Genomic DNA, 71,469 nt, shown 5'->3' on the forward strand with positions numbered 1-71,469 from the left:
CCCAGGGAAGATGGTGGTGGCCTGGAATAAGACAGTTCAAGTAGAGAGGAAGATAAAAAGATGATGAGTTTAAAGCTATCTAGAAGGTAAAATTGCCAGAAGTTAGCATTTGATTGGATGTGGGAAGAAGTTAAGAATGACTCCTAGGTTCCTGGTCTGCTAAGGACAGAGTGTGGAATGAGAGTGAAGGAGGGCTTTGAACCAGCAAAAGATGCCAAGAAAGAACATTCAGGTAGGTAGAAAGAAATCCAGCAGGACATGGGGTTGTGAGAGCTGAGGAGAGGCTTACACCCAGAGCTTGAACTTGCTCCACAAGCCATCAGTACGCAATAATCTGACATCAGGTTATACAACAGTGGAAGAAAGGTCCCGGGTAAGTCTGGGCATGAAGAATCTAGCCTACATTAGGATCCCTCTCCCAGAAGACAAGATGCTTTGTTTACCGTCAGCATCTCAGCTCCACAAACCATGTTGGATCATATGTTCCAAGAACCAACAGCAGTTTTCAGAGAAGTGGTCTTAAGCAATATTTAGGAAGAAAAGTTTTTCCTAAAAGACAATGTCTTCGGAGATGCAATTCTAGGCACAACAAGGACAAACTTTTGTGATGTCATATAGGGTAGTCTGGCCTGTTAGAGGCTCCTGAATCCCTTCATTCCAGATTGGGGCCTTTGCTTTATCCAGCCCAACCAGAAGGTTCACTGAGGTTGTTCTGATAGTCATTAGGGTTGTTCATAAATGTTTAGTTACCTTGTTTTGGGCACATGGTGGGATTACACCACCTCTTGCTTCACTCTCTTGCTTTATATGATGATTTAGCTAATGAAATGGGAACAGACGTGATGTGTGGATTAAGAGCCGGTGCATGGTTCGCTATAATCTCTGGTCCCAGCCTCAGCAGTCAAGGAAGCAAGTGTCAAGATGGAGCCTCCCTTAGTGACCTTATAAGCAGAGCCCCTGTAATAACCTGCAGTGTCCATGTAGCATGGGCAAATAAACTTTGTTGTCTCAAGACTCTGAGACATCTGTTACTTAATCATAACCTAGCCCATCCTGACTGATACAGAGACATTCTTCCCAGAACAAAGTAACCTTAATGGTTGATATGAGTTCCAAAGATTTTAGGACAAATTCTTCACTAGGATTCAAGCTCAAAGGAATAGGACCCTCTCTTTTGTCTCCAGAGTCTATGCAAGAGGAGACTAACAACAATCATAGTAATAGCTACTATCTAGTAAATCTCACCATGTGGCAGGCAATATGCTAATTATCTGTATACATTATTCCATTTTACCTTAAAATAACCCAGTAAGTGAACATTAGCAAATCCACTTTTAAAATGAGAGAATTTTGGGGCTCAGAGAGGTTAAATAACTTTCTCAGGGTCACACAGCTGGTAGATGGCAGACCATGATTGGAACCCAGGTTGTTGGGCTTCAAAGTCCTGTCACAACTCTCAGACATTCTGCTGGAAGGACTCAGGGTTAGTCCACTGATGTCCCAACTAGCAGCAGCTCAGTTTTTAAGCCAACCACCTCTTAGTATCACTACCCTCAGCTCCTTCATGGAGTGGGGTTTAACATAAAGATAAGCTTTTCAGACCTGGGATCTGGTGGCCCAGTCCTAACTCCCAGGCTGTCACCTATGCTGGCTGAGTAACGCTATCAGTTCCATGTCTCAGCTCTAGAATCAGGTGGATCTGAATTCAAATCAGGGTTCTTCCACATACCAAATTCACCTAACCTCTCCCTGTGCCTCAGTTTTCCCATATGGAAAATCAGGGTAATAATAGTTCCTAGCTCATGGGGCTGCTGGGAGGATGGGCACCTTATTTGCCTATTTGCTCTCAGATCCAATCCCCATCCTTCTCTGCTCTACTCTATGTCTGGGGAGGGGCTGGGTGGGTGGGTGAGGTAGCCCCCTGCAAATTCATTCCTTAGATTCCCCTGTAGTTTGCTTCAGCCAGTAGGAGGGCTGGCAGACGAGGCCAGAAAGAAGTAAAAGCCAGGGAGGGTATCCCCCTTTTTCTCAGGGGGCATCTCCAGTGGTGGCAGCTCTGTGATTTCGGCTCCCCCTAGGCAGCCCCTCTCTCCTTGGCCCCAGCTGTTGCCTAGTGGCTCTGTTAGCACCTGGCTTTGTCACTCCAGCCCTAGGGAGGGTAGTGTTCTTCCATTGTTGCTAATCTCTAGGCTGCCTCACTATCCCCTTTTGTCCTTTCAGTTCTTCTAAGACCTTTCTAAGTAGAATTCTGTATTACAGTCCACTAGCGGCTGTCTGGCACAGGCTATTTTTCACACAGCACCATGCTTGATACAAAGGATTGCTTGAGATAATGCCTATGAAGTACTAGAACAGTGCCTGGCACATAGTAAGTGCCCAATAAGTGGAAGCTTACAAAATGTACTTACCTCTTGCCTAAGTTCTCTGAGGCCAGTTTGCAGCAGGTAGGCCCCTGCCTACATCATAGCTCCTGAATCAATGCCCATTTCTTCTCCTTCTGGGCTGTCCATGTCCACAGACCTGGCTTTGTTTTGATGCATTCTTTTCTAAACTTTATAAGGTAAAGGGCGTGTGGATTCCGCCACGACATTTATGACCCGTCACCATTTTATTTCTAATTTTTCAAACTTCTTACTACGGCTTAAAAAGCCCTGCTCTATCTGGCCCCTTCTGTCTTCCCAACCCCTCCCTCTGCCACATCCCCTTCACTCCCTCAGCCCGCACTGGCCTTTGTTCACTTCTCTCTGCCAAGCTCTGTCCTCCTTCAGGGCTTTGGCAGGTATAGTTCCCTCTTTTTGGAAAGATCTTTCCTGGTCTCCTTGCATATCCCTCTCACACCCCAGCCTCAAGGTAGCTGCTCCTCCCTTAGAGAGGCCCTTCCCATCACCTTATCTAATGTTGGTCACCTCTGTTACTCTCTGTGACAGATGCTGTTGGATCTTCATTGCAGTTTCCAAAACTTGTCATGATTTTATTTGTTTGCTTGTTTATTACTCTCCCTACTGTCTCCCTCCCAACATTCCGTAGGCCGTTAGACTATTAATTCCATGACGGCAGCCTCAAGTGTGTATCCTCGGTGCCTGAAAAAGATGCTTGGCACAAAGCGGGCTCTCAGTCAATGTGTTATGAATGAATTGATGTTGAATTAATCTGTCTCCAAACTGCTCGTGTCAAGGGTCCCTAGAAGTCCAATGGTGATCAGTGTTGGGACTCCCCTCCTCTCCGTTTCCCTGGCACATGTGCTGTGAGCCAGAGGCCCTGGCTCTGTTCAGGCTGGCCCTCTTCACCACTGTTCCCTGCCTACACCCTGCACGGTGCGTGGCGCTCTGTTTTCCCAACGTGCTCAGACACCGCGACCTTCACCGAGGCTCCCAAGACTCTCTCTTCTCTCCATAGTGCTTCCACCTTCACCCTCCTTCTGAAGATCTGCCACCTCTAGGGCCCACATCGGAGCCATCTCCAATCAGATCCGTAAGCAGAGCCCTCCATCCTGAGCCCCTTCTCAGCACCTGGGCCTTCCTGGCCTCTACCCCCTCAGACAACCTCTCCCTGTCACACAAACCAGCTTGATTCCACAGAGAAAGTGAAGGCCCGTTCAGGTTTTGTCTCCTCTGGTGACCAATGACAGTCAATAGTTTCCCATTTTTTTGTCTTTCAGTAACAAAAAGGCTGCTGATGGCAATGACTTAGCCTCTTTCAACAGAACCTCAGGACTTAAACCACAGAGCCTGGCTACACTCCGGGGAGAAGGAAAAATAACTTTCCTTTTTAAGAATGAGCTAACAGTTGTAAACAGAAGAAATTGACTTGGAAGCTAATTTCTTAATTACCCAGCCCTAGCAGTTACTGATTCAGTGCCCTGCTTCCCAACTCTAGAGCTGGTGCCCTGCCCTGAGGCCCTGCTTGTGGCTGAAAGCCTGGAACTCTACCTAGTTCCCACTGGCCTTGCTTCCTGGGGTGGGTGGATCAGCTTTGTCATGCAGCCCACACAGTAGAAGATGCCAAGCCAGCTCTCCCAGAAGCATGACTGCCTCCTGCTTGGCTTATTTGAAGATTTTGGCTTAATCTCCTATGAAGCAGTTTTCAGTCAAATTGAAGTACCTGTTCTGTCACACATGTGGTAAAAGTGAGTCAGAGGGGATTCCATTCTCTTCTGGCCTAAGGTACATTCTAAATGGCAAGCTCCAAGGTCACGTCCATTGCCATCCCCCAGTGTGATATACTGACAGGGACTATTTCTCAATGCTCTTTTTCTCCCATATGTTTGAGTTATTCTAGCAGCCGGAATAACTGTGCTTAAAAATTAAATATGAGTCAGGAATGCAATTTGTCTGCGAGTAACAGAAAAAGGATTTCAGTGGCTTAAAATCCAGAGGTGTGTGATTGGTAATGTGGGGTTTGGACATTAAATTACAGAGCAAATGGGGAAAAAAAAGTGAAAAAGAAGCAGTGCCAGCTGTATCTGTTCCCTTTTACTAGGAAAGAAACACTTCTCCAGAAATCCTCAAGTTTGATTTTCTCTTAGGTGTCATTGCCCAGAACTGGGTCATAAGACCATCTTGGGAGCAGGGACAGTTAGAATATTAGAGAACAAGATTATCATAATTAACTCAGATACTTTGATTCACTCTTTTCTCGGGGTTGGGCAAGAGATCACTCTGAATAAAATCAGGCTTCTAATAGCCAGGAACCCGCAAGGAATGAATGGATATTGGACAGACAGGTCTCATTGCCTGCCCCAAATCAACTGAGTTGTAGAAGCCACAGGCTACTGAACTTGATGTTGATTTTTGAATCCTTCGGGACACAATTATCAAACAGTTGTGTAGGTCTCCTAGGCTATCTTATCCTATGCTGCCTGGCAGGCAGTAGGTGTTCTATACATATTTATTAAATAAATGAATGAAGAAAACAAATCTAGAGGAAAGTAGATGATGAGAACAGCATAGATTCAGTAAGAGTAAGTCAGGCCAGACTTTATACCCTTTAAAAGTTTTTGATGGAGTAATTGTTGCATTTGAGATCAGGGCATGTCATAGATATTTTATCATTGGATTTCGGCAAGTCAGTTGACACTGTTCCTCATAATATTCTTGCAGAGAAAAAAAAGCACATGTCACAATTTGACGGATGTAGCTGAAGCAAAACTTAGAAGTTTATAGCACTAATATATTTGTATTAGAAAAGAAGACAGGTCTCAACTCAAATCACTGATCTCAGGGTGGTATTTCAAGGTGTTGAGTCCCAGCCTTTATAAGGGGTGTTTTCACCATCATTCAGTTCAAAATACCTTCTAATTTTCATTCTTATTTATTTATTCTTTAAACGGTGGTGTGTTTTCTTGTCTGTTTGTTTTTGTTTTTTAGAAGCGTGTTAGTTTCCAAATATTTGGGGATTTTCCAGATACCTCTAAGTTAATGATTTCTAATTTCCATTGTCGTCAGAGTAAGTTTTATGTGATTTGAATCCTTATAAATCTATTGAGACTTGTTTTATGGCAAGTTTTACCAAGACACGTTCCGTATTCACTTGAAAAAATGATATTCTATCTATGGGTGTAGTGTTCTATAAATGTCAATTAGGCCAAGTTGGTCGATAGTATTGTACAAGCTTTGTATATCTTCACTGATTTTCTGCCTACTTGCTCAGTTATGGAAAGAGAGGTGCTGAAATTGCTGTTTATAATCATGGATTTTTCTATTTCTCCTTGAAAGTCTGTCAGTTTTTGATTCATATATTTGGAAGCCTTGTACTAGATGCATAAATATTTAGAATTGTTTTTTCCCCTTGATGGATTGACTCCTTTATCATTATGAAATGATCCTCTTTATTTCTGGTAATATTCTTTGTATTGAAATCTACTTTGTATGATATTAATATAACCACCCATATTTCTTCTGATTATCATTAGCATGGTACATTGTTTTTCAATTGTTTAACTTATTTTTCTTTATATTTAAAGTGATTTTTTTTTTCTTTTTATAGATGGCATACAGTTGGTTCTTGCTTTTTTCTCCAGTCTGACAATCTTTGCCTTTTAACTGGGGTGATTACTTATATGCATGAATTTAAATCTACCATCTTGCTATGCGTTTTTTCTTTATCAATCCATTTTTCTTTCCTTTCTCCTCATTTACTGCCTTCTTTTGGATTCGAATGACTTTTTTTTTTTTTAATGATTCTGCTTTATTTTCTTCGTTGATGTATTAGCTACAACTCTTTGTTTTACTTTTATGGCAGTTGTTTTAAGAGTTGGAGTATACATCTTTAACTTATCACAGTTTACCTTCAAGTATATTACACCACGTTACGCTTAGTATAAGAATATTACAACAACAGATACTTCCCCCTTTCTGGATGTTGTGCTGTTGTCATACATTTTATTTCTACGTATATTATAACCCCTCCAAAATATTGTTTTTATTTTTGCATTAAGCTATTATCTTTTAAAAGAGTTTTAAAAGGGAAAAAAATTATTTACCTACAGATTTATGATTTCTTGAGCTCTTAATTCCTTTATGTAGATTCAAATTTCCATCTGGTTGTATTTTCTTTCTACCTGAAGGAGTTTCTTTTAACATTTTTTGTAGTGTCTGCTAGCGGTGAATTCTTTCAGCTTTTGTGTGTCAGATATGTCTTTATTTTGTCTTGTGTTTGAAATACATGTTAGGGGAAAGAATCCTAAATTGACAGTTTTCTTTTTGAGTACTTTAAAGATGCTGCTTCACTATCTTCTCATTTGCATATTTCTGATGAGAAGTCTCCTGATATTCTTATCTTTGTTCCTCTGCACTGAAATGTGTCTTTTTTCCTCTGTTTTTAAGATTTTTCATTTTATCACTGGTTGTAAGCAATTTAATTGAGATTTTCTTTGGTATAGTTTTCTTCTTGTTTCTACTTAAGAGTTTGTTGAGCTTCTTGGATTTGTTGAGTTTATAGTTTTAATCAAATATGGGAAGTTTTCAGCCATTATTTTTTCAAATATGTATTTCTTATATTTCTCCTTTTCTTCAGGGATGCCAATTGCATATATATTAAGCTCACTGATACTCTGTTCATTTTTATTTTCAGTCTTTACTTTTTTCTCTTTGTGTTTCATTTTGGATAGTTTCTATTGCAATATTTTCTGGTTCTTTAATCTTTTTTTTTTTTCCCAGTAACGTCTAACTTGCTGTTCGTCCTGTACAAGTGATGTGTGCATGTGTGTGTGTTAAAAATCTCAGACAATGGTTTTATAATATCTAGATGTTTGATTTGGGTCTTTTTAAAGTTTTTCACATCTCTACTTAACTCAATCTTTCCTCTACTTTCTTGGACTTACAGAATATAGTTGTAAGTATTTTTTAGTGTCCTTATTTACCAATTCTATCATCTCTGTCATTTCTGGGACTCCTTCAATTAATTAATTTTTCTCCTCATTGTGGTTCATTCTTTCCTGCTTCCTTTTGCATCCCTGATGATTTTTGATTGGAAGAGTAACATTGTGAATTTTATGTTGTTGGGTGCTAGATATTTTTGATATCCTTTAAGTATTCTTGTACTTTGTTTTGGGATATTTTGTTCTTGTCAAGTTTGATCCTTTGGGGGCTGCCTTTTAAGATTTGTTAGGTAGGACCGGAGAAGTTTTACTCTAGGGTTAATTTTACCCCACTACTGAGGCAAGACTTTTTGAGTTGCGAGTTATGGGATTTTCCGGTCTGGGGGCCAGGATCAGGCCTTATTCCTGGTCCCATATGTTCACTGGTTATGTTTTCACTCTGCCTTGTGGGAACAGGCACACCTCTCTGGTACTCTACTCCCAATTCCAGCTGTTTTGGCCTTCCTGGTCTCCCAGTTCTAGCTCCTCAACTCAGAAAGTCTGCCTAGCTCTTCCTGGATTAGCCCTGTCTGCACTATAGCCTGGCAACTCTTTCTAGGCAGTAGGCTGAGGCAATCATAGTGCTTAACCTCATTCATTTCCTTTCCCTTATGGACCACTGTCCTGCACTGCTTCCTGTTTTATATATTTTGCTTTATTTTTTTATTGTTGTTGTCGTCTTAGCAGGAGAGTAAATTCAGTCCTTCAGTCCTTGTTGCTCCACCTTGGCTGACTAGATTGTATCTGGATTACTATAAATTATTGTGGTTCTGTTGATAAAAGACTGCCAAGAGTGTCACTTGCTTCCAAAACAGTTCTCATTTAGTAATCTGTGCACTGCAATCCACATCTCCTCCAAGTACTGTAAACTCTTGTGCAATGGGTGTTGCAGAAGAGTTGCCTACAAATGAAGTTTATATAAGAACCTAATTTTCCCCTCTGGCTTACATTTTAATTCCTGTGGTGCTCTACTTCATTTCTCATTTCTTTCTCTTTAACAGTGACTTCAAATCCTGTGACTTTCCTCTATTTTCTCCCCTCCTTTTCTTTTTTCCTTTTTTTTTTTTTTTTAATGTCAGGGGTCAGTAATTTGTACACAAATTTCATTATATTTTGGGATGAGAATTCATCTTATTCTAGTCATCATAGGCCTTAAATACTTAGGTGTGTGCTTGGAGCTAAGGTGTGTGAGGGGGGGTTGAATTAAGACAGGGTCCTTGACTTCAAGAAGCTCAAAATCATTTTTAAATGAATAACAATTCCTGCTGTTTTGAATTGTTTTGGGATGGATTTATAAACAGAAGTAGCAAGTGCAAGAGAAAGAACTCTTGTTTTACTTCTTGTTCCTTAGCTTCAACAAGTAGATACTGTGTTTACTGTTATGTATTTACTATAACAAAGTATCATAGTTTTACCTAAGAAACAGGCACTGGGACTTCCCTGGCAGTCCAGTGGTTAAGACTTCGCCTTCCAATGCAGGGGGTGTGGGTTGGATCCCTGGTGGGGGAGCTAAGATCCCATGTGCCTTGTGGCCCAAAACCCAAAATGTACAACAGAAGCGATACTGTAACAAATTTAGTAAAGATTTAAATGACAGTGTGTTTATGGAGGGCTGGAGACATTAGGGAAAGAGCTTGGAGTCCTAGTTCAACACAGAACTTGTCAAATTTAGCTGAGAGAGGTGTGAGCACAGTTAGGAGTATGAGGGCCCAGGGCTTCACAAGGGACAATGGGAGAGGCTGAAGCAGGGGCTCTTGATGGAGAACAGTGGGAAAAGCAGAGGCCTCTCTGTGGAAGCCTTAGATGCCACGCTCAGGCATTTGGACTGTGGGAGCTGTGGATGGTTTCTGATGGATGGACATGGGCAGAGATTGTTTGGAAGAGAGGGTTGGGGTTCATGTGTGCAGAGGAGATGACTGGTGGCAGAGGTGTGAGAGCAGGGATTAGGCCTTAACGATCTTTGTACCGTCTGCTAGTTCATAGTTAATTTTTGTTGCTTAAGTGCACGTAAAAGGTTATCTTTTCCCTTCTAAACTGCTAATCTCTTGATAACCACTGGCCTTGTCAATGGCACGACAAATACTGTGAAAGAAACTCTTTGTGCCCCTTGTTAATTTGTTTCAAGGACCAAAGGCAGAGAAATTTGGACTCGGGCTCGTCCAAGCCTTATTTATTTTTCTTTTAATTCCTTATATTCTTCCTTTAGGGAAAAGGCACTCAGCCACTGTTTGGAAAACTACACAACAGGGTCATTCCCAATGCCTACCTCCCTCATGCCCAATAAATTCTGCAGAGTCTTACAAATCTCATAAAAAGACGGCCCACGTGCAGGCGCCCAGGAGAGCCGGGCGGAGATACAAACTTCCAGAGGAACAGCGTTCACACAACGCAGACACATGCACCCACACTCACGTGACTCAGCGCCCAGGCAGAATCACCGCGCGTTTAGGCAGCACACGCCGTACCTGGCCACACAGACACACTTGCGGACACACCGCCTACTCTCGGACCTGTCCCCAGTGCACGAGGCCACGAGCTGCCCGGAGCCCCGGCCCCGGCCCCGGCCCTCCCGGAACTGGCTGGTTCTCGGCTGCGCTCATCACCCCGGGCGCCGGTTGCGTCATCAGGGCGCGACGTTGCAGCAGCGCCGGCGGAGGCTTGAAGTGCGGGCAGCTGCAGAGGTGAAGCCGGCGGAGCCGAGGGTGCGAGCGGCCAGGGCGGGAGCGGGCTGCGGGAGGCTGCTCGCGCCGGGAGCGCCGGGACAGGTGCGTGGTCGCCCTCTCACCGGGCCCGGCGCTACTCCAGCAAGCTGCCGGGCGGTCCGCTCCCCCCAGCCCTCTCCCTCGAGCTCCCGGGTTCCCCCTGAGAGATGGGCCCGGCTCGTGCCGGCGTGGGGGGTCGGGCTTTTTCTCTCCCCGGGAGACCGGGCTGCGGCAGGCTTCCCCTGGGCGAGAGGGAAGTCCCTGTGGGCTCAGTCGCCCGCGCACCCGAAGGGCACGTGGAGTCATTGGCTTTGGCGTTGAGGCAGCAAGCGTGCTCTGGGAGCAGCTGGTGCTGGGGACAGTCCGTTGACAGATGACCACTGATTGAACTGAGCACTCACTGTGCGTCAGACACTGTGCCAGGCGTCTTAGGGGTATTATCCAGTCCTCCCAGCAACCCAGGAGGTAAGATTTATCATATCATGCCCATTTTCCAGATGGGGAAACCAAGGCATGGAAGTTAACCAACTCGTCCAAAGTCACACAGATGGTAAGCAGGGGGGATTCGAACTCGGATCTGTTTGGCTTCAGAGCTGGCCCTCCTGCCTCTGTCGCTTTTAAAACCCACAGTTGGCTCCCCTCAGCCCACAGCCTGGCGCCTCCAGGATTCTCTTTTTTTTGGGGGGGGGGTGTACTTTTCAACCTTGGACAAAGATGGGGAGGGAGGGGTGAAGCGTGGACTTCCTATTGGCACAAGCCTGTTTCCCCCTCTCGTCCTGCCCTCATCACAGGGGCCAGAAGAGTCTTCATTTTCCCAGGCAGCAGCCGGCTCCACCGGTTGTAGCTACATTCTGCACCTGAAACTGATAGCTGAGTTTTATTTTATAATACAGAAGAGCTTTCATGCCAGGTGCATTGCTTTACTATTCCCTCCCCTTGCCTATTATGGTAGATTGTTACTCATAAAATTGTTAAGAATGTGTATAGTCATGCTGAGTATAACAGTTACCACTGTAAACCCACATGGGGATTGTAAAGAAATCAGAATCTGCCCTCCAAGGAACACTGTTAACCTGGACATGACCTTTCAAGGTTTTAAAGGACGAATTTAAGGCCAGGTGAGAAATAGTCAAAAGCTAAAATAATTTGAGAATTATGTTAGAAAATTCTTATATTTTAAGTTAATATCTATTTTCTTTAGCAGTTCACTGTTAGTGAACATTTTTTCTTAGGGTAGGGAAAGGCTTATTGCAAAGATATGAAAACTTATAAATCAGATATTTTAGAACAGTGTACTTTTGTCTTAGAGCTTTATACATGTATTAAAAGTGCAAACATCATTTCATTTAAGGCAGCACAAGAAAATTAAGAGCTTAATTCAGTTTAAGTGGGAAACTTGAGAGGTGCCCTCATTACCTTTACCCATTTTACATTGCATAGTGTGTATGACTAAAAATTCCCAGCACATAATTTTTCAAAATTATCTACTTGTGTGCATACATGTAACTTATATTTAATTTAATAAATGCGTATCTTCATACTTCCAGGAACTATTCAATTACACAGATGAAATAATTATTTGTCACATACCTGAAATCAGCTGTTATTTACCCTCGTGAATTCATAGCTGTTTTGCTCATGAAGTCTAAAGATACGAATGTTGTTGTTGTTGTTGTTTTTTAAATCAGGATGGCCTGGGTTCATATATACACATCAAAGTCCTTTTTTACGCATTGACTAAACATGGGGAAGTCCTCCATAGTTCATTTGACATCCTCTCATGGGGCAAAATAATATAGAAATCAGAATTTTGAGTTCTAGTATTTGCTCTCTGGATCCCTCATTAACTTATATGGTATACATTTTTTATAGCGCATGATTTGGGAGTTACGCTTTGTGACATGGATGAATCTGCACTGACCCTTGGCACAATAGATGTTTCTTATTTGCCAAATTCATCTGAATACAGTATTGGTCGATGTAAGCATGCAAGCGAGGAATGGGTAAGTTTAAGATACAGGTTAAAAGCGTTCAGCCTAAAGATGTTCATTTCAGTGTGTATGAAGGTGGAAACATTGGAAGCAACATAAGTTCAAATAGAGGTTAATAGCTACAGAAACTACCTTCAGCTGTTAGAAGATTTGTTTATGAAATCTATTTAAAAATTCTTATGGTATTATATTATTGGGAAGAGAAAATTGGGTAGGAAATTTAAGTACAGTGATTATGTTAAAAAGCAAAACAGTTTTGCATAGGAAGAAAAACCTATTAGTTGTTTTGGGCGGTGTAATTGTAAAGAGATTTTTTTTTTCTTTTCGTATCTGTTTACCATAATTATATTTCACAAGTGTGAATTTTGTAATGGAAATAAACTTTATTTCAAAAATTGAAAATAGGAGATTTTAGTATGAATCTCAATCCAAAGGGCATGCTTTTTTTTTTTTTTTTTTGTATTGTTTTCCCTATGTCAATATAACATGGCATGTTTTAAATGTTTCTTGAACACTATCTGCTTTAGATAAAAAATGATGTTGGAGTTTTGGGTGGTTTTTTTGGTTTATTTTTGAGAATGTGATATCAGTGGGATTTGAGCAACTGATGAACTCAAAGTTAAGAGAAAATTATTTAAAACAGAAGAGCAGAGTTTGACCCTAATTGGATAGTATGGCTATAATTTCAATTCTAGACTTTAAACTCTCTTGTTAGGATAAAGGAATATTATATAAATTTACCTTGTTTTTCATTTAAAGTAAAATATTTTAAGCTATATTGTAACAACTTGTTTACTCTCTAGGTAAGGCCTTTGTAGTTCTTTTGTGGGAGTGTGTGATTTAAGAGGGAGTGAGGTGAATTGTTAGCATAGGGCTACAGGAGTCTGACTTTATTCCTTCTGCTACTGTCAGAAGGCTATCTGACCTTTTATGACTTAGTTTTTAAACCTTTTTAAACCTTTGAATGCTGCGTTGAGTGTCGCCAGCTATTGCTATTCTTAGGTGCTCAATTTTTGCTTATGTTCCAAATGTTGGTCATAGAGGGAGCACCTTGGATGAAAAATCACTCTGAGAAACACATGCCACCAAAAAGAAAATATGTCAGAAGTTTCTCTTCTATCTGAAATAGCTTAGAGATCAAGTGGACAAGTATAACTTTCTTGTCATTCACACACTATTTTTCCTTAATATTTATTAGGGAGAGTGTGTTTTCAGACCGACTGTCTTCAGATCTGCAACCTTGAAGTGGAAAGAAAGCCTAATGAGCCGGAAAAGGCCCTTTGTAGGAAGATGTTGTTATTCCTGTACTCCCCAGAGCTGGGTAAGAATGCTACCTTTATTACCTTTGTTGACCTTTAATAAACAGAGTGAAATATGTGACATAGATTTCCAACTTTGTGTGAATTTTATTATTGTGTAGTCTTAATGGACGTAATGCATTTTTAGAACTTAGACCCATCTTTATAAACCAAATATTCCAAGTAAAGATGTTGTCTCAGTTTTTCTTTCCATTCATTTATTCAGTGAATATTGGTCTAATAGTTGATGCCAGGCTATATTTTGTTCTGTGTTTTCATTTTAATATGACTTTAGAGGGAGAGTAGATCTTACTTGAAGATAACCCTTCCAAAGAGTTGGTGGGAACCTTCATGTAACTTCAAGATGTTGAAATTTAGCACTGAAAGTTAAAATCCTAGCAAGATGAACGAGAGAGAGAGAGAGAGAGAGAGAGAGAGAGAGCGCGCGCGCGAGAGAGTGCGCACACACGAGCGTGAGCAGGACAGAATAAGAAATTAAAGCTGTTGCTTTGCCCTTTTGCTCAGTGTCTGTTCCTGCGGTGGAGGGGGGGGAGGGGGTTTCGGTTGACTCTGTGATAGTGAAGGATGGTCACTAGAATGTTACGATGAAGATTTAAGAAAGAGTGTGCATGGGCTCGTTGTTCGTATTTGATGAAAAAACACAAGCCATGCAAAATCTTCCACATTAGAGTAGTGTTTGAGAAGAGTCGATTGGATGAGAAGTATGCTTCTGAGGGCATTTTGCCAGAGGGATGAGTTAGCACAGGAATGTAGACTCTAATGTGGCTGTGTTCTAAGGCAGTAGATTTACCTTTTAAAACGTATACCTGCATGGTAAGCTCTGTCTGGGATGGGCCAGTTATCAGGACATTTAAGTGCCATTTATTAACCCTGCAGTTTATAGAAGTTGCTTATAACCTGTGTGAATAGCTAACGGTGCTGTGAGAATTTTCCACTCAGGGTTGGCTTGGCAGAAAGTCTTGTATAAGGAATTTACTAATCTGAGAGAGATTTGTGTGATACCCAAGCAGTTTATGTTAAATATTCAGGTCTGCTCAAGAATATCTTGATAGAAATATTGTTCCTCTTAAATCACAAGTGCCTTGTTGCAAGAATATGGTGGAGGTGAAGGATCATGAACATTTCTAGTCTAGGAGTAAGGCCAGTTCAGATTAATAGGCCAGTAGAAATAAAGATTTAAATAGATCATGTGGCTTTTCTTTTTAGATCTGGCATCTCATCTAATTCTAATTTTGAATGCTTAAAAGATCAAAACAATACCTTAACTCTAATGTGTTCTTCAGTCAGAAGCAGTGTAAGGAATTATTTGGTGGTGGTGATGGTCTGGGGTGGGGATAGGTGAGTAGTATGACAGATAATTGATTTTTGCCTAAATATAGTACCTGATAGAGCTAAACTTGATCTTATATTCTTCCATGGCATGTTTTTCTAAAATAATTTTTGTTTGACAGTATTTCTGTAGTAATTTTTTGACATTTGCTACTTTTTCTATGAAATCCTATTTTCCTTTTCTCTAAGGAGATATCACTTAAGTATTTTGATGTCTTTTGTTGAGGGTACATTGTGCTTTCTCAGCATTTATTTGTGGAAAGTTTACCTTTTTGCCCACATTGTTAAAGTTATGGCCTTTCTCTTTTTAGCAGAGCTATTTCTGGATTATCTTTCAAGATTACCTGTAAAGAGGGTGACCTTTAGCCATATGTTTTCTCATTAAGTGGACAGTCATTTTAGGGGAATAGAAAGACCACACTCTTTGAAGCAAGATCTGGGATTGAATCCTAAACTTCTGCAAGCCTCAGTTTTCCTATCTATAAAATGGGGATAATAATTCTTATGTGTCAGGATTATTGGGAGATTTAGTAATCTCACAATAACTACATGGTACTTAGCATAGTATTTTTGTATTTTGAAAACACTGAAATCTCCAGTATTCCTGTCAGTGACTTAAGCCATCTCTGGCTTTAACTCTTTTTGGCTGGGGGTGGGGAGTAGGGCAGGAAAGTGAGAGGCAGTATTTCCTTTGCAAGGTGCTGAGGATTAGTTTTGAGTTTGTGACCTTCTTTGAAGGCTAAAAAGTAGTTTTCAGTAAAACATTTTTCTTCATCTCAGATTTTTGAAGCAATGTCTTACTTTATGCTTGAATTATAAAGTCCTCAAGGACTAGTGATGTGAGTCCTTCACCAGCAATCCAGTCGTATATTTATGTCTATGTTTATTTTGTTTTATGTAGGATAAATTTTTCAACCCCAGTATCCCGTCTTTGGGTTTGCGGAATGTTATTTATATCAATGAAACTCACACAAGGTAAAAAGACATTTCTTATACTTCTAATGCATGTCAAGAGAAAAATTCCACAATAACCAGTTAACACACTTTAAGATGAATCTCTTTATTTTATTTATTTTTTTTAGAGTCAATAAGATATTAACTTCTGACACAAAAGGCTTTATCTAAAAATTGGAACCTGAGAAGACCTATTGCTATTTCCTGCTGTAATTATATAATATTTTCATGAGTGTGTAGATATCACTTCTGGCTTTCTTTAACTTATTCAGATATTGATGTTGCAGCTGAAATGTGCCAAAATGTGACAGAGATTTGTGTGAGGAGAGGTGTAGGTTTGAATGTCTTATGATCTATTATTATTTTATACCTCAAAGAAAGTGTAACTTTTTGAAATCTGCCTAATCTACAGAGTTTTGGAAGATATTTTTCTCTGTTGAGCAAATGTTCTTTGATTTATTATTAGCTTAAGACTTTTCTTAGAATTCTTACTTCCAAATTCCAGGCATATTGGGATGGGCTATTAGGCATCAGAGTGGGAAAAAAGAGGCTTTGTTCTAAGTGCATTTAGGCTACGGGATAAGGAAGGAGGGGGAATGTCTGCGAGACAAGAGAGAAACGGCAGCTAAATATGCTACCAGTCCTTATAATTCTAAGAGTAAATGCCTGGAGTAGGTAAGTAGTAGGCTCAGGTGATGAGAAATACATGAAATTCCATTAAAAAACTGATCCAAGAAGTTAAATACTTAAATTTTAAGTCTTTCTGATTTTACTACTAATATTTTGATGATAATATTATAAGTGAGCATGATAATACTTGGGTATATATTAAGTTTTTTTTAAAAAATAGAACTAAAGTCAAGGGATGTGTTTTTTCCAATTTCCATGCTACCCTTTCTTCTCTCTCTCTCTTGCTCTCAAGTTTAAAGGAAAGAGGAGAAATTTTGTTTTCCTTTGGTTGACATGGTTAAGATCCTAAGCAAAAGGATCCCATTGAGTCTTTTCTTTACGTAAGTAGATATTTTACATACAAAACCGAGGAGTTCATTTGTGGTCCTCAGTTGGAGGCAGTTAAGAAAAAAAAGCATATGAGATACACATACACACACACACACTTTTTAGCGTATGTTGTATTGACCAGGCAGTGTGGAACTATTCAGTGTAATAAGCTACCTGTGCAAGTGAGTTGGCTATTTAGCTCTTCTGTGTGTTGCATGAAGCATAACCTAAACGTTTTTACACACACACACACACACACACACACACACACACACACACACACACACTGCTTTCAGTCCATTGTGAAGGGATTTCATCAAGAGTTTGGACTTTGTACATTCCAGTAATAATTTTGAAAATGTTCACTGATAGAAGAGTTTAGAATTAAACACTTAACTTATTGGGCTAAGTTTTCAGAGAAATGAGACAAAGGAAAGGAGGAAGAAAAAGAATGTCAGGAAGGAGAGATGAAGGAACATGTGATTCATAAACAGTTCTCCCTCAAATTACTTTTCCTCAGTTGAAGGCTTTTTGGATCTTTCCAGAATTAATTTATAATTGAAATCTTCTACCGTCTATATGCATATCATTATGGAGGAAATGATAATGAGGCATTATATAATCATTACAAATGGTTTCAAATCATCACATAATGAAAGTTTGTAGCATTCTTATTCTAGATCCCTGTCCTTAACCCCCATCCAGATAACACATAGTCACTGTCACGGATGGGAGTATGTCCTTTTCCTTAGGTATGCTGAATGTGTTTTTAAAAAAAGCCAAAAAAAAAAAAAAGCCACCCAAACAGTAGGAACTTCTGGCTTCATAAGCCCAGAGTACAAATATTCAGACCACTGTCTAGTTTCCTTGACTTCTCTCAACTGATCAGCTTTGTCAATTCAATTTGACAGTCAGTGATCACCTTACAAGAATTACTGTAATGACAACAAAAGAATTAGCCCTTCATGGTAGGAAAAGACTCCCAAATTATTTTTTATGGCCCGTAGCTATAGATATAAGCTATATAGCTTATATATAAAGCATTCAACATATTTGGTTTTTCAAATCTTATTAAAGTAAGATGCTTTTATTTTTGTTTTTATATTTGGATTATTAGTTTGCGGAGTAACACTATTCAAGCATTAATACATAAATTCCAAGTTTAAGTTTTAGCTGAGAGTACATGAAGGAAATTAGAAATAAAACTGTCTGCATAGCATCCTGAACTACTTACTAAGGAGAATTTGCTACAGGAGAACCCTAAATCTCTGGAATAGATGAAATGAGGATTTGTTTTTACAGGAGGGGAACCTGTATAGTTTAAGCAGCTTGCTTTAGGTATTCCTAGAGTACTTCTCTGCTAAATCATTTTCACGTTGCAGGCATCGAGGATGGCTGGCAAGACGTCTTTCTTACGTGCTTTTCGTTCAAGAGCGAGATGTCCATAAAGGCATGTTTGCCACCAACGTGACTGAAAACGTACTGAACAGCAGTAGGTAAGGGTGGGACGCTGCTGTAAAGGGGAAATGTAGGGATGGGCGGTGGGCGTGGGGAAGTAATTTCCTTTATCAACCTTTAGTTTCTCTGGGACTCTGTCTCAAGAGGTGTTTGTGTTTCCAAACGTTCAATGTTCAAGCTCCAGAAGGAAGCAAGGAAAGGCAAGAGAACAGATGGTTTTGGTGCCATGTGGGAATAGCAGTCTTGTTTTATGCATTAATAATTGAATGGGCTTCCAATAAATGAAAGGCGAGTTGGAGTTCAGATATGCACATATTTCCAGAGTTCTCTGTTAAGTGTTCTGTAATATGAATGTTTGGGACAATGCATTTCCTATTTTAGAGCCAGAAGAGAAGCGAGTTTGATATTTCTGTCAAGTAATTGTTAAGTACCCGGGCACAAATTCTTGTATTAGAAAGTCATTATTAGAAATTTTAAGAGAGTGAGATAACTGTCCTTGCCCTCAGAGGATCTTGCTTAAAAATGGGAGAGACTGACTTGAACTCAAAAGGATTGGGGAAATCGTTGCGAAGCTCAGCCATTAGACTATGGGAGTTTGGGTGAAGGTTGGTTTCTATTCCACCTCATTGTTGTGGCCCATGTTAGACACCTACCTGGATTTGGGAAGGTGGAGACCAGAGTGGATTGAAAGATGCTTAGAAATGCAAACCCAGTGGTATGGTTGTTAAGGGCTGAACAGTAGTGGCACATAGTAGGTACTTTTATATTTATTGAAAAAATGAGTGAATAGTTGATAATGGAGATATAATAATTACATGAATTACTTGTGAAAACATTCCTGGCTGTATTGAAATAAATGCTATTCATGGAATAGACTTAGGGATGGTGCATAAGTGTCGTGTGGAATTGATCTTTTTGTAGTAACGAATGATGGGGCTCTGTGGAGTTTTGCTCTACACTAGTCTAAAATCAGCAACAGTGGGAGAAAAAAACAATTATTTGAAACTCCCTTGGATGATTATATATTCTGTTTTCTAGGTAAAGCCCCTCAAGTAAGTTTCATTCCATCCAGATATTTTGAGTAATAACTAGGATGTTAGAAGTGATGTAAGGAGGTTTAAACCTCATTCATTCTTCCCTAAGTCATGCGGAAGATTTACAAGACTGGGTTAAATCTTCCCTTTTAGCTTACTGCTTACTGGTCTGTGCTGTTTAAATCTAGAGCTGTGCCTTTTTAAAATTACTAGTTTGATTTGGAAAATACTTGTAAATATTTATGTCCACCTTTGATCCCTCCTAGAGAGTTTTACAAATAGTTCCACTAATAAGCCACAATGTGAATAATAAGTTTGGTCTCCGAAAGAAAAATCACACATTACTTTGGCAGTGGGCTTGGGATACCTCTGAATTATATGCCTAAAGGGATAATCTTCCTTTTCTTCCTTTCTGCCAGAGTGTAACTTTGTGTCCCTCACAGCATAACAGGAACATTCAAATTCACATAGTTGCTACCCAGTGAATTTGAATTAAATTTTCAAATCTGCCTTCCAGTTTCCTCAGGAATTCACTGATTTAGGAATATAATATCCTTAATGTTTAATAGACAGCCAAGGAAAGCACTTCTAACTTGAGCTTATTTCTTGTGTTATCACATAAAAGAGAAAATATATTTTGTTTTGTGATTTATATTTGTAGTTTAGAAAATAATACAGAATGTAGCATAGAGCCAGTTACATTGTCTGTCTTTCCATTTTGAAATCAGAGTACAGGAGGCAATTGCAGAAGTGGCTGCTGAATTAAACCCTGATGGTTCTGCTCAGCAGCAATCAAAAGCTGTCAATAAAGTGAAAAAGAAAGCCAGAAGGATCCTTCAAGAAATGGTTGCCACTGTCTCACCGGCACTGATCAGGTATAAGAGGCAAAGCAGAAAACTTTCAGCAAGAGTCATCCTGTTTTGAGCAGACAGGACTGAACCGTTGGACTTTCCTAGCACAATGCTCTTGGTCCAAAAGAGGTTTTAGCGTATTCTGATGTTAAAAACCAACTCCTCTTTTTATTCTTATTTAACTGTCATGAGAAGTAGCACTTGGGAGGCTTCAAGGTGCCTTCATCTCTGTCAGCTGTTAGCAGCCATTGTATTACCGCTGACATCTTCTAGACTAGTTGTGAGCTGGGTTTCACACGCCCATGTCTTTTTGTTTCCTTTCAGTTTTATTGAGATATAACTGACATACAGCCCTGTATAAATTGAAGGTGTGCAGCGTAATGAATTGACTTCCATACGTCATGAAATGATGACCACAATGAGTTTACTGATCATCCATCATCTCATATAGATACAAAGTCAAAGATAGAGAATGAAATTTTTTTTCCTTGTGGTGAGAACTCTTAGGATTTACTCTTAACAATTTTCATATATAACATACAGCAGTGTTCATTATATTTATCGTGTTGTACGTTACATCCCTAGTACTTATTTATCTTATAACTGGAAGTCTGTATCTTTTGACTACCTTCATCCAATTCCTCCTCCCCCCACCACCCCTGGTAACCACAAATCTGATCTCTTTTTCTGAGTTTGTTTGTTTTGGAAGTATAATTGATCTACAACACTATGTTAGTTCCCGTTATATGACATAGTGATTCAATATTTCTGTACATTTCAAAATGATCACTACTATAAGTTTAGTTATGATCTAACATACAAAGATATTACATAGTTATTAACTGTATTCCCCACACTACATTTCATACTTGTGACTCATTTATTTTACAACTGAAGTTTGTACCTCTTAATCTCCCTCACCTATTTCTTACATCCCCACCTGCCTCTCCTCTAGCAACCACCTGTTTTTTTTCTGTATCTATAACTGTTTTATTATGTTGTTTTGATTTTTAGATTCCACACATAAATGAAATCATACAGTATTTGTCTTTCTCTGTCTGACTTTTTTCACTTAGCATAATGTCCTCTAGGTCCACCCATGTTGTCACAAATGGCAAAATTTCATTCCTTTTTTATAGCTGAGTAATATTCCTTTGTGTGTTTTTGGGTGTATGTGTGTACATACCACATCTTCTTTATCCATTCATCTATTGATGGGCACTTAGGTTGCTTCCATATCTTAGCTATTATAAATAATGCTGCAGTGAACATAGGGGTGCATATATAGCTTCTAATTAGTGTTTTCATTTTCTTCAGATAAATACCCAGGAGTGGAATTGTTGCATTATATGGTAGTTGTATTTTTAATTTTTTGAGGAATCTCCATATTGTTTTCCATAGTGGCTACCCCAATGTACATTCCCACCAACAATGTACAAGGGTTCCCTTTCCTCTACATTCTCCCCAACACTTGTTATTTGTTGTCTTTTTGATAATAGCCATTCTGACAGGGGTGAGGTCATATCTCATTGTGGTTGTTTTTTGAATTTTATTTTGTTTATTTTTTATACAGCAGGTTCTTATAGTTATCCATTTTATACATATTAGTATATACATGTCAATCCCAATCTCCCAATTCATGCCCCCCCCAGCTCCCCCCCCCCCCCACTTTCCCCTCTTGGTGTCCATACGTTTTTTCTCTACATCTGTGTCTCAATTTCTGCCCTGCAGACCAGTTCATCTGTACTGTTTTTCTAGGTTCCACATATATGCGTTAATATATGATATTTGTTTTTCTCTTTCTGACTTACTTCACTCTGTATGACAGTCTCTAGATCCATCCATGTCTCTACAAATGACCCAATTTCGTTCCTTTTTATGACTGAGTAATATTCCATTGTATATATGTACCACATCTTCTTTATCCATTCGTCTGTCGATGGGCATTTAGGTTACTTCCATTTCCTGGCTATTGTAAATAGTGCTGCAGTTAACATTGGGTTGCATGTGTCTTTTTGAATTATGGTTTTCTCTGGGTATATGCCCAGTAGTGGGATTGCTGTGTTACATGGCATACTGTTCTCCATAGTGTTATATGGCATATTGTTCTCCATAGTGGCTGTATCAATTTACATTCTCACCAACAGTGCAAGAGGGTTCCCTTTTCTCCACACCCTCTCCAGCATTTGTTGTTTGTAGATTTTCTAATGATGCCCATTCTAACTGGTGTGAGGTGATACCTCATTGTAGTTTTGATTTGCATTTCTCTAATAATTAGTGATGTTGACCAGCTTTTCATGTGCTTCTTGGCCATCTGTATGCTCTCTTTGGAGAAATGTCTATTTTGGTCTTCTGCCCATTTTTGGATTGGGTTGTTTTTTTTTTTAATATTGAGCTGCATGAGCTGTTTATATATTTTGAAGATTAATCCTTTGTCCGTTGATTCGTTTGCAAATATTTTCTCCCGTTTTGAGGGTTGTCTTTTCATCTTGTTTGTAGTTTCCTTTGCTGTGCAAAAACTTTTAAGTTTCATTAGGTCCCATTTGTTTATTTTTGTTTTTATTTCCATTTCTGTAGGAGGTGGGTCAAAAAGGATCTGGCTGTGATTTATGTCGAAGAGTGTTCTTCCTATGTTTTCCTCTAAGAGTTTTATAGTGTCCAGTCTTACATTTAGGTCTCTAATCTATTTTGAGTTTATTTTTGTGTATGGTGTTAGGGAGTATTCTAATTTCATTCTTTTACACATAGCTGTCCAGTTTTCCCAGCACCACTTATTGAAGAGACTGTCTTTTCTCCATTGTATATCCTATATCCTCCTTTGTCATAGATTAGTTGACCATAGGTGCGTGGGTTTATCTCTGGGCTTTCTGTCCTGTTCCATTGGTCTATATTTCTGTTTTTGTGCCAGTACCATACTATCTTGATTACTGTAGCTTTGTAGTATAGTCTGAAGTCCGGGAGCCTGATTCCTCCAGCTCTGTTTTTTTTCCCTCAAGACTGCTTTGGCTATTCGGGGTCCTTTGTGTCTCCATACAGATCTTAAGATTTTTTGTTCTGGTTCTGTAAAAAATGCCATTGGTAATTTGGTAGGGATTGCACTGAATCTGTAGATTGCTTTGGATACTATAGTCATTTTCACAATATTGATTCTTCCAATCCAAGAACATGGTATATCTCTCCATCTGTTTGTATCATCTTTAATTTCTTTCAGCAGTGTCTTATAGTTTTCTGTATACAGGTCTTTTGTCTCCCTAGGTAGGTTTATTCCTAGGTATTTTATTCTTTTTGTTGCAGTGGTAAATGGGAGTGTTTCCTTAATTTCTCTTCCAGGTTTTTCATCATTAGTGTATAGGAATGCAAGAGATTTCTGTGCATTAATTTTGTATCCTGCAACTTTACCAAATTCATTGATTAGCTCTAGTAGTTTTCTGGTGGCATCTTTAGGATTCTCTATGTATAGTATGTCGTCTGCAAACAGTGACAGTTTTACTTCTTCTTTTCCTATTTGGATTCCTTTTATTTCTTCTTCTTCTTTGATTGCCGTGGCTAGGACTTCCAAAACTATGTTGAATAATAGTGGTGAGAGTGGACATCCTTGTCTTATTCCTGATCTTAGAGGAAATGCTTTCAGCTTTTCACCATTGAGAATGATGTTTGCTGTGGACTTGTCGTATACGGCTTTTATTATGTGGAGGTAGGTTCCCTCTATGCCCACTTTCTGAGAGTTTTTATCATAAATGGGTGTTGAATTTTGTCAAAAGTTTTTTCTGCATCTATTGAGATGATCATATGGTTTTTCTTCTTCAATTTGTTAATATGGTGTATCACATTGATTGATTTGCATATATTGAAGAATCCTTGCATCCCTGGGATAAATCCCACTTAATCATGGTGTATGATCCTTTTAATGTGTTGTTGGATTCTGTTTGCTAGTATTTTGTTGAGGATTTTTGCATCTATATTCATCAGTGATATTGGTCGGTAATTTTCTTTTTTTGTAGTGTCTTTGTCTGGTTTTGGTATCAGGGTGATGGTGGCCTCATAGAATGAGTTTGGGAGTGTTCCTTCCTCTGCAATTTTTTGGAAGAGTTTGAGAAGGATGGGTGTTGGCTCTTCCCTAAATGTTTGATAGAATTCACCCGTGAAGCCATCTGGTCCTGGACTTTTGTTTGTTGGAAGATTTTTAATCACAGTTTCAGTTTCATTACTTGTGATTGGTCTGTTCACATTTTCTATTTCTTCCTGGTTCAGTCTTGGAAGGTTATACCTTTCTAAGAATTTGTCCATTTCTTCCAGGTTGTCCATTTTATTGGCATAGAGTTGCTTGTAGTAGTCTCTTAGGATACTTTGTATTTCTGCGGTGTCTGTTGTAACTTCTCCTTTTTCATTTCTAATTTTATTGATTTGAGTCCTCTCCCTCTGTTTCTTGATGAGTCTGGCTGATGGTTTATCAATTTCATTTATCTTCTCAAAGAACCAGCTTTTAGTTTTATTGATCTTTGCTATTGTTTTCTTTGTTTCTATTTCATTTATTTCTGCTCTGATCTTTATGATTTCTTTCCTTCTGCTAACTTTGGGTTTCATTTGTTCTTCTTTCTCTAGTTCCTTTAGGTGTAAGGTTAGATTGTTTATTTGAGATGTTTGTTGTTTCTTGAGGTAGGATTGTACTGCTATAAACTTGCCTCTTAGAACTGCTTTTGCTGCATCCCATAAGTTTCGGATCATCATGTTTTCATTGTCATTTGTCTCTAGGTATTTTTTTATTTCCTTAGTGATCTCTTGGTTATTTAGTAACATATTGTTTAGCCTCCATGTGTTGGTGTTTTTTACGTTTTTTTCCCTGTAATTGATTTCTAATCTCATAACGTTGTGGTCAGAAAAGATGCTTGATATGATTTCAGTTTTCTTAAGTTTACTGAGGCTTGATTTGTGACCCAAGATGTGATCTAAACTGGAAGATGTTCCATGTGCACTTGAGAAGAAAGTGTAATCTGCTGTTTTTGAATGGAATGTCCTATAAATATCAATTAAATCTACTTGGTCTATTGTGGCATTTAAAGCTTGTGTTTCCTTCTTAATTTTCTGTTTGGATGATCTGTCCATTGGTGTAAGTGAGGTATTAAAGTCCCTCACTGTTATTGTGTTACTGTCGATTTCCTCTTTTACAGCTATTAGCAGTTGCCTTATGTATTGAGGTGCTCCTATGTTGGGTGCATATATATTTATAATTGTTATATCTTCTTCTTGGATTGATCCCTTGATCATTATGTAGTGTCCTTCCTTTGTCTCTTGTAACATTCTTTATTTTAAAGTCTATTTTATCTGATATGAGTATTGCTACTCCAGCTTTCTTTTGATTTCCATTTGCATGGAATATCTTTTTCCATCCCCTCACTTTCAGTCTGTATGTGTCCCTAGGTCTGAAGTGGGTCTCTTGTAGACAGCATATATATGGGTCTTGTTTTTCTATCCATTCAGTGAGCCTGTGTCTTTTGGTTGAAGCATTTAATCCATTTATGTTTAAGGTAATCATCTATATGTATGTTCCTATTATCATTTTCTTAATTGTTTTGAGTTTGTTTTTGTAGGTCCTTTTCTTCTCTTGTGTTTCCCACTCAGAGAAGTTCCTTTAGCATTTGTTGTAGAGATGGTTTGGTGGTGCTGAATTCTCTTAGCTTTTGCTTGTCTGTAAAGCTTTTGATTTCTCCATCGAATCTGAATGAGATCCTTGCTGGGTAGATCTTGGTTGTAGGTTCTTCCCTGTCATCACTTTAAATATGTCATGCCACTCCCTTCCGGCTTGTAGAGTTTCTGCTGAGAAATTAGCTGTTAACCTTTTGGGAGTTGCCTTGTACGTTATTTGTCATTTTTCCCTTGCTGCTTTCAATAATTTTTCTTTGTCTTTAATTTTTGCCAATTTGATTACTACGTGTCTCAGCGTGTTTCTCCTTGGGTTTATCCTGTATGGGACTCTCTGTGCTTCCTGGACTTGGGTGGCTATTTCCTTTCCCTTGTTAGGGAAGTTTTTGACTATAATCTCTTCAAATATTTTCTCTGGTCCTTTCTCTCTCTCTTCTCTTTCTGGGACCCCTATAATGCAAATGTTGTTGCATTTAATGTTGTCTCAGAGGTCTCTTAGGCTCTCTTCATTTCTTTTCATTCTTTTTTCTTTATTCTGTTCTGCAGCAGTGAATTCCACCATTCTGTCTTCCAGGTCACTTATCTGTTCTTCTGCCTCAGTTATTCTGCTATTGATTTCTTCTAGTGTATTTTTCATTTCAGTTATTGTATTGTTCAGCTCTGTTTGTTTGTACTTTAATTCTTCAAGGTCTTTGTTAAACATTTCTTGCATCTTCTCGATCTTTGCCTGTATTCTTTTTCCGAGGTCCTGGATCATCTTCACTATCATTATTCTGAATTCTTTTTCTGGAAGGTTGTCTATCTCCACTTCACTTAATTGTTTTTCTGGGGTTTTATCTTGTTGCTTCATCTGGTACATAGCCCTCTTCCTTTTCATCTTGTCTATCTTTCTGTGAATGTGGTTTTTGTTCCACTGGTTGCAGGACTGTAGTTCTTCTTGCTTCTGCTGTCTACCCTCTGGTGGATGAGGCTATCTAAGAGACTTGTGCAAGTTTCCTGATGGCAGGGACTGGTGGTGGGTAGAGTTGGCTGTTGCTCTGGTGGGCAGAGCTCAGTAAAACTTTAATCCGCTTGTCTGCTGATGGGCAGGGCTGGGTTTCCTCCCTTTTGGTTGTTTGGCCTGAGGCGACCCAACACTGGAGCCTACCCAGGCTCTTTGGTGGGGCTAATGGCAGACTCTGGGAAGGCTCACGTCAAGGAATACTTCCCAGAACTAATGCTGCCAGTGTCCTTGTCCTCATGGTGAGATACAGCCACCCCCCCGCCTCTGCTGGAGACCCTCCAGCACTAGCGGATAGGTCTGGTTCAGTCTCCTATGGGGTCACTGCTCCTTTCCCTGGATCCCGATGCACACACTACTTTGTGTGTGCCCTCCAAGAGTGGAGTCTCTGTTTCCCCCAGTCCTGTCGAAGTCCTGCAGTCAAATCCCGCTAGCCTCCACGTCTGATTCTCTAGGAATTCCTCCTCCCGTTCCTGGACCCCCAGGTTGGGAAACCTGACGTGGGGCTCAGAACCTTCACTCCAGTTGGTGGACTTCTGTGGTGTAAGTGTTCTCCAGTTTGTGAGTCACCCACCCAGCAGTTATGGGATTTGATTTTATTGTGATTGTGCCCCTCCTACCATCTCATTGTGGCTTCTCCTTTGTCTTTGGATGTGGGGTATCTTTTTTGGTGAGTTCCAGTGTCCTCCTGTCAATGATTATTCAGCAGTTAGTTGTGATTCTGGTGCTCTCACAAGAGGGAGTGAGAGCATGTCCTTCTACTCTGTCATCTTGAACCAGTCCCATCATTGTGGTTTTGATTTGTGTTCCCCCAATGATTTGTGATGTGGAGCATCTTTTCATGTGCCTGTTGACCATCTGTATGTCTTCTTTGGAAAAAATGTCTATTCAGATCCTCTGCCCATTTTTTAATTGGATTGTTTGTTTTTTCATGTTGAGTTGTTTGAGTTTTTTGTATATTTAGGGTGTAAGCCCCTTATCAGATATATCCTTTTCAAACATCTTCTCCCATTCAGTAGGTGGCCTTTTTGTTTTGTTGATAGTTTTTTCACTCTGAAAAAGCTTTTTAATTTGATTTAGTCCCATTTGTTTATTTTTGCTTTTGTTTCCCTTACCTGAGGGGACATATCCAAAAAAATATTACTAAGACTGATGTCAAAGTGTATATTGCCCATGTTTTCTTCTAGAAGTTTTATGGTTTCAGGTCTTAGATTTAAATCTTTAATCCATTTTGAATTTATTTACATGCATGGTGTGAGAGAGTAGTCCAGTTTGAGTTTTTTGCATGTAGCTGTCCAGTTTTCCCAGCGCCATTTATTACAGAGACTCTTTTCCCCATTGTATATACTTGCCTCCATGGTCATAGATTAATTGCCCATATAAGTGTGGGTTCCTTTCTGGGTTCTCTGTTCCATTCCACTGATCTATGTGTCTATTTTTGTGCCAGTACGGGCTATCTTGATTACTGTAGCTTTGTAAGATAGTTTGAAATCAGGGAGCGTGATACCTCCACCTTTGTTCTTCTTAAGATTGTTTTGGCTATTTGGGGTCTTGTGTTTCCATACAAATTTTAGAATTATTTATTCTAGTTCTGTGAAAAATGCCATTGGTATTTTATAGGGATTACGTTGAATCTGTAGATTACCTTGGGTATATGGTCATTTTAACAATATTAATTCTTCCAGTCCATGAACACAGTATATCCTTCCATCTGCTTGTGTCATCTTCAGTTTCTTTCATGAGTGTCTTACATTTTTCCAAGTACAGGTATTTTACTTGCTTAGATTCATTCCTAGGTATTTTATTCATTTTGATGCATTTATAAATGAGATTCTTTTCTTAATTTCCCTTCCGATAGTTCATTGTTAGTGTATAGAAATGCATCTGATTTCTGTATATTAATTTTGTATCTTGCAACTTTACCAAATTCATTGATGAGTTCTAGTAGTTTTTGATGGCCTCTTTAGGATTTTCTAAGTATAGTATCATATCATGTACATACAGTGACAGTTTCACTTTTTCCTTTCCACTTTGGATTTCTTTTATTTCTTTTTCTTGTCTGTTTGCTGTGGTTAGGACTTTCAATTCTGTGTTTAATAAAAGTGGCAAGAAAGGGTATCCTTGACATGTTCCTGATCTTAGAGGAAATGCTTTTAGCTTTTCACCATTGAGTCTAATGTTAGCTGTGGGTTTGTCATTTATCGCCTTTCTTGTTTAGGTATGTTCCCTCTATATTCACTTTGTTGAGAGTTTTTATCATAAATGGATGTTGGATTTTGTCATGACCTTTTCCTGCATCTTTTGAGAGGATCATATGATTTTTATTCTTCAGTTTGTTAATGTGGTGTATCACATTGATTGATCTGCAGATATTGAACCATCTTTGCATCCGGGGATAAATTCCACTTGATCATGGTGCGTGATACTTTTAATATACTGTATTGTTGAATTTGGTTTGCTAATATTTTGTTGAGGATTTTTGCATCTATGTTCAACAGTGATACTGGCCTGTGATTTTCTTTTTTTGTGATGTCTTTGGTTTTGCTATCAGGGTGATGCTGGCCTCATAGGATGAGCAGAATGCAGAAGTGTTCCCTCCTCTGCAATTTTTTGGAATGGTTTGAGAAGATATGTGTTAACTCTTCTCCAAATATTTGGTAGCATTCACCTGTGAAGCCATCTGGTTCTGGACTTTTGCTTGCTAGGAGTTTCTTTTTTTTATTACTGACTCAGTTTCATTACTGGTAATTGGTGTGTTCATATTTTCTATTTCTTCCTGGTTCAGTCTTGGGAGATTGTACATTTCTAGGAATGTGTCCATTTCTTGTAGGTTATCCATTTTATTTGCATATAATTGTTTGTAGTAATCTTGTATGAACCTTTGTATTTCTGTAGTATTGGTTGTAACTTCTCCTTTTTCATTTCTGATTTTATTTATTTGGGCCCTCTCTCGTTTTTTCTTTATGAATCTGCACATGCCCATGTCTTGGAGTGATTTGTGTGCAGGAGAGGGATCACTCTACTCACCTAAATATTTGCTTGATCATTAGCTCCTGAAGTATAAAGTGTGCAATTAGAGGGAAGTGTAAGATCTTAGTACATAATAAGTGGATGCTTCTATAAGTAGTATATGTGTAAAGTCAGTTATTTAAGTTCACAATTCAGATGTACATATACACACACATACATGCACACGTGCTCATAACATGAAGTCAATTACAATCACTCTCACGTTGTAGGTTCAAAACTTTAGGTAGACAAATGTCAAATATATATGTTTATATATATAAATATATGTATATACATTAAAAGATTTTTTTAACTTCCTTTCAGACTGACCGGATGGGTGCTGCTAAAACTGTTCAACAGCTTCTTTTGGAATATTCAAATTCACAAGGGTCAACTTGAGATGGTTAAAGCTGCAACTGAGGCAAGAATTATGTGAATCTGTCATTCTATATTCTCCACATTTGCAGAGTGACTTTTGAGTTCTTTTTGAAATGTTTTCTTGTACACTGTTGTGCATTCCTACACATTTGCAAGATTTTCCCCCGTGTGAGATAACTACAGTAGTTATGTATTTGTGGGGGATAAGTGGGGTAAAGGAGCACCTTCCAGCAATATGCAGGATTCATTCTGTAAGTTATCTTGCAATAACTCTGAAAATCAGGGAGAACAATCCTTATTTTATAAATGAGGAAATAAAGGCACATATAGATTAAGAAATTGTCCCAAGTCACAGCCAGTAAGTCTCTTACCCAGGATTTCAAACCAAACCAAGCTTGTGTCCAAAAACTATGTTCTTTTTATATGATTAGGGCTTCCTCTCAGAAGATACATAGTCAACTTGAACTCTTGATTGTTCTCCTCCTTCCCTGATTCTTTTATGTTGTTGTAGTTGTTTTTAGCTAGATGATATTAAATTGAAAGAAGTTCTTATTATGGAAAAATGTTTTTAAAGAATGAGTCACTAAGTAGCTCATGTTTGAATGACTTTAACCAAATGTGAAGTTGCAAACTGTAATTGAACTTTCCATCTGAATTTTAAATTTGGTGTTTTTCCTTTTGCTAGATGAATTTGCCGCTTATATTTCTACCAGTTCATAGATCACATATTGACTATCTGCTGCTCACTTTCATTCTCTTCTGCCATAACATCAAAGCGCCATACATTGCTTCAGGCAATAATCTCAACATCCCCATCTTCAGGTAAGATCAGCTTATTTTGAAAGTTAAGGTATGAAGATTATATTTTGAATTTTTCTTTTTTTATTATACCTTTTGATACATTTATTGTAATGACATTAGCTTTTTAAGTTTTGTTATAAAAGTAATGCATGCTTTTTGCAGAAAATTTGGGAAGTACAAAAAAGCATTAAGACCATCATCATTTGAACTTATTTGCAAAGCAGAAATAGAGACACAGAGGTAGAGAACAAACAGGGGAAGGAGTGGGTGGGATGGATTGGGAGATTGGGATTGACATATATACACTACTATGTATAAAATAGGTAACTAATGAGAACTGACTGTATAGCACAGGGAACTCTACCCAGTGCTCTGCGGTGACCTACATGGGAAGGAAATACAAAGGGGATATATTTATACATGTGGCTGATTTACCCTGCTGTACAGCAGAAACTAACACAACATTGTAAAGCAACCATACTCCAATTAAAAAAAAATACAACAAAAAAAGACTATCATCATTATTTCTGTGTTTTATATGGGATATTTGGTGAACTGTGAATAGCTAAACTTATCAGCAGTGTTTATCAAACATATAAAAGGCAATTAGAAAGAGAAGATAGCAAATTACTGTATCTGACTTGGCAGTGAGCAGGTGGGGGCAGGGTGGTGGTAGGCAGGTGGTAATGGTATAAAGGTAAGAAAGAACCATACCTGTTACTTTGACCTCATAATTTAGTAGAGCTAGAAACATAATAATTACAGTATAACATAAAAGGTATGTTTTAGAGGTTTTCAGGGGAATGCAGTGCATTCCATTCAGAGGGAATAGTATGTGAAAAGGCAGAGTGATTTAAAAGCATGATATGGTCATGAAACAGCAGGCAATTCTTAGACTCTAGGGTTAGAATGTAGGGTGCGTTAGGAGGGATCAGAGGCTGGAGGTGGTGACTGCGTAGGTAGTGAGAGTTAGGTCAAAACAATTTCTAAGCCAAGAGTTTAGAGTGTATCCCATACTTGAGAAGTGATACGTTCAGATTCGCATTTTGAAAAGTCATTCTGGATTAGAGGGAGTTAGATCAATTCTGACTCTATTGCAGTAGTTCAGACAAAAGATAATGAAGGCTTAAATAAAAGTATAATAGTGCTCTTGGAGAAGAGGTCACAGGTTTGAAAAGTATTTAGTTTCATACTTCAAAGTACAAAGCATCTCTAAGGTCAGCTCTGTGAGTAGTAGAGAGCACAAGAGGATGAATGTGGAGGGACCGGAAGGGAAGCAGGTTGTGCAGGTGGCGCTTCACAAGGGGGCAGTCACTGCTTTGCGTGCCATGAAATCTGATCCTCAGCCTCACGGTCCAAAGAGCTCCTTCCTAATCCCTTGGCTCAGAGTTCTGTAGCTAATGTGACGCATGTGAATGACTGAGAGAAGCCATTCATTCATGCAGTAAGCCAGTACTTACCCAAATGTGCTCTAGACAAGGGAGAACAAGATACATAGTCCTTACTTTCAAATAGCTCATAAAATAATGGGGAATGTAGGCAAACACCTAGCTCTCATCCAGTGTGATATGACCCTACAGGGCAGACACGCTTTTCCAAGTATCAGAATGTCTGTGTTTTCTCTCATGGGTACCTCTTCCCAGTGTCGAGGAACCTGGAAAGTTGAATTAAGAAGTCATCAGAAAGGTGCTTAGGTGTGAAGAGGACTGTTCCAGCTGGGCTCTTAGAGAAGCCTTGCCCCATAATAGTTTGCCTCTTCTGTAATCAGAACAGCTCATGTACTCATTCCCTCCAGGTTGGATTGGTTCTCAAGGTGGATCTCTGGGGAAGTACTTAATAAACATTGATAATTCCTCATAATCCAACTTCCCTTTTCACGACCTCTATGCCAGTCGTTGCTCAGCTTATCGTTCCTTCAGACATGACAGACTCTAGGTAACCTGGCCTGTTTATTTGCAGTGTTCTTTTGTTACATGCCAGTCTGTACATTCACAAACCACTTTTCAAAGGGACTTATTTTTGTGGATGGTTCATCTCATTTATTAAGAATTTATTCTGCAGAGTTTTACTTTCAAAGAGTGACATTAAGTTCTGGATATATCTTACTGTGGCCTCCTTATGCTGACTGTAGAAGATTCCAAAACTACATATTAATATTTATATTAATATCACTGTTTGAACAGAATAGGAGGAGGCTCTGAGTTGGAAAGGTTGACTTAAGTTTTGGAAAGTTTCAACCTCATATCAAAATAATTCATCAGTGCTGTAGACAGAGATGTGGGGTTGTGCGAATTGTTTTATTGTATGGATGTGTAAATGAAGCAAATTTTGGTTTCATGTTTTGGGAGGATGGTTATGCTTGGTTCCAGTTTGATAAAGTTACCCTTGTCTTACTGGGATACTCTCTAAGAAATACTTATTTGAGAAGGTTTCCCCAAAGGAGCTTTTGTAACATCACATTCATCTTGTAGTAAATGTGCCATAGGAAAATTTGGGGATGTCTAAAGGTCAGTGTCTTGAGACCCTGGACAGGGTTTTAAAATTTAGCAGTATTTTATAATCCTCTTAAAGTCTGTACCAGCACCTTTGCGGGGTAATATATCATGTAAACTCCTTTTGGCTTAGAACAGATGTAACAGAGCTTCATTATACACAGTGATATTCTGAAGGCTAATGAATAATGTAAATGACTGAAACACGTCAATATATGGAAAATGGAAAAATGTCCACATTTTCACAATCAGCAACTCAAACAACACATGAGGTTTATATCCAAATGACACGTTTCGAATAACTTGCTATTTGAGTACTCTTTTTAAATTTTTCTTTTTAAAAAATTAATGTGTTCTTAAATTTATAGTACCCTGATCCATAAGCTTGGGGGCTTTTTCATACGACGGAGGCTAGATGAGACGCCGGATGGACGGAAAGATATTCTCTATAGAGCTTTGCTCCACGGGGTACGTGTGATCTCTAATTATTCTTAAAGTCGTTATGGTAGCTATCACAGTAGAAGAAAATGAGACTTGATTGAGATTTTTTTAAAAACGTCTGAGTAATTATTTCAGTGATTATTGCTTGGATATGGGTTTGATGATTACTTTTTGTTATCACCAAAATATAACATTGGAGAAGCTCTTTTGATATTATCTGCGTGAGCAAAATATTTTGTCAAAAGTTATAGTTTTTTGTTTTTTTTTTAGGTTTAACTTTGCTGAGCTTATTCTAAGTTGGGTGATCTTGAGTTCATGAGTTCATATTTTACTTTCTCCTTATATTCCAGCATATAGTTGAACTACTTCGACAGCAGCAGTTCTTGGAGATTTTTCTGGAAGGCACACGCTCTAGGAGTGGAAAAATCTCCTGTGCTCGGGCTGGACTTTTGTCAGTTGTAGTAGATACTCTGTCTACCAATACCATCCCAGACATCTTGATAATACCTGTTGGGATCTCCTACGACCGTATTATTGAGGGTCATTACAATGGTGAACAACTGGTAAGAGGACCACCTGCACAAAAGTCATCTTTGCTTTTCCAGTCTTTTGCTTTTAGATAAGTGCTTTTAGAATTAAGAAAAGTTTTGTTACTCTCTAATTTTATAACACTGTAGGAAACGTGGTAGGATGGGCTTTCATCCCCTATGGCAGCCTGATTGGTAGTGCTGATGTGGTAATTTCCTGCATTTGGAGGAAGTGGCATGATTAGATTAATCATGCCTCGGTCATGGGGTCGGGAAGTGGAAGAATACTTGGTACTGAGTTGCCGCCTCTGCCCTGGGGAGGGTATACGTGGCTCGGTCTCCCCAGGGCTTGTTGCTTATGTGTAGAGTTTAAGTTAAACCTAAAGAACTGGTGGGATCATGTTGGCAAAGCAACTACAAACTAATTTTGAGCCTGCAGTAATTTTTTTAGTGAACTTTTTTACTGAAGTAAATAGTTACAGAAGAATGCACCCATCATACGCATGTAGCTTGAATTAGTACAAAATGAATACACCTACATAACCAGGACCCAGGTCAAGGACCCTAGAAACCTCCCTTATCCCTCTCTCATTGTTTTCCCCTCAAGGGTAACCACCCATCTTGACTTCTTACCGAATAGATTAGTTTGCCCATTTTTGAACATTATATAAATGGAATAATGTAGTGTGTGGACTTCTTATCTCTGGTTTCCTTTGCTCAGGCAACACCTGTTTGTTGTTACAGGTAGTTACAATTTGTTCATTGTCATAGCTGTACAGTATTGCAGTGTATGAATATACAATTTGTCTATTCTCCTGTTGGAAAAAAAGTTTGGTTTCCTGGTTTCAACTGTGATCATTCTTGTACATTTCTCTTGATGACCATATGTATGCATTTTGTCGGGTATATGCCTGGGAGTGGAGTCATTGGGTCATAAAGTATATGTATGTTCAGCTTCGTAGATGCTGCCAAACAGTTCTCCAAAATGGTTTTACCAACTTACTGTTCCTCCCAGCAGTGTGCAAGTTCCAGAGGAATTTAGTTTTGTTCTTATTTAGTGTGGAAGTCTTGGTCATGGTACTTGTTTCAAGCTTACTGCCCAAAGCATATCAGAAGCTCAAGGACTCCTAATAATTGGAGGCTTTAGAAATAAAGTGATAGACCTGGATTATTATTATTATCTCTTGTGAGACCCCTCCTTGTGTTGCCTGTGTCAATTCTGAACATATGCTCCACTCGCCCTGACTGCGTCTCATGACATCATATCTGAGTCCTGTGTCCCTTATACAGCTGACATTGTGCCTTATGCATGTTAAATATTCAGGAAACACTTACTGAATGAATAATTGGCTCAAAGGCCACTCTGGGGCTGAATTTGGCATTTGGTTGCCTAATGTTACATATTTGGACCATCGTGATCATCAGACCACAATAAGGTGGCCTCTCTGACATCTTATTTTTATCTGAGAACTGCAAAACAGTTTTTCAGGCTGTTACGTCATTTTTGCCCTTCAGTAGTTTGCAGTTCTATTTTTGTGAATGATGTAAACAATGCACTAAATGAAGTTGTGTTAAATGTTTCCTTTTTCATTGGCCAAATTACCTCCCCAGTGACATGATTACATCTTTTAGCATCTTTGAGTGCTAAACATTTTCTGACAGGTCTCAGTCAATGAATACTTATTTTCCTTCATTCGTTATTATCTTTTTCCAGACAAACCATCGGTTTCCATAAGAAAATTAATAAACTTTATTCTTTGGATAATGATGTTTGTATATTTGTTAGCTTTATTTCTTACCATGCTCTTCTTTCAAAATTGCAAATTAGGGAAAACCTAAGAAGAATGAGAGCCTCTGGAGCGTAGCAAGAGGCGTCATCAGAATGTTACGAAAAAACTATGGATGTGTCAGAGTGGATTTTGCACAACCATTTTCCTTAAAGGTGAGTGTCTGTTGAAATGAAGCTGTGTCAGCCTTGGTGTAGCTCAGTGTCACAAGATCTGGGCTCTAGTCCGGCCTCTGATGCCTCCTCTCCATGTGAGTTGGGGCCTCACTTTCTTCTCTTATAGAACGGGGACTCTGACAAGGATAGTGTTTCCTAAATTATTCCACTGAAATGTGCCTGTTGACAAAGGAGCCTAAATGTCTATGTTTGGGAGATACCAATCTCAAAATGTATTGCTATTTTTATGAGAATTTTGCGTGTTGCTTTATCTATATCAGTATTTTATATTATGTTTTAAAATTGCCCTTAAGAGAAATTTTTCAAAACGTATCTCACAGCTGGGTAACATTGATAGTCTAGGATGATGCTGTATTCTACTGAGTGGAGTCTAATACCTACATATTCAGAGGAATAGTGCCATCGTCACGGAGAAGCCTGGGGCTGGTGGGTCCCTGAGGTCCTGCAGTTTTAAATTCTTCAGATTTTCAAATTGGTAAAGGAGAAGGGAAGGATGGGGAGTTGGGAACCTAAAGATAAGGTGCAGAGATGTCCTGCTTCTCCTCCTGTTCCACTCTTTGGTTTTACTTTGAAAGAGTCCAACTGCTATGCTAGATGCATGCTTCCTGGCCTTAAGTGCTTTTGACTTTTAGGGACCTCATCATTTCTTATCACTTTTTGTTGTTGTTGTTGTTGTTAATATTGCACAGCTTCTCTTGTTCATGATTTGCTTTTGAATTGAGGTTCTTTTGAGTATAACGTGACCTTCAGGTTGTCAGATTTCCTTTAGAAGGTATGGTTGATGACTTATCACTATTAGTAATATTGGGAATGCCAAATAATTTCATGAAGATATGAGAAAAGTTAAATTTTCCCCTTAATTTTTAAATGATTTTGCTTAAGTATCATCCTGTTTTTTGGAGTTTCTGTTCTTAGATTTCATGCTTAACAACATTCTATGAGTTATTCTTCACTTCTGAAGACAGCTTAGGATATAGAAAGTATTCCTCATGTTATGTAATATGGCTCATTTTATTAACATCTCCCTTTTTACTTTTTGAAGGTGAAATTATATTTTATATATATATTTATGGAAGTGAGACAGTGGGAGTAAATGATTATATTTTATTTTATTTTTCCAGGAGTATTTAGAAAGCCAAAGTCAGAAACCTGTTTCTTCTCCACTTTCTCTGGAGCAAGCGTTGTTACCAGCTATACTTCCTTCAAGGTAAGGTTCCTGGAAATTTTTTATACTGACCCATCAAATATCTGTTATTTCTTCTATTGCATGGAAGAATTTGTTAACTTTATTAAGGACATTCATGTTCTTGTTTTTACTTCCTCCCTTGAGTAACTTTTCTCTTGGTCTGATAAAGGATCTTGAAATTATGTGTTTCCACATTAGTTTGAAGGTTTTTGATTACTTGCATCATAAAATCTTTTTGATTTTGTGAATCATGTAAGAGTTCTTATCTGATTTATATTTTTGAATGTTTGAAATGTTCTTTTTGGTAGTAACTTAGGCTATGCATATTGCATGTTCATGCAACGTATGAAAGAGTTTTCCTATGGGAATTTTCCAGAATTCAAATCGAATTGTCACTTAGAGAAATAGACTATTAAGCCCTTCCTTTAATATATGTTCAAATATTGAATTTTTGAAAATGTTTTAAAATGAGGCATCTTGCTTTGTGCATTCTTTCTGCCAGTGAGTTCTGGAAGTGATGTACCAACAGACTATTTAGTCATAATTAAATAACACGTTTTGGTCAGGAGAGTGTGTTAAACATAATAAGGTATATTATGGAGTAAAACAACCCATAGAAATTATCTGTGGCTTAAATTTAGAATATGTAGAAATTTAAAGTGTCTAATACATTGTATCTTAAGCCCACGTAGTATGCTTTGTGAAAGAGTGGGGTTATAGAAGTCTTAATTAAAAAAACAAAAACAAAAACTTTTTAGACCCAATGATGCTGCTGCTGAAGGTACAGACACGTCCATTAACGAGTCCAGAGATGCAACAGATGAATCCTTCCGAAGAAGACTGATTGCAGATCTGGCTGAGCACATTCTCTTCAGTAAGTAGACTTCCAGTCTTTAATTCCATAATTCAGATTCGGTGTGATGCAGTACGAACCATACAGGTTTTGGAATCTGCCGAAGTTAGGTTCCACTTCTGGTTCTAGTACTAATACACAGGGGGTGATAGGTAAGTTATTAGAAAGAAAGTGGTGCTGAGAGGATTTGAGGTAACCCAGTGAAACATCTCACACCGTGCCTGGTAGTTAGCAGGTACTCATGTGGTAGTTGTTAGGCATTTAAAAAAATTGCCAAAATGATTTGTTGCTTCTTTTGCTTATGAATTAGTCTCTTTGAACTAACTTGTGGTACAACATCTAGGTTTACAGTTGCATGTCCCTTTCCCCTGTGACCCCATGATCATTTTTATTTGGCAGATATTTTGCGGCTATTATGTGTAAATTTTTGTTTTAGCTGTGGGGAATACAAATTGAATAATGGTTCTGTACTTAAAGGCGTATGCTCTTCTCAGTGGGATAGTTGTACACAAATAATGCAAATGGGCGTGACTCAGAGTGGAGTGAGTTACCTGCAGAATTAGCTGTCCTTAAGTTCCGAATTGCAGCATGGTGTCATGTTGTAGAGGCTGCTTTAAGGTCGCAGAGCAGCAGCAGCGCGGGGCCCTTGGGGCGCCACCCAGGCGCGATCTCCTCGCCATTCCCTGTGCCTCCCCGCCATGAGGTCAGACTCTCAGCATTTCCTGCCGACACCAGTGTGTAGGCTTCCTCACCTCGTCCCCCTCCTTTCACTCTAGCTGCCTCTACTCCTGCTTTACGCTGGGCCAAGGTAGTCTTTCTGGAGCACATTTGATTGTGTCTCTCCCTTGCTTAAATTCTGGATGCTAAAAATAATTCATCCTTAAATGTTGAAGAGTTGTAAAATGAAGATAAAACTCACTACCCAAATAACCAGATGTGTTGCTGCCTAGTCTATAAAAATATTTTTAACCGTTCTGTATTGTGCTATTTTCCATTTATAACACAAATACTTTATTAAAAAAAAAACTGTAAATTTTCTTTTTAAAGGCCAAATATATATGGTACTCGGTACTTTTTTGTTTCTTAAACACTGGAGACAACATCAATTGTGAATGAAGTATTCATGAATTCATTATCATCTCAGAAAACCCACAGATGGTGTCTTATTTTAGATTATTCCATAGATGTTCTCATATTTGATTCGGATGATTAATAATTTTCTACAAATTTAGAATATTGAGTTATGGACTCTAGCCATTCTCAAATGTATTTCTGTCCCCTTCCTTCCTACCTCTGACCTGCCTCTGGGCCAGGTTGAAAAGAGGAAATTAAAACGTATTGAGCACCCATTACTCTGCGTCCTGTGCCAGGCCAGTCATTTCGTGCTCACACAGTTCAGTGAACCAGGTGGATGCTCATTGTACCAAAGGGAAGCTGAGGCTTGGGAATTTAAGACATTTCCCCCAAGTCGTGAAATTAGTGTAGAAGTTAGGATTTGAGCCCAGATTTCTGACTTTAAATACCTGTCCCCATCCCTTCCCCCCCCCCCCCCCCCCACTTTGTTGTAATGTGGTGGTGAATACTTGCAAGAAGAGTGAAGTAGAGTTGCAGGTATAGTAGACTGAGGCCAGGAACAAGTCAAGAAACACTAAAGTAGGATATCCTGTAGAGCTCTTAGAATAGGCTCATACTTTGGGTCTTGGTATTTCCATAAAGATGTCTCTTGGTCACTGAGTAACTAACTTCCATTGGTTTGGACTGAGGGCGGACCTGTCTTAGACTGAATTCTATTATGTGATGAATAATGATCTCTAATGAGGTTCCATTGGCCCAGAACATGGTATAATGTTGTAACTTCCCTTTGGTAAATCGGTTATAGGAAATGTGGCAGAGGACTTTTATAATTTTAAATACTCCTGATTAAGATTTAGGTACTTTAAAAAAGTTTTAGCTATATTAAAAAAAAAGTGCAACTAAAGATCTGTGTTTGCCTTCCAGCCGCTAGCAAGTCCTGTGCCATTATGTCAACACACATCGTGGCCTGCCTGCTCCTCTACAGACACAGGCAGGTATGTCTGCAGTGTCACCTGGAGTTCAATAGAAAGCATGAAAATGCTTTGTCAGCTCTTCAGATACTTGTCCACTGATAGATTTGGCCCCCTTCCAGCTAGTCCTGTGAGATAAACAATAAAATAAGCTAAGGACTCTGCCCACAGGTCCTTACACCTATGGAGGTGTAAATGGAGGAAGAAATCAACATAAAAAAACCTCAGAGACTGTTTTATATGACAGTAAGACATTCTTTGAGTAATACAGTTAACATAAATAAGGCGTATCTCATCAACATGCGGAAAGTATTCTGATAGCTAATGGTTTCCAAGCTATTTGATTTGTATTTTGGACCTGCGCTCTGCCTTCCCACAATACACTTGTCTAAGCCCTGTGATGGGAAAGACTGTGTCTGTCTGTCTGTCTGTCTGCCTGCCTCTCTCACAGTCATGTTCTCAACACCAAACACAGTGCCAGTATATAGACACCAAATAAATATTTGTCAGATAAATATTTAGAATGAGGGAAATTCTTGCTAAAAAATAAGTACTTCTCACTTTCAGATGGTGGCTTCTCCCTTTTGTGATCTTACGTGCTCGTATCATGTGTTGTGGCTAGAGTAGTCTCTGGATGTGGAGTATCTTGACATTCCTGGGGGACAGCTCTTTAACCAGTCTTCTGACTTTCTTTACGCGGTGTTTTGGCTCTTTTTCCGTATGTGCCAACAGCGAGGTGCAGGAAAGCCAAGGCAAGAAAAAACATCCTTGGAACGGTCTCTTCATCTTTTGGGAAGGAGGTTTTTCTGTTCTCATGAGACCACTTCTCTCTGTTTCTCTAGGGAATTGATCTCTCCACATTGGTGGAGGACTTCTTTGTGATGAAGGAGGAAGTCCTGGCTCGCGATTTTGACCTGGGTTTCTCAGGAAATTCAGAAGATGTAGTCATGCATGCCATACAGCTGCTGGGAAATTGCATCACAATCACGCACACCAGCAGGAACGATGAATTTTTTATTACTCCCAGCACAACTGTCCCATCAGTCTTTGAACTCAACTTCTACAGCAATGGGCTGCTCCATGTCTTTATCATGGAGGCCATCATAGGTATGTCGGGCCCTGAAATATTTTTGTGGCAAGTAAAATGGCCAAAAGCACATGGCGGTGTCTACTTCAGTTTGGATGATAGCCCCTTGTTTGCGGGAATGTGTTGCTATAGTTTTAGTTTTCAAATAAAAATGTCATCTGCTATGTCCCTGTTTATAGCTTATTCTTACATTAACTGTTCAACAAGTAGTAACTGGATTACTGTATGCATAGTATTACACGTTTTACTAGGGAGGAGAGGTAAGATGTCTTGCTATTCGTGAGCTGAAAATCTAAGTGAGATGAGACATACACAACAGTGAAGTGAGTGGAGGCAACAGAGGAGACGGAGAGCAGACGGGATGGAAGCTTCTGAGGAAGGTTTGATAGGGTTGGGATCACATGGAATCACAAGAAGTAAATTCTGAAGGGATTTACTTAAATTTCTCTAGTGAATGCAGATAATTATTTTTGATGTATTAATAATCTATTGAGGTAATCCAACTAATCTGAGCCAGTTGAAGTTTTTCTTGGAGATCTAAGGCTGCCAGCTTCATTGATGCTTTTACTTTCTCAGCCTGCAGTCTTTACGCAGTTCTGAAGAAGAGGGGCCTGGGCGCGCCTGTGTCTCCCAGCTTGATCAGCCAGGAGCAGCTGGTGCGCAAGGCCGCCAGCCTGTGCTATCTGCTCTCCAACGAAGGCACCATCTCTCTCGTAAGTGAAGACTCTTTAGTGTTGCCTCTTCTGTTTTTCTTGAGCATCTTTGTGAAATCATAAAATGCTTTCCTTTTGGAGAGTTTTTGGCCCATTATTGAAGCTTTTATCCTGCTCCTGGGTCTCAGTGACCACCAAACCATTATGTCGTTGCTATCTTGGTTTGCTATTGGGGTCACTGCTCCAGTGAACCCTTCGCGTGCTGTGAGGTGTGATAGGACAGATGGCTCAGCGTTCTCTATCACTCAGATCCAGAGTTATTGAGCTCTTATTGTGCTTAAGCCCCTGGGTCAGGGGTTTGTAAATAATTACCATGCCCACTCGTGGATGATAGAACCGTAGAAGATAAGAGTCAGAAACAGCCTTAAAACTCATCTGCTCAACCCCTTCTCCTTTACAAATGGGGAAAGTAAGGCCCAGCGGAACTAATGAGCATTTATATTATATTTAAATACTTCTAGACATTTATAATGAGGCATGCATATTAAGCAGTAGAGAGATTTTTTCCTCAAAATCATCAACAAACAGAATTTATATTTTATTTTGAAGTCTGTTCTTTTCCACTTACATGAATGTGTCCTGGGACATTTATGAGCCCAGGTATTGTGAGTGCAGCTCTCCTCCACAGCGTTCTTTATACATGTTACGTTTGTGGTCCTGTTGGGGAGTCTGTTCTGCATGAATCTTGGGGGCAGGGTGGGAGGGAACAGGGTAGATAAGGCTCTCAAGTTTGACCTTGTCTTTCACTTGGGTCTTTCTTGAGTTATTTGAATACATATTGTGTTTCCTCATCCACCACCTTTGTGTACAACATTTACTGTAAGATAGCTTTTGCAGAGAAATTGTCTTATACAGGAAGAAGCAGGTGTAGGGTCCTGACAAGCAGCCCTTCTAAGGCCTTGCTCCACTCGGGGAGACACAGCTCAGGAGCTCCCTCTGCCGGTGGGGCTGCATTGGGTGCTCTGCCAGTCAGGTTACAAGGTCTCTTCTTTCGTCCACGACATGCACTCATCAAGAGGGCGGGCGTCGGAACTCTAAGGGCTTGCCCAGTGGAGGGAGGCAGGTGATGCCGTGGAAGTATTCAGCAGCTACCTTGTATGCTATTTTCTGTCTTTAAAAAAATCAGTGGAGGACAGTGACATTTACATTGAAATGCCTTTTCTTTTTAGCCCTGCCAGACGTTTTACCAAATTTGCCATGAAACAGTAGGCAGGTTTATCCAGTATGGCATTCTTATAGTGGCGGAGGTAAGAGGACATGCTTGCCTTTGTTTGCCTGTATTTAGTTTCTTGCTCTTCGTTATCTTTCCTACCAGCCACCTGAACCAATAATTCCGCTTGATATATAGTCGAGTCCAGATGAGATGAAGAGAAAAATAAGAATGGGGAGAATAAATGTCTTTCGGGACTGCTTAATATTTTGGTTGCTTTTGTGTAATGGGTGTTGTGTAAGACATATCTTGACTTGATTCCCTGACATCCAGAAGTCTGCCTTCCAAGATCAGCTCTTCTGCATATCTGTGTGCTTGTAGCTTGCACATATGCATTTTTCTTTTTTGAGATTTTGTTTTAATTTTGGCACCTTTAGTATAGAGGGTATGGCCTGGGAAAATAGGTACCAGTTTAGGAGAGGGAAGGGTATTTTATTTGATCTGTCTGGTAGCTTTCGCCCTCACTCTTTCTTTTTTCCCTCCCCTGCTGTCTTCCGAGTGATTTTGAGTTTGGAGAGGGCAGTGGATTGATGTTGTGAATGGCTAAACAGAGCAGAGTAGGGGAGGGAATGAGAGAGGACTGCTTTGTCTGGGGTCCAGCCGGGCAGGTGTTTGCGTGCCTGTGCTTGTTTATTTACTCTCGGTCATCTCCCTGGCATAGCCAGATGATCAGGAGGATACCAGTCCTGGTCTTGCGGAGCAGCAGTGGGACAAGAAGCTTCCTGAACCTTTGTCTTGGCGAAGTGATGAAGAAGATGAAGACAGCGATTTTGGTGAGGAGCAGCGAGATTGCTACCTGAAGGTACTTGGGCGAAGAATTCTGGTGGACATGACAGTGATGAGTTGAGGCTTATGTCGCCACAAGTTATGAGGTTCTTATAAACTGGGACTCTGGTGACTAATTCACATTCAGCGCGCTCACAAACTAGCTGGGGTGCTTTCTGCTCAGTTAGGATACCGAAACTGTTTGAACTGAATTAATACCTTAAATTGTTCAGTTTGGGTATAGATAAATGGAAAAAGAGACAAGAGTCTGAAAATTCAGGAAGATGAACATCATAGATGATACCTTTCATGAGCCACTCATCATAATGCACAGGTGCAAACCTGTTGACCCACACCTGCACTCACTCCTAAAGAGGCAGTGGTTTTGTTCAGTCATCACTGAAGCAAGGCAGCACCGTACCAGGTATGGGAGAGGATTAATACTCAGCTGCCACCGGCCCAGTTGCTCTCTGTGAGTCACGCTCAGTCTTGCCGTCTCGCCCCAAATTGCCTACATCAAGCTCTTTGCCTTCAATTAAGACAAATCCTATCACAGGAGAAAATTTTATTTTTAAAAGATTGTCCCTGCTTTAGAAAAAGCAATTTTGTCTGATTTGTAATTTTAGAAATTAGTAATAATGACCCTTCTTTTCTGAATACCCTAAGTGGATTACTCTCTTTGCAGCAGGATAATACCCCTAGTTTACACACACACACACCCAGAGGAGAGTCCAAATGACTTTTGGAGGTTTTCCATGTTGGGTATTATTAGTTTCGAGATGGGGCAGTGATCTTGCTTCCACACTCCAGAGAGGCTTGTCTGAACGTGCATGTTTCGGGGGAGGGGTGCAATGAGAGTGCCCACTGCCCAAAGCACCCCACCATCACCACCACCATTCCCCGCTGTGCCGGACTGTGGGCCCGAAGCCCTGTGGGGATGGCAGGCAGCGAGGGCTGGGAGGGACTGAGATGATCTCGGGGGTCTCGGCATGTGGCCTTTTTGCGCACTTGAGTGACCGTCGAGCCAGGCTTCAAAGTCTGGAGGGTCCAGCCTCGGGACCAGCTATTTTCAGTGATGACAGTATGGCATAATTGTGTCATTCAAGTATGACAATTTCTCCTAGGCAGCTGTTCAATGAACGCAAACCTCAAGTACTGTGAATGTCAGTGATTACAACAAAGAACGCATTTCAAAACCAGCAGTCATTTGCGGGGGCGATTCTGTGCACACGGAGTAGTAGGCTGCTTCCGTGTGGAGGCGGTGAGAGGCCGGCCTCTCGAGCCGCTGGTGCTCCGAGGGGGTTCCTTCGTCCCCCGGTGACTGGGTCTCCCGCCCTTGCCCTCCCAGGTGAGCCAGTCCAAGGAGCACCAGCAGTTCATCACCTTCCTGCAGAGGCTCCTTGGGCCTTTGCTGGAGGCCTACAGCTCTGCTGCCATCTTCATTCACAACTTCAGTGGTCCTGTTCCGGAGCCTGAATATCTGCAGAAGCTGCACAAATACCTAATAACCAGGACAGAAAGAAGTGTTGCAGTGTATGGTATGTGTGACCCTATTTTGGCTTCTTTTAAAAGCTATACACATTTTTCGATTATAGGAATCTGCTCATTGTAGATAATTGGAAAAAAGAATGCAAAATTATCCTGACCTCTAACTCCATAGATTACTACTACTACCTGTTTGGGTGTGTTATATAAATTGAATGATACAGATAGATATTCTTATGTCTGGCCTTTTTCATTTAACTTTGTAAGTGAGATTCATACATGTCGTTGCATGTAGTTGTTTGTCTATTCTTGTTGCTTTGTAGTATTCCATTGTATAAGTATTTACCACATTTTATTTATTCACATCCATCATTGATGGATATTTGGGTGTTGCAGTTCAGAGCTACTCTGAATAGTGCTGCTGTGGACATGTTTGAATGTGTCTTTGGGTGAACACAGGGACTCATTTATGCTGGGCTGTATAGGAGAATTGCCTAGTCAGAGGGTGTGGTGGGTTCAGCTGTAGTGGGTACTGCCAAGCGGTTCTTAAGTGCTGAACCAGTTTGCACTCCTAGTAGCAGTGGGTGTTTCATGTGCCCCCCATACTGGCCGGCACTTGGTACTGTCTGCTGCAGAAGAGGTGTGACTGGGGTGGGAGTAGCATTTTATACAGTTAACGGTTTAGGACTGAAACTACTTTGAATCAATAATTTTTAGAGCCATGAGGGATCTAGAGGTAATCTATCTGGAGATATCTAGTTATAGTTATCTAGAGGTATCTAGATCTCTCTATAGATAGATAGATACATAGATAGATAGATGTGTAGGTATATCCCTAGATATATCTCTAGATTGCTATCTAGAGCTAGAATCACCTCACTTTATAGATGAGGACATTATTCCAGATCACATAGCTTGTTAAAGGGCAACCTGGGTTTAGAATTCTTTTTTTCCAGCCTCTAGACTTGTGCTCTTTCTGGTCCCACTGGTGTGGTAGTCATGTGTGCATCACTGTGTAGTTTAAAAGAATTTCTACACACTGTCTTGTTTGAGTCTTACAAAAATCCTTCAAGAGGGATGTTTTGGGTATTTCTCTTTCCCTTCCTCTTCTCTCTGTTCTTCCCTCCCTCTTTCTCTTCTTATCCCTCTCTCCTTCTCTTTTTTCCTTAAAAGATGACAAAGTAGGTTTAAAGAAATGGCAGATCCTTTGAGGCCTCACAGGTTGCCAGTAGCGAAAGGGAGCTTGACCCAGTCCTTGGACTTGCTCTGACCCTCTCCCTAGCCTCCCGCGCTCTTACTGTGGATATCGGGGGTTTACGTTGTTGCTGGGCCTAAACGTTTGACAGGGGCTTTTTCTTTCTCCACAGCTGAGAGTGCCACCTATTGTCTTGTGAAGAATGCTGTGAAAATGTTTAAGGATATTGGGGTGAGTGTCCCCTGCTTATGGTATAAAAGAGTGTGTTCACGTCTGTCTTCTTTCTATTTAGATCTAGTCTATGTGAGGCACCTTTGTGTTGGGCTGAACCCTGGGAGAAGCAGTTTCTGCTGGATTAATCATGCAGGCATATCTGGGGATTGGGAGAAGGGGCACGTTGAAGGTGAGGCCCATCAGCACAGATTTATTTGAACGTTTCAGAATTTTCCTGGTTTTCACCTTCATTCCAAACGAAGGTGTCAGTGTGTTTCAAGATTCTACTACAGTTTTGATGGGGATGTTAATTATGCCATATGATTTTCAGTTATTTTCTTTTTTTTTTTTTTCTTGGCTGCGCCGTGCGGCATGCGGGACCTTAGCTCCCCAACCAGGGATTCGAACCCATGCCCCCTGCATTGGGAGTGTGGAGTCTTAACCACTGGACCGCCAGGGAAGTCCCTTCAGTTATTTTCTTGTGCTTTTACCGATATTTCTAGAAGCATCCTCAGGTATCCCTTATCTTCACATATCATTTGGGACATGAGTTCCATGAAGGTACTAGTGGTCTTTGTAAGGGAATATTTATGACTTTATTCCAACATAAATTTAAAAATACAGTACACTGGTTGAACTCCACCCCAAAAACCCCACATCTGCCCCCATAACCTCCCCACCCCACACTCGCACACGCCTACTTGGACGTTTACTTAAAGCCCGCATATGGCTCTACGTGCCTTACTGCATTTTCTGGTCTAGGACACAGAACAGGGTTGGTGACAGAAATTTCCCCCCCACCCTTTTTGGTTTGTCTTTAATTTAATCTAAACTTTCTCTCTAGGTTTTCAAAGAGACCAAACAAAAGAGAGTGTCTGTTTTAGAACTCAGCAGCACTTTTCTACCTCAGTGCAACCGGCAAAAACTCCTAGAATATATTCTGAGTTTTGTGGTGCTGTAGGTAACTCCTGGCACGTCTGGCCAGTGACGAGTGCGGGATGAGTCCCTTGTAGGCTCCTGCCTGTGGCTCGAGAGTGGAAGGTGCCATCGTGTGGTCGGGCCTGACCTGTCCTGATGTGACCTCCTGGAAGACAAGTGCCTTCTCCCCTCCGTGATCTGTGACCATCGGGCTCTGAGATGACACAGCCGCCTACAGATCACACTTTAGGGGCCCTCAGCCTCCGTTCACAGTTCATAATCAATAGATTACAAAATGAAATCACAAACGATTATTTTGGAGTTTATTAAAGATTTACATTTTAAGTATAACTGTTAAGGACTAATTACTGTGATGGACACAAAAATGTAGTTGATTCTAGAACTGAATCATGTATAGTATACTTAATGCTGTCAGGTAATTTGTTGGTATATTTTCTGATTAATGGTTAATGCTTCCTTTAAAAATAATTGCGTCATCCATTCCCTGGATTTTTTTTGTTTGTTTGTGTTTTTTTGTTTTTATCTTTGTCAATCGTAGCTAAATTTTAAGTGGGAACACTTTTCATCTTAAAGTGCTTTACAAATGAATGGGCTAATATACATCACACCCAGGTATCACTGTGCTGTCTGTTGCAGTCAGATACAGAAAGTGTTTTAAGAGCTAAGTGAAGACACAATATTAGTTTAGGTCAGGAATAGAGATAATGTGACCAAACAGCTAACACCAGGAAATAAATTTGGCTGGCGAAATTCAAGATAAACCTGGCCAGAAAACTGACTTTGAAAACGTTTGTTCATATGAAAAAGTGCCATTGAGTTTTAAATGACCAGCAAGTATTTAGGAACAACTCCTATTTTATGTCTGTATCCCTTCCCACCCCTCAGGTAGTACCCGCCTCTCTCAGGTACAGCTGTTTCTTAGAGAGAGCAACTGTACTAACTTATTAGCTTGGCCTGATAGCCTGTGTTAAAGTGCCCTGGCTTCAGGCTACTGACCCAGTCCTCTCATGCCACGCAGACAGGTCGTGCCCTGCACGTCTTCTGGGTGGCTGGTACCCACTCACGTTGGGCAGAGTACAACCTGGACAGTATATGTGATAGCCCTGCGGACTGGCAAATGGTCAGAGGCATTTATAGATTTTTTAGCTTTGAGGAAGAAAAAAACCACAGTTCTTTAAAAATGTGCGTGGGTTATTTTCCTAAACCCCAATGCCACATAGTGGCAAATAATTATGAAAAATTGTTCATAACATGTAGGTGCCTTTTTGTGAGCAGGGATCATAATTGTTAGCTAATTGTGGTAATTATAGTGATTTCTTAAAAATCATGTAACATTAAACGTTTTCTAACAGCTTACTGTTCCTTCTCTTCTCTCCATGGTATTATGGAATAGGAATTTTTCGTGATGAATATTGCAGGTAATCTTTGAATTTAATCGAAAAGTACTGAGAATTAAGTTCGTGCTTTCATCAGCTTGGATTTTTAAACACTAATAATATCTCATGAATATTCTGTGTGTGTTGCAAGAGGGAAAGGTACTAATTGGTATTTCACATTGTATGAAACTTTTGAAACTCAGAGCAATAATGTCATGCTTTTGTGATTTTCTTCCACTCTTTTCAAATTCCGCGTTTAAAATATATGTTTTCTTTATAGGCGTTCACGTACCATTAAGCAGTTGTCAGTGTTGCAGCGTCTCTGGTGTGGAGCGGGGTCTTCCCCGTGTAGCATTCCATTTTCCTAAGTAGGATGGAGCTCTGTGTTTGGGGGAACAGCCAGGGAGGCTTATTTATCCCCTTGTGTGTTCCTTGTCTAGGCAAGCAAATATTTCACTAGTCTCTTTTACTCATCCGCTAAATTATAGACCAAGGATTACTCAGACCCTTTAAGTCAAGGTTGGGACTGACCTCCCAGTGGATTCTGCTGCCCTGCCTGTGACTTCTGCTAAGAGCTACTGCTGCACCAGCCTAAGCAGGGAACAGTGGCTTCTCTGGCTTTATTTTTCCCTTTCAGTTGGTTTGTTTTCTAGAAATCTACTCAGATGCTTTGGGGAATGCAATGTATGATTTGCTAGCTCTCTCGCCACTTAACTCACTGTGAGAATAAATATGCATGCTTTCTGTAATTAACTGGTGCTTTGAAAACCTTTTTTAAGGAAGACAAATCTCAACCAAAGTTCTACTCATCCAGACAAGCTCACCCTCGAGTTAACTTTAGCACAGCTCATTCTTGAGTGCCTCGTTACTAACGAACATCCATCAGCCCAGTAAGGCTTCCAGAGAGCACTGTTTTGCTAGAAGATTTATTCTTGTTTTCCAAAAGCGAGTGTCTTTCATGTAAGATGACACAAACTAGGTGCTTGTAAATAATTTACTACAGTTTACTCTATTGCATTTCTAGAAAACTGAAATGCATGTCCTCCAGGGGAAGACAAGCTGTGACTCAAGTTAAAAAGCAAACAAAAAGACCCAATAATAAGCAATGTGAAATTGCACTCTTTCAAAATGAGAAAATCCTAAGAAATTCAAAAGAGGGGAAGGAATTTTTACTCTCAAAATTTAAAGAAGAACCAAGGGAAAGAACTAGCATGAAGTGTGTAGAACTAGTAAGTTAGTACTGTGAGTCTTCCTTCTCAGATCTTTTAAGTCTCACAAAGCCACAAGAGTGAGTGGAGAAAACATCAGGGATTGCAATGAATGTAAGATTGTGGGATTTCCAATCCGAAGGGGAAAAGCATTTCCCAAAGTTCTCCGTGTATGTGAGCGCTCTGTGAGATCTTCATAGGTGTTTTGTATATAGAAAAAGTGCTGCTGGTAAAATAAATTTGCACACGGACCCTCTTTCCTAGAAACTCACAGTGCACTTGAGTGCAGTAAGGGCTCAGGGCCTGCCAGTACCAAGCCCGTTTAACCCAGCATTTCCCAGTCTGTGTGATCCCAGGGCCTTTTTCCCCTTTGGGACACCTATGGACCTCTCCTTAGGGTCACAGAAAACATTTTGGGAAACACTATGTTAGGTAGTTCTGTAAGGGGTCAAAACAACAACTGCCCTGTGGCACAGAGGCAGAATTTGCATATGCGTTTTGTATGATCAAATGTTACATTTCATGGATGTGTATTTCCTCCCCTGGAGACAATAAGCACAGAAAACTATAGTATAGGTGGTCAGAGCTCTTTTCTTTGATGAAAGACCAGCCCTTAACGTATCTGGGTTTTTCACCAAAAGTAGCAAAGTTAACACTAGGATTAATTGGGATAAAAAAATTAAGATTTTAATTCAAACCTAGAAGAAAATATTGCACAATCGAATGCAGCTTTTTATCCACAAATAGTTCTAGTGTTTAGAAACGATAGGACTTACCACTGAGGTTTATAAGACTTAACTTGGATGTAAATCTGTTTTTTAAAACACATTTTAGGAACTTGAGACTTAGCATCTGGCGTTTCAGTTTAATACAAACTAATGATTGAATTTGAAAGAGACTTTTGACTTTATTTCTAAACATCTAAAGTTCTGAAAAGCCTTGATGGAAGGTGTTAAACTATTTGCCCGTTGTACAGAGAAGTGTCAGATTGTTATAAAAAGATTTATTATAAAGTACCATGTGACGCTGTGAGTGAAACTTATTTGGAAACATTGATTTTTATGCTTGTCAGTGTATTGTAAGAAGCACAGAAGTGTAGTTTTGTTTTAATAAACCAAAAAGTGAATATATTCTGGATGTCTTGCATTTGTAGTTAAAAGTTCCCTACATAATTCATTGTACGAACGGTTCTTGTTTGACTTCACATAGGCCTTTATTAAAATGCTTATAAGAAATAATCTTACATAAATTTGTGAACCTACAGTGCATGATTTTATTATTGACCCAGAGCTCTTCAAATTTGATCAAGCATTTGGGGATGTAGATATCTACAGCTTGGCTACTGCCCTTCTCAGTAAATATTCACATCACAGAGAGATTCTTTGGGTTTCTGTAAATATTCCTTTAAACGTGGTGCTTCTGATATATTTTAATATGTTTAAGTTTATAAAAGCATGAACTGAAGTCTTAGGTTTTTCCCACTAGTTCATGATAGTTGCTCAGAATAGTTTACTTTTTTTGACAAGTAAGACGAGTATTTTACTAGAGCACAGTTTTCTCTGGATGCTTTGAAACTGCTCAAATGCAGCCTTCTCTCCAAAGTGTGCCCCCTGGAAAGGGTGTTAAACAGGTGCCTGGTGATGCCATCCGTGCCCTTTGGGTGCATGACAGTGCGTGACAGGGCTGTGAACCTGCTCAACACCCAGGATCAACCCACCTGTTCTGCACCAGCTTCTCGATCTGAACTTTGTACTGTAGCCCCTTTGATTTCCTCTGGGATGTTGTTGCCATGACTATGCCCTCACCCTTTGGTGTATTCGTTCTTTCCCTTGCGTTAGCGACTTTCTTGCTCCTGCCAAACATTGCCTTCCCTTCATCAAGGCAAAATTCTAACTTTTACAACCACTCGTTTTTAAGTGGATATTAATTTTGAAGTTTAGTCTTTTTAATGTTTAGTCCTATATTCACTAATTGTAGTCCTAGTTATGCCCCTTTTAAACACCTTACAGTCGGTCCGGTACACACCTAACTAGCAAAATTCTAATGTACAAATAGAAAGGCATTTTCTTAATTGTCCACAGCATCTGTGATGTCCACGCAGCGGCCACTGCTTAGCCGTCTCTGGATGCCAGCGTAGCTCCTGCGTTGTGTGACTTGTACCACAAAGCTTGGCGTCTGGGTGCTTCTCAGCCCTCAATCTAGGAAAAGGAAGCCTCGTCCAAGTTGTGTTCTGTGTGTGGAGTTTATATAGCCTTTCAAATCTGTTGTTGTTATTTTTAAGAAAAGGAATATAGCAGAGAGAGCATGGGGTTTGGGGAGCAAAAAACTTAAGATTGAGTCTGGCTCTCGTGCACATGCTGGAAGACTTTGAGCTGGTCGCCTCACCCCAGTGAACATACATGGGTGTCCTCTGTGTTGTGTGGGGACAACAGTGGATTTTTTTTTTTTTAATTTACCACTGTTTTCTTTCTTTTTTTTTTAAATTAATTAATTTATTTTTGGCTGTGTTGGGTCTCCGTTTCTGTGCGAGGGCTTTCTCTAGTTGCGGCAAGTGGGGGCCACTCTTCATCGCGGTGCGCGGGCCTCTCACTGTCGTGGCCTCTCTTGTTGAGGAGCACAGGCTCCAGAAGCTCAGGCTCAGTAGTTGTGGCTCACGGGCCTAGTTGCTCCGCGGCATGTGGGATCTTCTCAGACCAGGGCTCGAACCCGTGTCCCCTGCATTAGCAGGCAGACTCTCAACCACTGCGCCACCAGGGAAGCCCACAACAGTGGATTTTTGAAGATGAAATAAGGTGGAATGAATGCAAAAGTGTTTTGTAAGCTTAAGAGTGTTGCAAATGTGTGGTATTTGGTTTTCTCGATTTCCTACTTAGGAAAGAAAATGTAGCTCTGAAAGGGAAATTAGGAGTCACCTGGTATCTGGCACCCAAGTTTTACAGAAGAGGACGTCACTGGTGCTTGCACAGTAAGTGATGATAGAATCTAGAACAGAAGCAGCATCGTTCGACCCTCAATTCCACCCCACTTCAATCCCACCCACTTCAGTGGGTGTTCTGTAGGAGCAGTTCCACGTGTAGATGTATTTCTACTGTATCTGTGGGAAGGAAGGTGATCTCCGCGTCTTACTCTTCCGCCATCTTCTCTCCTCCCCAATCCCACCCACTTCAATCCCACCCACTTCAATCCCACTTCAATGACCACCAGCCAAATGGAAGGTGGACAAGAAAGCAAAATGATCAAGTCCCATCCAGTGAAGTAGGGACCATCCTTGTGTTTGGTGTCGAACATGGCAAATTATAGGTACATAAGGTTGTGAAACTGGAAGTTTATTGGCTCCAGCAAAACAATGCGCTTGACATGCTGGTACCTGGGACTTCTTTATGGGTACAGAGTTGGGCACTGCGCTAAGAACTTTCTATGCATCACCTCAATCCTCCGGGGGTAGGTACAATACTATTAGCCCCATCTTACCACTGATGAAACTGAGGGGTGAAGCAGTTTGCTGAAGGCTTCTGCCAAGGCAGAGTGCAAATTTGCTCTCCATCATGGTGACACACTTTTCTCTGGGGTTTGCAGATTCTGCCCTTGTCCTGGAACAGCCGACAGGCACAGAGGAATAAGGCAGAAAGCAGTATGTCTCATCAGGACAGGGGGAAAAGGACGTAAGGATTCTTTCCCTTCACTCCACCTAATTTCCTCTTGAAAAATCCACTGTTAAGGGTGTCCTTGTACAATTCAGAGGGCAACCACGTCACTATGGTGATGTATCCAGCTCAAAGGATTTCTCAGAAGCCCTCCTACACTGTGCCCTTTGCACAGAGCTAAGCAGGAGGAGAGCTTTTGAGGTTGAAGATGGCTAGAACTTGTCGCCACTTACTGTGGATGTGTCACGAGGCAGAGCCAGAATTCAGCAACGATTAGCATATGTGTTGGAGGGGATCACGGATAGGAAGTGACCATTGGTTGACTGGAGAGTTAGACCCCGGCAGCAGGAGGCTCCTTACCCCCTCCTCTGTCCTTGGAATGTATGTGCTGCTTACTATTCCCATGCTGGCAGCCATTTCAAGGATGCAGCCTTGAGAGTAAGGTGTTGCCGAGACCAGCTCGACTGAATACGTGACTGAACCCAGTTAAGGCCTCTATATAGACTTTTAAGATTCTAGCTGATGGGGGCAGAGATCTACTGTCTTGCACCGCCCAAGACAATCCTCGTAGGTAAGTTCCCTTGCTTATTAAACCTGCCACCTACCAATCTGGAACAGTCTGCCTCTTCCTCTGTTCTCTCCTTGCCCTCTGTGTACAGGGGCCAGTTTGCAAACCAACAATGTAATAGTATTTTTATGAACGTGTGTGCCGGGCACCACGCTGATCATGTAGTAGGGGTCCTAAAGACCCTAAGAGGAAACTGAATGTAAGCTATTTCTCACGGTCATCTTGCTGGCAGGCTGTGGGGCTGGTTTCCAAACTTGATCTTCAACACTGCATTTTACAAGGGCTCATTGGAGGCACTCAGCCTCCCCAGTGGGTGCCTGTCTGGAAGAGAGAACAAATAACACTGGAACAGAATCTGGAGGTGGCGTTTACTTGGGAGGGGTTTTGCGCACAAGGCAGGCTTTGGCTGGGTTTGTTCTGAAGTCTTCCACTGTGTTCACTGAGTTGGAAAAGTCTCTGCCTCTTGTGCAGAAAGAAAAGGGGGCAGTTCCACCCTGGCCTCCCACACTGCAGGCCGCAGTCCTGGCCCCTCCACTTGGGGTCAGGAGATAGCCCTTTCCTCCAAGGCACTGCATAAATCACCTCTAAATCTGCAATCCTGAGACAGTAATGGTATTAACAGGGCCACAGTTTTATAACGCTTTAAGGCTCTAAACTGCAAGTCATTTTTTTGTTTTTTCTTTACATAAAGTTTGTTTCCATCTCTGGATTGGGAATTTTTACAAAATCTCTTTTGTTGAAGTCTTGCAGCCTCATTAACTTTTCCCCATAGACGTTCCCTCCCAATAGTCGACTGAAATAACAACGCACAACATGAGAGCTGTGAGTTTCAGTTTTATGTGGGGACTTACTGAGGATTATAGCCTGGGAGACAGCCTCTCAGATAGCTCTGAGGAACTGCTCCAAAGAGGTGGGGAGAGAGGTCAGCATGAGAGTGATTTTGGAGAAGGGGTAGGTGTCAACAGGCACACATCTCCGCAGAAGGTTGTTGCTAGTCACGAGAAACAGGTATCTCAGTTAATGATTTTAGTGCTTGTGTAAGTATGAGAAGATGCAAGAAATTGTGTTCATAAAATTTTCTCCCGAAAATATCTAACTCTCTGAAGGCCTGTTCTGCCAGTTTTCCCAGAGCACAGAGTGCCTCATTCCTGATCTTTGCCCCAATCTCCTTTCAGGGTATGTTAAAGGTCAGCAACGGCAGTGGCTAATGACTTAATCCTTGTAGAGCCAGACGGCGAATGACATTCTTTTCGTTGGCACAATGCAGGCATAAAGCAGGCAAATTAATTTGGAAAGTATGTCTAAATTGGGTGATAGAACACAGCCATTGTCTTTGATCAGGATGAAACTTAATTTCACTGGCAACAACGTGCATTTAGGTCATTCTTGATGAAAATTCATTGTGCTTCCCTAAGCTACTGAACCAAGAGGTAGTTTTACATCGTGTATCCATGGTTCCTGTTTTAAGTCAATTTAATTAACAGTAGAGTCTTGTCAGTGCCCAGAAAATAACTTTACATAAATAAAGGTGAAATGCAGAGGTTGAAAGAGTAATTGTCAGAAAGGGCATTTGAGTCTCAGGACACCGTGAGGGGCCAGAAAGTTGCAGACACTGAGTATGGGAGTCACTGCAGCGAAGCCCACCACACAAGCACACAAAGACAGACAATGCCAAGAATCAGATGAATTCCCAAAAAGCTGTTAGGAAATCAAGTTTAAAAATTGCAAAATAATTTTAAAGGATTACATGCTTTGCTATTTAAAGTAACCCCGCTGGCAAGGTCTTTATAAGAAGTTCATCAAGTCTGCAAATTAGAGTTAGTAACTGATTATATGACTTTGGGCAAACACTTGATTTCTCCCATTTGTAAATTAGGGCGAAGAATAATGTCCCCACATCTAGCACGTCTATCACGGGAGTGCTGGGAAAACCACCTGAGCCAGTGGGCGATGCCTTGAAAGTGTAATTTATTCTCTAAACGTAAGGACTGGCTTCTGTTCTGGTGCTGGGTTTTCCTGAGGCAGGGTTCTTGCAGTGGATTCTTTTTTTTTTTTTTTTTTTTAAGAGGGAGTATTTTAAATATATATATTTATTTATTTATTTTTAGCTGTGTTGGGTCTTCGCTTCTGTGCGAGGGCTTTCTCTAGGTGAGGCGAGCGGGGGCCACTCTTCATTGCGGTGCGCGGGCCTCTCACTATCGCGGCCTCTCTTGTTGTGGAGCACAAGCTCCAGACGCGCAGGCTCAGTAGTTGTGGCTCACGGGCCCAGTTGCTCCGCGGCATGTGGGACCTTCCCAGACCAGGGCTCGAACCCGTGTCCCCTGCATTGGCAGGCAGAGTCTCAACCACTGCACCACCAGGGAAGCCCCTTGCAGTGGATTCTGTAGGACCCTACCTGTATGCCCGTGGCCACCTCCGGGTCACCTGTGGACACTCCTGCACCTCTGTCTGCCTGGATCTCCCTGCTGAGGGCGGTCCCTGACTCGGGAGCGTTGGGAGCCACCAGAGCCTGCTGGAAGCTGCCGGTGAGTCAATACCCCAGCAGTCATGGTCATCCAGCAGGGGTTGGGGTGTGGAGCTAGAAGATAAACAGCCCCTCATTGGAACAATTCAGAGGCTCCTCAGTGGGGTTAAGCTCCAGCTGGCCATAGCAGTGACCCACTCATTATTCCCTTTTCTTGGGGTGTAATCATCCTTCTCCCCCTTCCACGTCTCCCTTTGCCTGTCCGTTACTGGTGCTTCCTGACATCAGCTCACACGTCAAGGACGGGCAGCCGAATCCTGTCTCAGGAGCTGTTTTCAGGGGAACCCAAACTGAGGCAGTCCTCGCGACTTTTCATTGACTAGGTGCTGAGCCCAGTGGTGTCAAGAGCGAGTGTTTCCAAAGACTGTTAAGTTGGACTCACCCATGCGCTGTCAACGCAGGATAAGTAGAGCCAGAGAGAACGTGGCATTTCTAATTCCTGGTTTGACATCCATGTTTGAAGATGGTGATGAGGAGTGGATCTGTAAACACTGTCCTGCCTCCTTTGCTGGTTGCCAGTGAGAAGGATCAACACGGTGGTTAGAGAGATTAGAATTCAGGGTGGCAGAGATTCAGGGAGTGTAATCAACATTGACAGAGTCTAGAGGTAGGCAGGGGAGAGGAGGCCAAGCGTAAAGCATGTGCTCACCTGGGGGCAGCGCACTGTCTCCTAGGGGACCCAGGACCTTACCCAAGAAAGGTTAGCTAATAATATTGTAGTTGGTCGAGGCAAAGACAGAACTTGCTGTGGGAGATCTGGGTGGTGACAGGGGGCACATGGCAGAGTCAGTCATTAATTGGGCCTGGAAAGAAGGGCAAGAACCAGATAGTGGGAACACGAGTCCTTTCAAAACCTCACCTGATAATTAAATTTGAGTAAACTTAATATTAAAGTTCATGTGCGAAACCTGTGTACATAGCCTTAATTCACCCTGCAGACTTGCCTAGTTTGGTAATTTCGAAATGTCAAACAAATGGAGTCAAAGTTCAAGATATCAGATTTCTCTAAAATTGTAGCAAAATTCTAGCTTGTGTTAAAACTATTAGAAGATCTGGCAGCACTGGGTCTGTACTCCACATGGAACAACGGGTTAATAAAGAATAGAGGTCATTTACATGGGGCTTGCTTGTTATATTTCCGCCTGCTGGATTGTCTGCTGCACGGAGGTCAGGGGTCATTGAATCATTGGGCTTGTGCAGTTTATTTTTCCAAAGCAAAGAGCAGAGTCTCTAAATGCGCGTCTTTATTTAAAATGAAAAAAAGAAAGCCCTTTGAGTGTGCAGAGAATAAAGTAATACGTATCGAGCATAAGCGAATTGCCAGTCGCTGCGCTAACAGCTTTACAGGCCCGACTAGCTTCTCCCCATTTTACACGCCGGGAAGTAGTGGAGGCGCGAAAGTCTTGGGAAGCGCTGCAGGCATCTTAAGGGAATCATGGCCAACCCGCCGCTCAAACCCTTGTTCTTTCTATGGCACCCGGGAGTTTCCTTGACCTTGAGCTTCTTCCTGTTTGGATTTCATGATCTGGGTGTGGTAATCCCCGCTGTGACCACATTTGGGGGTGGGATAGGATAGGGATGAGGGTGGTGGGAGGGAAAAGGAGGGTGATAAACTGAGATGTGGAGCTTTATGATTTCCCCATAATTTAAAGCCCGCCTCCCAGGACTCACACGTTTGCCTCGGGAGTTAAACGTGCCCAATCCAGGACAAAGAGGCCGCAGCTGTTTCAGGAGGGGAATAGAGGGCTGGCGTTGAACGTGATGCGCGGGCCAATCGCAGGTGTGGGGCTTCTCGGGGGTGAAAAGAAGGCCATGACCGCGAAGTCACGGGCGAGTCCGTTTTCACGGCTTTCTTGAGGGTACAGAGCTCCGACCCGCCAACCAACTAGAGTTCTGAACAGGTAGGGTCCCCGCGCAGGAGTCTGGGGGCTTCCGGGTTATCTCTGTGATGTGACTGCGGTCGAAGCGTTTATAACTTTGGGATTCTGTGCCCAGAATCTGGCGAGGGCTCCCTGGGTTCGGATCCCAGTTCCGCGCTCACCAGCCCCGCGACCTGGCGCCTGTTTTCTTGATTAACCGTCTCCACTTAACTGGGTTTACGAGGAAGTAATGAATATTCACGAAGCATTTAATATCAAGCCTGGCAGACACATAGTAAATGCTTTATAAACGTTAACCCTGTTAAAGGTCTCCCCTTTCCTGATGACTCAGAAAATTTACCCTGGGACCCCCTGCTTTCTCTACCTCCACCTGCCCTCTCGCTCCCTCAGCCAGCGATTCGCAGAATATTCTGGCAGACGCTGTGCAAGCCACCGCGTGGTCCTGACCCTAGTGCTCTGGGCTTCCCCAGACTCCTCAGCCTTCCTGAGGTCGGGAAGTTTCAGAGGCGACTTTGCTTGAATCTGGGATGCAGGGACGCAGGGTGTGGCCGCGCCCCGCATTTCAGCTCCGTCCACGAGGTGGCGCTGGAACTTCATCTTGGGCTCCTAACCCGGGGCTGAAAGAAGGACGCCGCCGTCCAGACCCTGGGTCTGGAGTGTGTGCTTCCTGGGGGATGGGCTTTAGGTGCTCCTTAGCAATGGGGCTTCTCACCGATTGCCACAAATGAGACTCCGGGATGGATCCTCCAAGTGGAGGAAAGGGAAAGGAAGAGACAGGAACGGGGACGGATGGGGTATAAGGGGCAGCAGCGGGCGTGGTTCCTGCAGCCCCAGCTCTCCCGTCTATGGCCTTGTCTCTGCCAGTTGCTCTGTGCTAGTCCGGGCTCTGGTCACTTTGTCACTCTCTCCAGCTCCCTGCCCACCTCTGCCTTGCGGTTCATCTTCCATGCGCCTTTCTGCTCCTCTTTTAATACCCCCAGAGCTCTCCAAGACCACCTCTCCTTTCTTTACCCTCACTCTTCACTACAGTCAAACCCAACCCGCCCTTACCCTCCTCCACGCCTTTGCTTCTGAGTTTCTCTCTCACCACCTCTGCGTGTTCAAATCTTATTTTTCCCCCTTGGGTCACCTGGAAGTGATTGTTCCTTCTTCTGAACCCTCGTTGCATCTCTCCTATGGCACTGGACCCTTTCATTCATTCATTCCAGTACTCATGGAGCACCTACTGTATGCAGCAAGGTGCTGGGGATGCAGTGGTGAACAATACTGACATCTCCGCCCTCATGGAGCTCACATTCTCCTTGGAGAGACAGGTCTAAAAGGAGTAAACAGCGGTGTAAATAAAATGCAGAATGTAATGTGTAGTGAATGAAACCATTGGGGTGCTGTGGGAGAGTGTAATTGTGGGGTGTGGGCTCGGGGAGTCTCCTCTGAGCAAGCTGCCATTTAAGCTGAGAGCCTTAAGGCTGAGAAAGAGCTGGTATTGCAAAGGGGGCTTAGGGGTGGGTCGTTCCCGCAGAGGGGACAGCACGAGCAGAGGCCTACTGGACCACAGAGAAGCTGGGAGAGGCTGGGCAGCCCCTGAGCCACAAGGCTACCAGAGCACGAGGCAGGGAAGCCACTGAAGGGGAACATCAAGGCTCAAGCCCTTTAAAGAGTATTGTTGCTGCTCTGTGTACATGACCTGGGGAAAGGGGAGGAAATGAAACCACAGGTGCAGCGAGAGAGGATGGTGTCTGGGACTGGTGGATTTGGGGACGTTCTGGAGATTGATGGGCAGGTGTGCCCTGTCACAAAGGCATGGGGCCTAGGGTCAAGTTGAATACCAGCTCCGGTGGCCGGGGCTGGGGTGGGGTGGGGTCACTGCCTCCCGAGCACTGTGAGGGAGGGGCTCCGAGCACGTGCAGCCTGGGCGGCAGAGTGACGTGCTTGAGCAGCCAGCTCTAGGGAGGTGCAGGGGGCCACGCGGCAGGGACAGTGGATCTGACGTTTGATTAATGGACTCAAAACTCCCTGAGGGCAGGAACTGCGCTTGATTAATTGTTGTGACCATGAGAAGCATCTCCTGGGTGGCCTCCCTTTGGTAGAACAAGCATAAAGATTTGATACTGTTGGAGACGCTGGTGTCAAGGGGACTGAAGCAGGGCCCCCTTTGCTGCCTGCCACCCACTGTCTTGGGAGCACTGAGGATGCCTGGGGTGGCTACAGAGTGACGGGGCCAGGGCGGGCTTTTCTCCTTGGCTCTGTGCCTGGGACTCCAAGCCCCCTCGGCCCTCGCTGCTATTGCTTAAGCAGTGAGCTCCAATCCCTCTTCCTCCCCCTTCAGGGTCCACCTGCATACTTCTCCTTTGAAAAGTGGGGTGCTGATGGTTTCAGGAGTCCTGTAATCTGGCTCGCCTTGCCGAAGGGGAGAGTGGGTGCCTCCCATGTTTCCCAGGAATGCCTTCTGGATGCCTGAATCATATTGGAACTTCACTCCTAACAAAGACTTTGCCGGCACTAAACTGACTTCACAGTCAGTCCTACAGTGTAAAGTTTGCACCGTAGTAAAATTGAGATCCACATAGCAAGCTGGGAAGGGCCGTAGGGAGAAGGCGCACTGTGTCTGGGACCAGTGGGAAGATGGGGAGACGCTGAGGAGGGGCAAGGGGAGTAATGCTGAGGCTGGAAGGCTGGTGCCCTGTACATCACAGTTTTGCCCTGGGCTGGCATCTCTCTGGGAACCTTCACTTTCCTCCCGGGGCCAGGGAAGAAGATCCAGGTGGAGCTCTCCAGCCACTAGAGGGCGCCAGCACCCTGCAGTTGCTGGTGCAGCTTCCAAGGCCACTGATTGTGGGAGAGGTTTCGGGGGTCTCAGGGCCCTCAGAGATGCCACCGTGCCTGGAACTGCGACCTTGTATCCCCTGTGCCCTCTGTTCCTATCTGCTGCTCAGATGTGGCTGCTGTTTGCTTGGGCATCTCACAGACCAGGTCTGGCCACACCATTGCCAACATGAGCTCTGGGGAGTGGGGACCCCTGGCCAGTGCCTGGGGGCTTTGGGCTGCTGTGACGAACCTCTGAGGGGCTCCCCGAGCTGGCCCCAGTGTGCGCAGTTGGGGCTGCCTGCCCAAGAGCCTGGGAGTGCCTGCGGCCTCCTCCCTGTGGGGTGACTGTCCTGGGAAAGAGAATCTGTCTTTGGAGTATTTGTCCCTTTTCCTCTGCCCTTCAGGGCCTAGCTGGATCCTGCACTCGGTAGGAACTCATCACATCCACTGGCCCCGGGTGCCTACTGGGTGTTGGCTTCTGGCGAGCAGCTGCCTAGGGTGGCGGCAGCCCCTTGGGAGACAGTGAGTGGGTGAGAAGGTGCTGGTCCTGCAGGATGGGGCTCAGAAGCAGCTGAAAGGCTGGGGGTACCCAGTGAGGGGGGAGGGGGAGGGAAAACAGCAGGAAGAAGAGGAGGGGAGGGGAGAAGGAGGAGGAGGCGGGAGAGGGCAGTGATCTGCTCTTGGAAGCCCGGGCGAGCGTTCCGACCTCCGGGGGGGTCTCCATCCAGAGAAGGTTTGGCCCAGTGGCCACCCCAGCCTGCTGCTGTTTGAGAATCTGGAAACCAACTCATGAAGCTGGCTCTGCTCTTGGCTTCCAGAGCCTTCTAACCTCCAGGCTGCTCTGGGCCAGGGAACCAAGGGGGGATGTTATCCTTATTTTGCTCTGGCCTTCAACCATGGGGCCGAGCTCTCTGGAGGAGCCGGGGAGACGGACTGTCCTGGGCCACTGGGGCCTGTGTGCCCCATGGGATCCACAGAGGCCCCGAGGGCTCCAGGTGCAGGTGTCCCGTCTGCAGAAGTGTCGGTTGGTGTGGTTCTCGTCGCCGGCATCGCTGAGCATCGCAGGCCGTGGGGCTGCACCGAGTTCGTGCGTGGGTTTCCTGCCTAAATAACGTGGGTTATAGGCACGCTGGCCGGGCTGCAGTTTCTTCTCCCAGTGGATGCAGCTTCTGCTCTGCAGCCGGAGGACCCTGCTTATTTGCTGGTCTCCAGCAGCCCTTTCTCCGGTCTGAAAATAATCCCTCATTGGGTCAGTAGTGTAATGGGCTTGTGTGGAATGTTAATTTTAAAAATCATTGGCAGATGATTTCCATCATAATGAGAGTCTTAGTGAAAGCAATTGTCCGGAGCCAGAGGACTCCTGCAGAGCCCTTGTGGAACACGAGGGGATCCGATGAAAGGGAGGACCGGCGCGTTGGAGATGGTGATGCTTCTGAAGGCGAGGGTGATAGGGGGTCGCGTTATGAATGCAGGTTCCGGGAGGAAACAAGAGGCAGTGGGCAGTGGCCAGATTTACATCCATTCTGTAAGGCAGTGTGACTGTAAGTATGACTTTATAGATGAGGAGAGGCCCAGAGAGGTTGAGATTCTTGCCCAGGGCCATACAGCAAAGCAGAGACAGAGCAAGGCTCGGAAGGCAGATTTCTGCATCCTGAAAAGTTCACACACGCACACGAGTGGAGAGAGGAGTGAACAAGCCCCATGCTCCCATCACTTACTTTCAACAACTGCCAACCCCAGGGCCGGTTCCATTTCATCTGTATCCTTTCTGCTCTCCCACCTCTGGATTATTTCAAAGCAGATTCCTGACATCGTATTATTTCTTCCATAAGTATTTCGGCAGGCGGCTCTAAAGGCTAATGATTCTGTTTTAAAACCGTAATCACAATGTCATTATCACACCTGATATCAGGTGTGTCATTATCACTCTAGTCAGCGTTCAGTTGCCTCAGTTTTTTTTTAACAGGTGGTCAGGATCCAAGTAAGAGCCACACATGGCAAGCAAAGTCTTTTCAGTTTCTTTTGAGCTGCAGTTTTCCTCTCCCTCTCTTTTTTCCCCTGCAACGTACTTGTTTAAGCAATCTGGTCAGTTATTCTGTGGTTCCCCACACCTGGCTCTGGCTGTTGGCATCTTTGAGGTCCTGTACAGCCTGTTCCTCTGTCCCCCATATTTCCTGTAATCTGGAGCTTGGATCTGGAGGCTTGATCTGATTTAGGTTCAATTTTCGTAGCACCAGCATTCTCAAAGCACAAGATCGAAAGGCAGGCTGCTGAGCAGTGTGTGTGTGTGTGTGTGTGTGTGTGTGTGTGTGTGTGCGCGCGCACGCACGTGTGCGTGTGCTGGTACCCATGGGCTGTTCTCTCCTCCCTTCCGCCGCCTCCTAGAAGCCACTGCTCTCCCACGGCCACAGGCTCCTCTCAAGGCTACAAAACTGCTTCAAGGCTACTTGTCAAGGAACAAATACAAAGTGTTCCCTTTCTCAAAGCCGTCGCCTGGGATGCTGCGTCAGAGAAGTCGTCTTCAGTGGAGACAGAATTTATTTTGATGTCTGTGTACCAGTTTCCTCCTGCCGCCTCCTTCCGTTGCCCATATTTTGATCCAGGGTCTTTCCTGTCAGGGACCCTAGAAGGTCTGAGAACCCAGCATCCTCCTGCCACACCCTCCCGTTGTTCAGCCCCAGCTCTCTGCCAAAGCTGAGAAGTTAGACGTGAACCTCTGCTTCTATCCCGGAGGTCCTGTGGGCTGATGGGGCAGACTGACATGGAAACTGCAGCGACAACCATCACCCAAACGCCCAGCCAGAGGTCCCTGGGGATGCCCTGGAAACTGAGGAGGAGAGCTGGGGAGGGTCAGGAAGCACAGGTCTGCTCTCTGCCTCTCCTACGGGGTGAAAAGCACCATCCAGGCGGAAGACTGAGCCCGGAGGTGTCAGCTGCAAAGTGGAGAAAGAGGCCCTGTGCTCAACTTCTAAGATGCCTGTCCTGGCAACTGAGGTGCTTGCTCTGGGAGCCATCCATCAACTCAGGGGTATTTCCTAAGCACCTCTTCTGTGCTGGGGGAAAAAAGGGTCATCTCATACCCTCAACATGCCTATGGTCCGATGGCCAGCTGATGACAAGTGTACAAAGAACAGGGAGGCATTCTTGACCCCTCTCGTTTGTCCCTCACATCCAATCCATGGCCAACTGTGTCAGCTCAACCTTTAAAACAGATTTTATTTTATTTTTAATTTTTTGTCTGTGCCGCACAGCTTGTGGTATCTTCGTTTCCCAACCAGGGATTGAACCCAGGCCCTCAGCAGTGAAAGTCTGGAGTCCTAACCACTGGACCAGGGAAGTCCCCTAAACAGATTTTTTTTTTCTTATTATTTTAATTAATTTATTTTTTTAAATTTTTTTAATTTTTGGCTGTGTTGGGTCTTCATTTCTGTGTGAGGGCTTTCTCTAGTTGCGGCAAGTGGGAACCACTCTTCATTGTGGTGTGCAGGCCTCTCACTGTCGCGGATTCTCTTGTTGCGGAGCACAGGCTCCAGACGCGCAGGCTCAGTAGTTGTGGCTCACGGGCCTGGTTGCTCCGTGGCATGTGGGATCTTCCCAGACCAGGGCTCGAACCCGTGTCCCCTGCATTGGCAGGCAGATTCTCAACCACTGTGCCACCAGGGAAGCCCCCCTAAACAGATTTTAAATTGATCCCCTTCTCTCCATCATCTCCCCACTGCTTCTCGTCAACTCCTACCTTCTCTCTTACTCACTTTAATCCATTCTCACACTGCAGCCAGAGTCATATTTTTGTAACATAAATCCCATCATAATCCTCCTCTACCTAAAATGCTGTAGAGGGTTGAATAGTGTTCCCCCCAAATTCAGGTCTATCTGGAACCCCAGAATGTGACCTTACTTAGAAATAAGTTATTTGCAGATGTAATTAAAATGAGGTTACACTAGATTCAGGCGGGCCTTAAACCCAGTGACTGGTGTCCTTATGAGAAGAGGACATCGCAAGACACAGAGAGAAGAAAGCCACGTGAAGGCAGAGGCGGACTGTAGTGACGCATGGAAACCGAGGAAGGCCGAGGATCGCCAGCACGCAGGAGAGGCTGGCAGGAAGCACGGGAGGACTCTTCCCGAGAGCCTTCAGGGCTGCACGGCTCCTGCCAGCACCTTGATTTCAGATTTTACCTTCTGGAGCTGTGAGAGACTAAAGTTTTGTCGTTGTAAGCCATGCAGTTTGTTATGGCTGCCCTAGGAAACCAAACCCTTAATAAATGGCATTCAAAATTATACCTAGAATAAAATCCGAAACCGTGGGCATGTCCCACCAGGCCCGGCAAGGCCTGGGCCCCTCTGTCCTGCCACCCAGGGCCTGTGCTCTTCTCACGCCTCATGTTTCCCTGTCTCCCTGGTATTCTGTTTTTAACTTCCATCATAGCACTTTTTACAAGTTGTAATTTTGAATAGACTGCGATGCTGTTTCCTTACCGGACTGTGGGCTCCTGGTGGGCACGTGCGTCTGTCTTTTTGGTCCTGGATTACCAGCTCTTTATACTGTGTGTCTGGCACATCGTAGGTGCTTCATAAATATTTGCTGAATAAATGAGCCCAACATGTACAAGTGAAAATATTTCATGGGTTGAGACTGTACAGAGGGTCAAATCAGGGTCAGTGGGACATGGAGAGGAGGAGAGGCCTGTGAGTTTGAGGGAGATCAGAAATGGCCCAAATGATCCAATCCACAGTCCCCAGGGAAGACACTGATGGAAGAGGGCCCGTGTCAGCTCTCTGTCTCATCGTGAACTCGGGGAGGCTCATCCCTACGTGCCAGCCCCCTCTGCCAAATGGACAGAAGCTGGCGCTGCTTGCTGGTGAGGCATGCCCCGAGTCTGAGCAGGAACGGCCTTTCAGCTCTCTGGGCTGTGATTTACGGGCCCCAGACAGAGGGCAGGTGATCATGATTTACATGAGCCTCAGACCATTTGGGCCAAGCGACTGTGGGCAATTACATCACCCGACAGAGGAGCTTTACGGCACAGGCGAGATACCGGGGCCTCGGGGAGCCTCTGCTCCATCTCCAGGTTTACACATGGGTCCACCGAGGCCCTGAGAGGGCGCATGACTAGCCCGGCATCAGACACAGGCGTCCTCTCTGGGGCAGCGCAGGACGGGAACCCAGGACTCCCTAGGTTGATGCTTCCTCCCCATGGCCTTTCCTCTTAAAAAAAACCCAGCAAAAACCAAGCAGAGAAACCATCCCTAGGCTCTCTGGAGGGCTGGCCTTTAAATCACTTGAACTGGCCCAGCTTTTACTTAAAGATAATAAAGGTAACAGTTCTGTTTTATTTAAAAGTTAAACTTTTAAAAACTTCTTAGCTTTTCCACCAACGTAGCCAATGCTGATCGGTCACTCCTGTCCTTCTGCAGCCTCTGCTTCTGCCTTCACTGCCGTTTTGATTCTTTGATGTCTCGGAACCTGAGATGGATGGGGGGGTGGAGGGGGCAGAGAGGCACAGGCCAGAGGAGGCCTGTGGTCTCGTTTCCTTGTCCTGGCAGCAGCCCACCCCATCCAAGTGGAGCCTAAAAACCCGGCTTTGTGCTGGGCACACAGTTGGTGCTTAATTAAGATTGACTGAGGCGAGGAACAGCCTTGAGTACTGGTAGTTGAGATGATGGTTTTGGTGACTTACCCATCCACTGCATCATCATGGTCTCCCTCATTTATAGAAACGCAGCATCTCAGAGCTAAGAGGACCACGCAGTGCATCCCCGCCTCCGCCACATCCGTCCAGGTCAGAGACCTGGCAGTCATCGTTGAGTCTTTCCTTTCCTCCCTTCCACGTGCAATCCACCCACTGGAGCTGTGGCTTTATCTCTGCACTGCATCTCCAATGCCCCTCTGCTCTCCATCACCAAGGCCCCACCATCATCTTGCTCCGAGAGAAGCCTTTTCACTGGTGCTTCCTGCTACCCGTGTCTCCCATACCTTCCATGTTTCACAGAGCAGCTTTAAAAGGGGCCATGCTTTTAGGAGGAAAGTCACTCAAATTATGTCCGTTCTTTGCTTAAAACTGTCCATGGCGTTTTTTGCACTTGGAATAAAATTCCCACTCCTTTCACAGCCCACAGATAGGGTCCCTGGTGACACCTACAGCCTTGCAACTCCTCACCAGCCTCGACCCGCTGTCTTGCTGCCAGGCCTCACATACTCTCACCCCGCCCCTGCCCTGGGCTCCCCTGCCCAAGGCGCTCCCCTCAATTCCTGTGGCTGCTTTTCCTCAAGACCCTGCAGGTCTACCCTCTACGCTCCACACACAGTACTCAGGGGTCACCAAACTCCGTGGGTCAAATCTAACTGCAGCCTGGTTTTGTAAATAATGCTTATTGGATCATGGCCCCAGCCGTTCCTTCACCTGTTGACTTTGGCTGCAATGGGGTTACAGTGGCAGAGCCAAGTTGTTGCGACACAGACCATATGGCCCACAAAGCATAAAATATTTACCATCTGGTCCCTTCTAGAAAAAGTTTGCCGACTCCTGTTGTAGCTCAGCCTTTTACTTGCTTTCTTGATATCATTTTTCACATATAAGAATCAATGTATGGGCTTCCCTGGGGGCACAGTGGATAAGAATCCGCCTGCCAATGCAGGGGACACAGGTTCGATCCCTGGTCTGGGAAGATCCCACATGCCGCGGAGCAACTAAGCCCATGCGCCACAACTACTGAGCCTGTGCTCTAGAGACCTGTGAGCCACAACTACTGAAGCCCGTGAGCCACAACTACTGAAGCCTATGTGCCTAGAGCCCGTGCACCGCAACGAAGAGTAGCCCCCGCTCTCCGCCACTAGAGAAAGCCCGCGCACAGTGACAAAGACCCAATGCAGCCAAAAATAAATAAACAAAATAAAATTTTTAAAAATTTTTTAAAAAATTTGAAAAGAACTATTAAAAAAAGAATCAATGTATATATTTTCATGTTTACTTTTATTTTTGATCTGTCTTCCCATAGAAATGTAAATTCCCAGAGCATAGAGGCCTTATAGGACGTATTCACACCTGTATGTCTGAGCATGCGGTTGGGCATATAGGAAGAATTCAATTATTTGTTCACCAAAATAAAAAAAAAAAATGATGACATGGCCCAGTAGTTTCCTAGGACTAATCGAGTAATTAGTTACTGGTCAGATCAGTGTTTTTGGATTATCTTTAGCCTACTTACCCCAAACCCATGGACATAACCCCTGGAGGACAGATGAGTGCCGACTGTGTGTTTACATCACTTCTTGCTCACGGCAGTTGCACCTAGGCACAAGCTCTTCCATTTCTCTTCCAAACCTGTTGGCCTCCTGGATAATTTTGGGGAATAAATTGGCTACAACTTATTAAAAATGGATAAAACTTTTCCCTTGCCAGGAGTAGACAGGATGGAGGAGAGACAGGCTAGTTTCTGGAAGAAGGAACCCTGAGCATCATGTTCTAGCCTTGATGCCATGAACTTGTTACAAATGGCGTCCATTTTTTGGACAGAGGTAGATTGTAAACGACAACTGACTAACTGTGAGAGCCTGTTCTCTCTGGGCCTTAGTGTCTTCATCTGGAAAATGATTTCCAAAGAGTACAGAATTACTGCTGAACAATGTCCTGGGGCTCTTGTTAAAGTCAGATTCTCCACGTGAGACCAGGTGATTCTGACTCACAGCTGGACCCACTGGATTAAAGGTGTCTGAATTCTCATATCTCATATCTTTTCGATGCTAATTTCTGGTTCAAGTTCCTCCACACGCATGTGTTCTGTGTCTTTGGGCAACAGACCTGATGTCTCTATCTCAACCTATGACAGGATCACATTTTGAAAATATTAACTGTTATTTCCTTTTCCTTCTTGGCCCTTCCATTCATCGGTGCGTCTTCTCTTTCCCCATATCCCTCCCTGTGACAGCGGAAAGGGGAAGGAAAAGGAACCCTCTTCCTGGCTTTCAAGTTTCAATAGCCTAGACCCTTTGAGGACCAGAAAGGACTCATATCAGAGGAAAAATATTTTGGAGGAAATAAGGCATATGAAAGGAAGACCCTCTCCGTTTCTATCTCTGACCAGAAGGAGACTCTCAGGGTTGCAGGCAGAGGGGCGACTTGGAGGGGATGCAGGGACGGTGTAAACGTGGAGAGACCCCACGAGGGGCTTGGCTGAGCCCTGGAGAAGCAACCATACAGATGTGTTTGTGGGAGCCGAGGGCAGAGGAGACTCCGGCCTGAGCCTGCAGGACCTCAGATAAGAAATGGTTTCCTGAGGAGTTTTGATAAGCAGTGTCCTGATAGCTTCAGAGTTTCCTCAACCTAAAGTGAAAAAGGAGCAGTGGATGATTCTAGGGGGTCATGAGGCCAAGAGCAGCTTCAAGGGTAGGGGTGGAGATGACCCCGCAGTGTCCTGCATGGGCAGGTGATGGCAACATCCAGGTGGCCTTTCTTCTCCCTCCCCCACCAAACCTCAGCGTTGCATAGGCCTTCCTGAACCTTCTGTGCAATCTCAGGGAATAAGGAGGGTGGGCCTGAATTAGCTGAAGGTATTCCACCAGCTTGATCAAACCAAAAGGAGTATTTTCACCTAGCTGGTGCAGATTTGGGCTTGAAAACGAGCACCAAACGGGACGAAATGAGGTATGGTGTTTTGAAGTGCTGAGAAAGTTGGTTTGGAAGAAAACTGCAGAGAGGGAGAAGGGGAGGGCAGGGAAGAGAGGGAGGGGGAGGGAGAGAGAGATTGAAAAATCAATCCCCAAGCTGACAGCAGCCCAGATGGTGGGCACCAGATGGGAAAACGATGATCTACAGATCAGGTCCTGTTAACGAGGCTGATGGCAACCATAAGAAACCACCTGCAGCTGGCTTGGCGGAAAATCTGGCACCCGAGCACGCGGCTTCGAGTAATCCATCTCGGGAACCACTGAGCCGTGAACTTGTTAAATGTAGCCGCTGGAGACCTGCTCAGCTCACGCTCAGCTGCAAACGGCGGCGGAATCTCTGTCGCTGGAAGGCCAGATGGCGCAAGAGGCGGCGGTGGTCCCAGGGTCCCAATGCAGTGAACACACGCTGCGGCAGATGCCGGGGTTGACAGCTCCCGGGTCAGCCGATCTCACGTTGCCGGAGCTCCCGGAGCATTTGAGAGGCGCATCTGTTCGCTCTGTGGGTGCCATTTTCTTCCTTCCTCTTCTTTTCCTCTGACTGGCCTCTGCGCTTTGGCTCTGACGAAGACTGGTGCTTCCGCTTACCTCCACCTGCGAGGACCAGGCTGGTCCTGATTAGGAACTGAGAGTGTTGCAATGAGGAGAGAAGGACGGTGGAGCACAGTGGGTGCCAGAGCTCTGGATCCGTCCCGGCTCGCCCCTACCTGCGGGACCGCGAGCCAGTGACTAAACCACTTTAAGCCGCAGTTTCCTCCTCTGTCAAAAGGGGTCACCTACCTCATCGAATGGATACAGGGATTCAATGGGGTAATAGAAACAGAGTGCTTAGTTCAGTACCTGGCACCTAGTCCCTAGCACCT

At 42.6% G+C, this 71,469-nt stretch overlaps 1 protein-coding gene across 6 annotated transcripts; it reads left to right on the top strand.

Annotated features, from left to right (window-relative positions):
• The first annotated feature begins 9,811 nt into the window (after window positions 1–9,811).
• GPAM (glycerol-3-phosphate acyltransferase, mitochondrial) lies at window positions 9,812–51,650 on the top strand. 6 transcript variants are annotated; one of them, XM_059899762.1, is made up of 22 exons: window positions 9,812–10,122; window positions 10,557–10,609; window positions 11,932–12,062; window positions 13,249–13,371; window positions 15,600–15,673; window positions 18,034–18,147; window positions 19,872–20,018; window positions 29,968–30,064; window positions 30,707–30,843; window positions 33,683–33,782; window positions 34,106–34,318; window positions 36,111–36,224; window positions 37,367–37,452; window positions 38,190–38,305; window positions 40,283–40,353; window positions 41,172–41,436; window positions 41,993–42,129; window positions 43,299–43,376; window positions 44,001–44,141; window positions 45,453–45,642; window positions 46,957–47,015; window positions 47,842–51,650. In XM_059899762.1, exons 2-22 carry the CDS (start codon window positions 10,573–10,575, stop codon window positions 47,956–47,958), a joined length of 2,547 nt encoding a protein of 848 aa, XP_059755745.1. In that variant the 5' UTR covers window positions 9,812–10,122; window positions 10,557–10,572; the 3' UTR covers window positions 47,959–51,650. The 6 variants fall into 6 exon arrangements, with proteins under 6 accessions (XP_059755745.1, XP_059755747.1, XP_059755746.1 ...); XM_059899764.1 differs by having other exon boundaries at window positions 9,812–10,059; XM_059899763.1 differs by having other exon boundaries at window positions 9,812–10,038.
• Window positions 51,651–71,469: the final 19,819 nt, after the last annotated feature.

This window comes from Balaenoptera ricei, chromosome 16 (assembly GCF_028023285.1).
Source record: "Balaenoptera ricei isolate mBalRic1 chromosome 16, mBalRic1.hap2, whole genome shotgun sequence".
Lineage (NCBI taxonomy): Eukaryota > Metazoa > Chordata > Mammalia > Artiodactyla > Balaenopteridae > Balaenoptera > Balaenoptera ricei.

Excerpts from the sequence above, each read along its gene's own strand:
- GPAM (XM_059899762.1), top strand. The coding sequence starts at position 10,573 with ATGGAAGTTAACCAACTCGTCCAAAGTCACACAGATG. Across the intron at positions 12,063-13,248 it reads AGCATGCAAGCGAGGAATGG|GGAGAGTGTGTTTTCAGACC; the intron begins GTAAGTTTAAGA and ends AATATTTATTAG. Across the intron at positions 30,844-33,682 it reads CTCAACATCCCCATCTTCAG|TACCCTGATCCATAAGCTTG; the intron begins GTAAGATCAGCT and ends TTAAATTTATAG.